At 34.8% G+C, this 72,089-nt stretch overlaps 1 protein-coding gene and 1 long non-coding RNA gene across 2 annotated transcripts; both read left to right on the top strand.

Moving 5' to 3' along the window:
• The first annotated feature begins 24,687 nt into the window (after positions 1-24,687).
• On the top strand, positions 24,688-25,476 carry LOC131152757 (uncharacterized). The gene is made up of 2 exons (XR_009136098.1): positions 24,688-24,817; positions 24,919-25,476. It is a non-coding gene; the product is annotated as an uncharacterized LOC131152757 (long non-coding RNA).
• Positions 25,477-44,148: 18,672 nt separating this feature from the next.
• Positions 44,149-45,319, top strand: LOC131152755 (uncharacterized). Its single transcript, XM_058104609.1, has 2 exons — positions 44,149-44,238; positions 44,736-45,319. Exon 2 carries the CDS (start codon positions 44,736-44,738, stop codon positions 45,150-45,152), a length of 417 nt encoding a protein of 138 aa, XP_057960592.1. The 5' UTR covers positions 44,149-44,238; the 3' UTR covers positions 45,153-45,319.
• The last annotated feature ends 26,770 nt before the right edge of the window (positions 45,320-72,089 follow it).

Raw genomic sequence — 72,089 nt, 5'->3', positions numbered from 1 at the left:
TGATTATACATTTTCTGCTGCGTAGGCTTCTGCTGTATGTTCTTATGTATCCCTGATACCCACGGGTCCAGGTGGATTGTGACCTACTGAGCTGGAATGTGAGATGTGTGGTATTGATTTTATGATGATATTATTATGTAAAAAAAATGTGAAAAATGGGCAGGTCGTGACACTCAGTACCTCGAATCATTTCGGAACCGCGTTCCTACTAGCATTTCAACATATCACACACACATGCATGCTCATATAACCAAACAAACCACACTCATTTGGTAATCAAAATATTGGTTTTCCAAACAAGTATAGTTTAAACAAAGTCAAGGCACGACCATCCCAATGTCACAGTATAAATCACACATATACTCAATTTTCAACAAAACCCGAAATTCAGCCCGTCGGCCCCTTTTTCCCAAAACTGTAATAATGAAAAACCCATAGTTTTCCCTGTTAGATCCCCCCCAAATGAGTAGCCAAAACACACACAGGACCATGGACCACAGTTCCACCAAGTCCGATTTTAACAATAACCAATATAAACATAGTTCCCCTTACCTTAACCCCGTAAGCAAAGCCCGAACTCCAAGGTCCCTAAACAGCGAACCGAGCCTACAAACCTACAAATCATAGTACAGAATATGTTCACAAGATAGTTACCTACAAATCTACCAGATCAGAATTGAAAACCGAGCCTTACCTCAATTTTACGTCGAAACCCGAAAATCTCTAAAACAAGATTCCGATCAATAGAAGTTGTAGAGAATCCTTCCACGATCCTCGTGGTAGCTTTCGTTTTCCGATTCCATCAACGATCAACGAAGAATTCTAGAGATAAGGACTAGGGAGAGATCCACGCGGAGTGTGGCAACCATAGAGCATACTAAGTTTAAAACGATCACTTCTATTGTGGGCAAAGAGATCCATCAATTAAGAAGTGATGGAGGCTCCAAAGGAGTCTATCCAAATGAAGCTATCCAAGTCTACGCATGGTTTTAGATCATGGTAATGGATAGCATAACGTAACGGTAACAGGTGTAACGGGAAGCACGAGAAGCAGATGTTACACAACGGGCGGGTGTGACGACTATGAAATTTTTTTAAGCACGCACAACCTTATGCATATTAGTGTACTAGCATGTTTAAAGCTTTTAGGCCTTCTTAAAAAGAGTTTTAGAGTATTTTGGATCCTTTAGTTCGAGTAAGTAAGTTATTTGGTAAGGGCAACAACTTTACATTTGTTTTAAACCATCATTCATAGAAAAATTACGTGTGTGTGTGTGTGTGTGTGTATATTTTTACTTCTCATTGTTCTTATCTGTGATAAACTCTTATATGTGCTAAATTAATTAATAAAATAAAATACATTATACTATATTACTCTATTAGACACAAAAGACATATGAATAATACAAATATAAAATAGTTAAGAAAGAAAGAAGATTGAATTTTAAAAATATATAACATAAATATCACATTACTAATGTAGACACCCTATTTTTTTCTTGGGCCAAAATTTATCATTATTATCATTACTATATTATTATTATTATTATTATTATTATTATTATTATTATTATTATTATTATTATTATTATTTTACTATTATTATTTTTATTATTTTTATCATTTTTATTATTTCTATTTTATTATTACTTTACTATAATTATTGTTATTATTTTTACTATTTCTATTTATTATTATTATTATTATTTGTACTACCATTAGTTTTAAATAATATTATTACTACATTACTAATATTTATTATTATTATTATCTTATTGTTATTATTATTATTATTATTATTATTATTATTATTATTACTATTATTATCCTTATGTTATTATTATTATTATTATTATTATAAAAGTAAAAAAAAAAAGGAAAGGAAAAGAAAAAAGAAAAGGACAGAAGACAAAGGGGGCGAAGACACACTAAAAAAAAAACCCCTAACTCTCATTCTCACTGGCTGCCCCTCCTCCTCCCAGACGGCCATCTCTCCCTCTCTTCCTCTCGTCTCCCCTACATCTTCCCTCTCTCCCTCAATCTCCTTCTCTATCTCTCTCCTCTGCTTCTTCACCCGCAACCCATGCAGCCCTCATTCCCGTAGCACCATCTCTCCATCCTCTCTCTAAACCTCACCATCTCCCTCATTCACAGCAGCCCTATCATCCTTCTGCTTCTTCACCCGCAATCCAGTCACGCGCAAAGGCCCAGAAGCAAAAGTGTAACGACCCGAAGAATAATGATATTTAAATAATAAAGAGGGAGGGAAACATTCGTCAACGACGTTGCGTTTTAAATAAAATAACCTAGGAATTTTTCTAGGGCCTCGTCAACGAACGCAGGGGATTCGTTGACGAGGGTACATAAGGACCTCATCAATGAGGAAGCATTTCGTAGATGAGAAAATACCGAGCGACTATTTTCCGAATTCTGAATTTCATCGACGAGGAGATGGTAATTGTCAACGAACCTCCTTCTGGACCTCATTGACGAGATGACGTGGCTTGTCAACGAAGTCCGCAGTATAAATAGTGCAAAACCTTGGATTAATGCAAAAATTCAGCGTCATTCTCTTTTCTTTCTCTCTCCGATGGTTCCTCTCCCTTCTTTCTTCGATTTCGGCCTTGTCAGACGTCGGAGCGACGATTTGAGGCCACCATGACGCTCCTAACGAAGTTCTCTTCAATTTCGCCAGGGCGGATCATCAGTGTGATCGAGTTAAATTTCTCCCTAGGTTCAGGGTAAGGTCTTTTATTCAAAATTAGGTTTTCCAGTAGTTGTAGGAAATGAAGTAGACAGAGAAACAATGATGTCTTGTTCTGGTGAATGTGGTTTTTAGGGAGTTGAGTGGGAAAATCTGCGGGTGTAGGACTGATATTCGGTAGGAGCTTTCCAGTAGTCAGGTAAGGGAAATATGCTATGTTAGGAAACCCTTTAACGATTTCAGCACGAATTATATATTTTTATCAAATTATTATATATATATATATATATATATATATAGTTTCTAAAACCTGATAATATTAATATTTATTTGTGTGGCTTGAGTTGATAACTGAACAGTACTATATTTATAGAATTTGTGAATACCAAGTTTATAGTTATTAACAGAAATACCATGATATTTGCATGTTTATAGAATGACAAATTTTTCAGTGTACAATATACTCAAAAGTATGCATTTTCAGTAATTACAGAATAACACGTTTATCAATACCATAACACCCCAATAAACAAATATTCAGATAGCAGTTCAGTTATACAAAAAATAGATTTTCAGTCAGTTTATTTAGAATTTCAATTAAATTCTATGAGGTTATGGTTATTTTAGAAATCATAGTAAAAACAGTATATTACAAATATCAGCTACTTATATAGTATCGAACCCTGATGGATCAAACAGCAGAGCACGGTACCGTAGCTACAGATATTCAGTTCAGAGTGCAACCACTTTACTCAGATAGTAAGTGGTATGAGGTCGATCGTGCCCATGTTGGGATAGGCTTTCTGTAGGATATAGATTGAAGGGGCTGATCAGACTGTCGAAATTTAGTTGACTTACCCTAGTCGGCTAGTTAGGATAGGTCCCGCCTTTGGGCCGCACAACCCTATCATGAGGGGTTAAATCATGACATACAGCCATCTAGGGAAAGTTTCTCAAATATTATAAGTATAAGTAGATTTCCAGAAATAGTAGTAGTATTATGAAAAGTAAATTTATATAGTTTTAATATATGTTCCTTATACCAGCATTTAAAGTTCCAGCTATTCATGATATTATTTTTAAAACAGATTATAAATACAGAAATATAACTCAGTAGCCACACACTAGTAATAGCATGTTTCGTCTTACTGAGCGTTGGCTCATTCCAGTGTACCAGCTAGGCGAGCGGAGCAGGCTTGCAGGTAAAGGAGCTGTTGTACTGCCCTTTTGAGAGTGAGTATTATTTTTAAGTGGCATGTTTATAAACCCGTGGTATCTATAAGGGTAGCTTTCGAGAAGAAGAGCAATGTTTGTATATTGTAGGATGATTTGACACTTTGGTACTGTATTATGTGTGGTTTTATTTTATATGATTGGCCTTCCGCTGTTTAGGTTAGTGATTGAATTTAATATTAGGGAAAAAGATTTTATTTTATTAGCAAGTCGTTTCAATTTGGTATAAGAGCCTAGGTTGTTAGGCTTTGTAGACTTTAGAATGCAGCGGAAGCAATACCAGAGTATAGGAAATGATTTGAAGTTTGTTCTATGGTCTGGGTACAGGATTTACCATGGTGGTTTTTGTGTTTTTCCTGGGGTGAAAATTTCAGGAAAATCATAGTAAACTATCATCGGATCATGTGTCTAGGTGGCAGAACTGGATTTTGGGTTAAGATTGGGGAGAGTATTTAATTATAAATATAGGATTTGAGGAGAATGAAATAGGTAGGGTCTGTGCAGAAGATAAGGTTCTTAAGTGTTTTCTTATCTTTTTAAGATGGATCCAGGAAGTAGTGGTATGAACGCTGGAAGGGATGGAGCAGGACCTTCCAGTATGGTAGGTGCCAATACTGATGTCGTTCTGCGTAGCGTCACCCAGCAGGTGATGGCTGAGATGGCCAGGAGCTCAGGGGAGCGTGGCTGTTCAATAGATCATTTTACTTGGATGAAGCCCCCATCTTTTGCTGGAGGAGATGACCCGGTTGTAACTGAAAATTGGGTCCAAGATATTGAAGAGACGTTGGCTGTGCTTCCATCTACGAATGAACAGAAGGTGGTATTTGCAGCATTTAAATTGACAAGGGAGGCAAAGTGCTGGTGGAGATCAGTGCGATTGATAGAGCAGCAGAGGCTAGTTCCAGTGCCAGTGACTTGGGATCGATTCAAGTAATTGTTCTATTTGACTCAGGTGCCACTCTTTCTTTTGTCTTTGCATCTTACGTTAAATTATCTAGAAGTGAAACTCAGTTATTAGATATAGCATTGTCAGTAGCTACCCCGTCAGGGTTTGTGATGAGATGTTTTAAAGGGTACTTAGAAGCCATCCAATAGAAATTCAGGGGAGAGTGCTACTAGAAGATCTGATTGTATTTGATATGTGTGGGTTTGATGTAATACTGGGTATGGACTGGTTGGCTGCTAATCATGCTAGCATTGTTTGTTGTAAAAAAGAAGTGATTTTCAAACCCCTTAGTGAGTAGGAATGCAAATTCATTGGTTCACGGGTACGTACTCCACCGCAGCTGGTGTCAACTATACAGGCAAGCAGATTACTCCAGGGTGGAAGTCAAGGATTCGTGGCTTTTATAAAAGAAGCGTTAGAAAATGAATCGAAGCTCAACAATACCCCAGTTGTGCGAGAATTTCCATATATTTTTCCAGAGGAACTACTAGGATTGCCTCCCGAACGCAAGGTGGATTTTCCTATAGATTTACCTCCAGGGACAGTGCCGATCTCTAAGGTTCCCTACCGTATGGCTCCAGCTGAATTGGGAGATTTATAGGAGCAGTTGCAGGATTTGCTGAGCAAGGGGTTTATGCGACCTAGTGTATCAACATGGGGAATTCCAGTGTTATTTGTAAAGAAGAAAATGGGTCTTTAAAGATGTGTATTCATTACAGAGAAATCAACAAGGTTACTATCAAGAATAAATATCCTCTACCCCGTATGGACGATCTGTTTAATCAGCTCTAGGGTACACGAGTGTATTCTAAGATCGACCTCAGATCAGGGTATCATCAGGTGAGAGTGAAGGCAGAGGATGTAGCAAAGACAGCCTTCAGGACTAGGTACGGGCACTATGAATTTCTCGTCATGTCTTTTGGTCTGACAAATGCCTTGGCTATTTTCATGGACTTGATGAATAGGGTCTTTCTCCAGTATCTCGATCAGTTTGTGGTGATTTTTATTGATGATATATTAGTGTACTTGAAGAATTTTAAGGATCATGAGGTGCATTTGAGACAGGTACTGCAGACACTCAGAGAGGAAAAACTTTACGCCAAGTTTAGTAAGTGTGAGTTCTGGCTTGAGCAAGTTGCATTTTTAGGCCATGTGATCTCAGGAGACGTTATATCAGTGGATCCCAGTAAGATTGATGAGGTGGTGAATTGGGCCAGGCCGAGGAATGTGCAAGAATTCAAGAGTTTCTTGGGGGTTGGCAGGTTATTACCGTCGATTCGTTGAAGGGTTTTCAACTTTATCAGGACTTCTCACACGTTTAACCAAGAAAAATGCTAAATTTGCGTGGGATGATGAATGTGAACAAAGTTTCCAGGAATTAAAGAAGCGGCTCATCATTGCACCAGTCTTGATGATTCCATCTAGAGGTGATGATTATGTTATCTATAGTGATTCGTCTTTGAAAGGGCTCGGTTGTGTACTGATGTAGCATGGTAGGGTGATAGCATATGCGTCCATACAGTTGAAAGAATATGAAAAAAACTACCCTACTCACAATCTGAAATTGGCTACGGTAGTACATGCACTGAAGATCTAGAGATATTATCTATATGATGAGAGGTATGAGATATTTTCTGATCACAAAAGCCTAAAGTATTTCTTTACACAGAAAGAGATGAATATGCACCAGAGAAGGTGGTTAGAACTCATCAAGGATTACGATTGTACCATTAGTTACAACTCAGGTAAAGCAAATGTGGTAGCTGATGCTTTAAGCTGTAAATCAGAAGATACAGTGCAGTTAGCAGCAGTAGTTCAACACCCAATTTAGATGGACTTGGAAACGCTCGGCATGGAACTAGTAGCAAATGATCCTCAAGAGTTCATGGCCAGTCTGGTTATACAACCTGCATTGTATGAAAGAATTAAAGCTGCTCAGAGAAATGATCTTGAATTAGTGGAGGTGATAGCTAGAATTCAGGATGGTCAGGGAGAGGAATTCAGCATTTTTGATGATGGAGCTCTGAGATTTCATACCAGATTGTGTGTGCCTACAGATGACAGTATCAAGAGGACGATTCTAGAAGAGGCACATAGATTTTTATACACTGTTCATCCTAACAGTACGAAAATGTATAGGGATCTGCAAGAGCATTTCTGGTGGAGTGGCATGAAGAGGGAAATAGTAGAATTTTTGCAGCAGTGTTTGACGTGCCTGTAGGTTAAAGCTGATCGAGCACCAGAGGTCGGCTGGTCAGTTGCATCCACTTTTCATTCCCGAATGGAAGTGGGACCACGTATCTATGGATTTTGTTACTAGGTTACTGCCAGCGCCGCATGGTCAGAATGCCATTTTGGTGGTGGTTAATAGGTTGACAAAGATAGCTCATTTTCTGCCCATTAAGGTTAGCTACCCTATGAACAATTTAGCAAAGATTTACATACAAGAGATTGTTCGACCCCATGGAGTGTCGGTATCCATAGTCTCGGACTGTGATCCACATTTTACATCACGGTTCTAGAGGAGCTTGCAGGAGGCATTGGGGACTCAGCTAGGATTCAGCACCGCTTTCTATCCTCAGACAGATGGCCAGACAGAGAGAACGGTTCAGATACTTGAGGATATGTTGCGAGCGTGTGTACTGGATTTTGGGGGTAGCTAGACTCAATTTTTGCCGTTAGTTGAATTTTCTTATAATAACAGTTATCAGGCCAGTATTGGCATGGCACCATACGAGGCGTTGTATGGTACAAGATGTCGATCTCCTCGTTTCTAGGATGAAGTCGGCGAGAGGTGAGTTTTGGGTCGAGAGATGATTCAGCAGGCGTGTGATAAAGTTCGACTCATTCGAGATAGAATTAGTGTAGCAAAGAGTCGACAGAAAAGCTGTGCGGATACTCGCCGTCGAGAACTAGAATTTGAAGTGGGTGAAATTAGGAATAGCTTCCTAAGAGGGGGGGTGAATTGGACTTTTTGATTTAAAAAAAATTTCTTTTAATTCCTTTTTAGAATTCTTAAACTTATTTTATTTCTTTTAACCAATTCTCGACTTGGTTTTTAAATTCTTTAATCAATCAAGAACTTAGTTCTTTTATCCAATCAATAACACAATTAAACAACCAATCAATTAAACGCAATCTTCAAATATTCAATCTTCAACCACACTTTGAAAGTAGAAACAATCAAACAATTAATCTCAATTTCCAAACCAATACACCTAATTTGATTGCCAAATATAAATTCACTTCAGCACAATAAGATTGATGTAAAATTTAAGATTTAGCACTTTTGGAATACAAACACTATCCAATCAATCTCAAGCTCTATACGATTCAATCATAATATACCTTTTGTTGTCAACCCTGGATATGAATTTGTAAGCCCTGTAGTTGAATTATAATTTATACTTTGATGATATAGATTTGCGTCTTCAATATGCTTTTCAACAACACATTCACACTCTTCTCAATATTCGGAACTCAACTAAACTCTCAGTTAATTTATCCTTGGGCTGTTAACCAAGTAACGTACTCCCGTATGATTTTCGCAAGATATGGTATAACCAACGTACTCCCTTTCGGTTTCTGCAACCCAAATCAAAATTAAACTTTAAGTTTACTTGATTTCTATAGTACGTAGTATATATAATTATCAAATAAACCATCCACGCAATTTCGATATGCTAAAAATAAATAGTAGGGAAAGAGAGAGTGAGACGGGGATTTTTACGAGATTCGGCTTATAACCAGCCTACGTCCTCGCCTTTGGAAAACCACCAAAGGATTCACTAGTTCAGTTCCGTTGACGGGTGGAACAATACCGATTACAACACTCCTTGGTTAAGGCTAGAGCCCGCCTTCTCCAAACGATATCCCCTCGTTCGGTCACTCCTTATATAGGCTAGAGTCCGCCTCTCTAAGCAATATCCCCTTGCTTAGCCAATGATCCAAACAACCCTTGGAATCGTCAATCAACAAGAAATATAACCACAATATGTGTACAAAAATTTTGCTCCTCAAAGAGCTGATTAGTACAACAATTACAGCACTATATACTTCAAAGTAAATAACAATATGGAAATTAACTTGAAGCTCAATGAAGTATATCACCGATTAATTCTTTCAATGATTGAAATATTGAGAATTTGTAACACAAGATTGGTGGAAGAAGATCAACAAAAACTCAGTTGAATTCGTGCACAATATGTGAGCTTGAGGGCAAGAGAGAACCTTGAGAATTTGAGAACAATTTGAGAGAGATGTTGAATTTTTCCAAAATTTGAATTCTTGGTTGTGTTGATTCAAAAATCTTTGAGGCTTATTTATAGACTTTAAAAGGTATGTAACTTGGTCCCCAAGTGGTTTAAAATATTCCCCAAGTTTCCATAAATTTTGAGCCCCAAGCAACCTCTTTTAAAAATTTGCCCGTTATGAAATTTTCAAATCTGCCATGGTGACAGATGACTGTCCATTTGTGGTAGTCCTATGTCCACTTAAATTAAAGAGGCAGTAGGATGGCAGTCATCTATCCAAACCCTCACAAACGACTGACAGTGCAACACCAACTTATGATAGACTGTTGTCAAGCTGTCATCTTCGAGTACCCTCCAGTATTTTGGTCATAACTTTCTCTGTATAACTCCAAATTTGATGATCTTGGTGTAAAATGAAAGCTAACAAAAAATTATAAAACTTTTATTTTGAACACATTTTAAAATAAAGAATATTTGATGAATAAAAATGTACATCAATGTAGATGTAGAAAAATTAACAGCATTTGAGAAATCCTCTTTTTGGTGTTTTTCATTCTAAAAATGATTCTAACCTTTTTGAAACAATTTTTGACCTTATAAAAATATTTTCCAAGTATGTTCAAAGGTATCTAGGTCCAATAAATTTACCTAAGAGTTTCATGCATCCATATTGAAATTCTTTGAAGTACTTACATGAATTTTCCTAAATACTCATTTGACTCCTCTTTTTCTTTGAGTTCTCTTTATTGCTAATCTTTGATCTTTCAAAACTTCTTTGAGCTTCATTGATCTTTGAGCTTTCAATGATTGAAGCTTTTTAATATTAATGCGTTCATGATCTTCTTTTGGCTTTAATCCATGCTTCAAGCTTGATGTAATCATCCTTATTTGAAGTACAAGCTTTCATCAATTCTTTAACGCTCTATCCTTTAGTCCTGAAAATACATCACTTAAACAAAATATGTTAAGTTCTACTTTTTTGTTAGCATCAAAATAGGATATTAAGCCTTGTAAGACCAACAATCTCCCCCTTTTTTATGATGACAAACAAGAAGCAAAAATTGGAGTGAGCCTTAAAAAGACTCCCCCTTTCAATAAGCATCATCTTAACAATATTTGCAAGATCAATATCAATTTCAAAAAATTTTTTATAATCATGCTCATCACTTCATTCAAGTTCAAGTTTATCAATCAACATCAAGTACTTCTCCTCCTTTTGATATATTATGTTCATGCTAAATTTTTGCAATCCCATGCTCAAATTTTGTTTAAAACTTTTCCCCCTTTTGACATCAATCAAAAAGAGAAAAAAAATTAAGTTCAAGTAAAATCACATGTTGAGCATATCATCAAACATGCGTATCAAACATATGAACACACTCAATTTATAGTTTTTCAATATAACATGTGTAGTGTGTTTTAACAATCGTATCTTTACTAACAGCTTTTTCTTTCTTTGACATTACTCAAGATATCAATAGTTGATTTTATGATACCGATTTAAAATTTAATTTATGATATCTATTTAAAATTCATGATACCAATTAAGAATTGATACCAATTGAAAATTTAATTCATGATACCAATTGAAAATTCTTTGAATTGATTAATAAGGAAACAGTCATAATATAAGCAATAAGTCATACTCCCCCTAAATTTAATACATTTAGTTTTGTTATCAATTATGCTTTCATCATCCCATGTTTCAAAACATTGATTCACATCATGTATCAAATATCAATATTATGCTAATATCATCAATGTCATACTATGCTCATAGATATAATCATACTTGTCATGCTTAAAAGACAAATTTAACTTTTAGATTGTGATACCAAGTGAGCTTTGTAAAATTGTGATACCAATTAAAATTTTTTAAAATGTGATACCAAAAATATTCATGGATACCAAATACTTTATAGATACCAAAGTCATTATCACATTATGCATAACTTATGGATACCAATATAACCATTATATCTCTCATAACTCATGGATATCAATATAAAAAGCAGTAAGTCTATCCATGTAATTCATTAATAACATGTATGATCAAGAAATAATCTCATATCAAAATTCATGCTTATACTCAATAATCTCATGCTCAAATTTTCAACATAGTGAGCCATAAATATTCAATATAAGTCAAGCATATCATGTAGTACAAGCATGTAAGCATGTAGCATATAGCATATCATATAGACATGTAAGCATGGAACATATAGCAATTCATATAAGCATGTAAGCATGTAGCATATAGTATTTCATTCTCAAATATCTTAAAAGAAAATTATGCAGTCGCCTGTCAACAGAGGGCAGTCGTCTGTCACTAAACAACCAGGTTTTTTAAAAATGAACAGAAGGGTGACAGTCGTCTGTCCATCCAATTCTATGGTGTAGTAGTAATACATAATTTGACATTTCTATAATTATGGCAAACAAAGTACATATATAATTCTACGCTTGTCTTCATCTAATTCACAACTTAACAAGAATGATTATAAAGGTTAATTAATATTATATTCAATTTTTTGTTATCACGTTCGATTACACCATGCTTGTTTGCACATATACACCTGCACAACACTGCACATTGTTATTAATAATTAATAAGTGATAACTTTTATTGACCTTCACTTGAGAATTCCAATCTTAGGGTAAGCGAATTATGGTGACAGAACTATTATTTGAAAGAGAGAGAGTGAGAGAGAGAGGATATAAACCATATTTTATATATATATATATATATATATATATGTGTGTGTGTGTGTGTGTGTGTGTGTGTATATACCTCATCCCTAAAAGCATCAACATGATGTTTTCCTAAATCTTGTTTAAGAGCCTTAAAGGTATCTTCTTCTCTTTGATTAGTACATAATATTTCATATGTATGAACATTTATACGTCATCTTAGTGCACAGAAATAAGTGAATCATCTACGTAATATGCATATAGAACTTATTGTGTGATTTTTGTGATTTGTAGGTAAATTGCAATAAATAATTGATTAGCCCTCGGGAGGAGTATGGATTGGCTGCAAAGACTTTAAGGATTCAAAGTACTAATTTGTGAAGTGAGGAAGGATGTTTGGAAGAATTGAATAACATCCAATAGTGCTTTAATTCGGGTTAATTGAAGTAAGTTTTGTGCAGCTTTGGTAAATCGATAATAACTTTTGACTCGATTGTCTAATTTATGCAAACTTGGTCGCATTTCAAAGAAGACTTCAAGACCTACAAATTTGCATTTCATGAGAAAGTCCAAATTATAATGTTTAGCCTTCCAAACTTGAGTTAGAAGAAAGGTGACGAGATTAAACAATAAATTTCAACATCACAAGGAGTGCAACTACCATTTTGGTAGGTGAAGGTGTTTTTGGTAGGTGAAGGTGTTTGTGGTAGGTATAGGAGTGTAACTAATAAATTGTGTTAGGTTTTGGAGTGGAAGTAGTAGTTTTTCAACCTATAAATAAGAGGCTTGTGTTAGCCTTAAAAAAAAACCTCATTTTCTTGTCTTCTCTCTCTCATTTCCTTGTAAACATTCGGAAGTTTTTAATTTAAGTATTTCTTCTTTTCATTCTAATGGCCAACTAAATTTCAAGTTAGGCTAAGGGTGGAGTCCTACATCTTATTATTGGTAATTCTTATCTCAATCTTCAAGTATTTTATGTTTAAGATTGGTTAATGTTCAATGATCTTTTTCTAAAAACTTTTGGTTTTGTAAACTTCTTGATTGATTGTAGACAAGTTAAATCTTGACACAACCAATGCTTTTTGTTCTTACATTCTAAAAGTTTGCTAAAATATTTTCATTTGACATTATTCAACAATTTTTGTCAAACCTATGCATTTCAAGCGATATATTTTCCGATCAAGTTCAATAGGTATATTGATGTTGGTTGAGTTATAAAGATGAGATTTGATTACCAATGATGAGATTAGGATATAATCTAAAGCCTAACCCTTTAATTAAATTGTTATAATCAAGTGACAGTTGTATTCATTAAAATCAATCCCCACACCTCTCACTCTGAATTAATTTGTGACGTATGAACTCTTAAACTTACCAATTGAATCCCTGTGGAAATGACCTTGGGACTCCAAGATTTACTATGCTTGACAATGGAATTTTCCTACGCTTGGGAATTGGACAATGATGAACAAAATAAAATGACAAGCACTCTTTCATGAAGGAGAGTGAGCAAGCCTCTTAGCTGTGCCTTTCTCCAACACAAGTCTCTCGTCTTTCCAAACCTATAAGTCTTCCTCAACTCTTCTATTTCCCTCTCCAATAAGCTATGGTACTCCTTGCCCCCTCCTTCCATGGTTGCAGCCAGCTACCTATGCTTGCTCCCTTCAACTCCACTCCCCTCTTGGTGCATGTGTGGGCGAGAAGCTAAGGCCATCAGTCGGCTGAGAACAGCGAGAGCTAGATTGGGAAAGGGCCAGGTTCGACGAGGGTCACAGTGGGAAACTGGGAAAGGGCGTACCAGGCCATTAGTTCGCTAGGGCTCCGACGAAGCCTGCGATGTCTGGCGAACAGGGCACACCAGGCCGAGAGAGAGCAGCGGGAGACTAGGAGAGACGATCGCGTGGGGAAGAGGAGGAGCCAGGAGAATAGAAGGGAAAATATCCCGTGAATAGGGATAAGAGACTTTGGGCATTAGTGACGGTTTCAAAACTGTCACTATTATTCTCCGTCTTTTTTATTTTTTTTAAATGACATAGCATTAGTGACAGTCCATAATTCGTCACTAATAATGGCATGGTAGTGACGAGTTTAGAAATTCGTCACTAATAAAGAATTAATGGTAACGAATTTATAAATTCGTCACTAATATTCTGAACTTAATTTTTTTTTATTTTTTTTTTAAAATGAAGTATTAGTGACAAATTTACAACATCGTCACTAATACTCTAAACTGAAATTTTTTTTATTTGTTTTTAAAATAAGGCATTATTAGTAACGTTTTCAAATCTATCACTAATAAGGGACCAATAGTGACAAATTTATAAATTCAACACTAATACTCTGAACTTAAAATTTTTAATTTTTTTAAGAATAGGAAGTATTAGTTACGGTTCTTGAATTCGTTACTAATAATAGGCTAATAGTGATGAATTTAGAAATTCGTCACTAATACTCTGAACTCAAATTTTTTTATTTTATTTTTAAAAAAAGTGAAGTATTAGTGATGGTTGTCAAATCCGTTACTAATAATGACCAATAGTGACAAATTTTGAAATTTGTCACTAATACTCTGACCTAATACCCTTAACTAATTTTTTTTATATATTCATAAATATTAGTAGTGACAGTTGGTTAATCATCACTAATAAGTGACTTTTAGTGACAAATTTAATCCATCACTAATACCATAAAATTGTTGCTAATATTTTCTCAAAAAAAATTTCGCGCAAAAATTATTTACCGCGCAATTTTTAGTGACAAAAGTATTAGTGACGGTTTTAAAAGCGTCACTAATGGTGTTGTATTAGTGATGGCTGCTAAAACCGTCACTAATGCGTACACTATTAGTGACAGTTTTGAAGAACCGTGACTAATACAACACTATTAGTGACGATTTTAAAACCGTCACTAATACTTTCGTCACTAAAAACTTATTTTTTTATAGTGCTACTAGATCTTCACTAAAGAACTTTTGCAATCATTATGCATTCCTATCCCAAAATGAACCTAAAGATATTGAAGAAGATATTGAAGAAGCCCTTAAGGATGAATCTTGGATAGTTGCAATGCAAGAAGAATTAAACCAATTTGAAAGAAGTTAAGTATGACAATTAGTACCTAAATCGGAAATCATTTGATCATAGGAACTAAATGGGTATTTAAGAATAAAAAGGATGAAAATGGTATAATCACTAGAAACAAAGCTAGACTTGTAACAAAATGTATGCAAGAAGAATTTGAAATGAGCATGATGGGGGAATTAAACTATTTTCTTGAACTACAAATTAAACAAGCAAAAAATAAGACTTTTATAAGTCAAACAAAATACATAAAAAATATGATACAAAAATTTGGTATGGAAAATAGTAAACCCATAGGCATACCTCCATCAGCCTAAACAAAAATGAAAAGGGAAAATCCATAGACACAAAACACTATAGAGGCATGATTGGAAGTCCATTATATCTAACGACCAGTAGACCCGATATAATGTTTAGTGTGTGTATGTGTGCACGTTTTCAATCAGCACCTAAGGAATCACACCAAATTGCCGTTAAAAAGAATCCTAAGATACTTAATAGGCACAATGGACTTAGGACTATGGTATCCTAAAGACACTGGTTTTGAAATGATTAGTTAATCAGATGCAGACTATGCCAGTTGTAAGATAGATAGAAAAAGTACAAGTGACACATGCCACTTCTTAGGAAGATCTTTAGTTTCTTGGTCTTCTAAGAAACAAAATTTCGTTACTTTGTCAACTGCCGAGGTCGAATACATAGCAGCTGGTAGTTGTTGTGCACAAACTCTTTACATGAAACAACAATTAAAAGATTTCAATTTAAACTACACAACTGTACCAATTAAGTGTGATAACACAAGTGCGATTAACATATCTAAAAATTCTATGTCACACAATAACAAAGTACATTGACATAAGACACCACTTCCTAAGAGATCATGTTAAAAAAAAAGACATAAATCTAGAATTCATCAATACAAATGACCAATGGGTTGATATCTTTACTGAACTACTCTCAGAAGATAGATTTATAACCATAAGAAGTGAACTTGGTCTACTACATAGTAGAGAAGTAAACTAAAAGAACAAGGCTTAAAGAAAAATCCACAGTTAATAAACTGTCTCTAGGGTCACCTAAGATTTGTCTCTTTTAAGTGATCAAAATTTATTTTGACATATACTTTGATGTGTTGTATAATGCAACACTTAGCTTGAACTGCTTTCCTTGTTTCTTGAAACATAGGCTCATGATAAATGAGATGCAGCATACTACATGTGGATGTTTGAGAAATGATGTTGAATCTTGGCATGAGTGAGGAGTATGTGGTCATATGTACATTTTAATGTTTGCCCTTTTTGATTGATGTCAAAAGGAGGAGTAATATTTCAGCAAAATTACTATTTGAGCATGTTGAGCGTCATTGAGCAATAAGCATGATCGGTCTGAATCTACAAATTGTTAAAGTATTGCTTATTGTAAGGGGGAGTAGAATGATGCTAGTTGTAAGGAGGAGATTTTTTTTTAAAGCATATTCATTTTTTTTTTTTTTTTGCTTCTCATTTGTTATCATAAAAAATGGGGAGATTGTTGGCCTAACTAAACTTTTCAATATTGTTTTGATGATAACAAAATGGAGGATGCTTTAACATGTGGTGTTAAGTAATGTGTTTTTAGGTAAAAGGACTCTCAAGGTTGATAAACTAAAAGCTCAATGCTAATCTAGTCGAAGCTCCTCGGAATTTCAAAGGCAATGGACGACAAATGAAGAAGTTAAGGGCAATCAAACCCAAAGTCAAAAGTGAACCTCAAGAGGCTGAAGAAGGCTGAAGGACCTACTGATTTAAGAAAATCATAATTAGAAGGACTATTATACGTACTTCTAAACCAAATGTCATTTAGATATGTGAAGCTCTCATAAATCAAAAGAAACTAAGAAACACCTTGTTAAAAGAGTTTAAAATATAATTTTTAAAATCAAAGCAACAAAGGTCTTAAAGAAAGGAAATTTTTCAAAAATAAAAAGACAGACGATTGTCTGTCTATGGACAGACAACTAGCAAAATTTGAGTGTTTTAAACTGAAGATAGTGTCTTGACAGACGACTGCCAGTGTTTTGGGTTTAAAATTTAACCATGACAAACGACTGCCTATATTCTAGCAAACGACTGCTGGCATTCTGAGTTTCGAATTTAACCATGGCAAACGACTGCCATGTCGTGGCAGACGACTACCATGTGGAGCATATTTCAGATCTCAAACAGGAAGTTCTCTTTTAAAATTTTGAATTTTAAAATTAAGTCCACAATTCTTTTTCAAATATTATCTAACTTGATGGGGATATTGATCTTTGAAAAAGTATATAAATACCTCATTAGGTAATGAAAAATTTTGAATTTTAAAATTAAGTCAACAATTTTTTTTCAAATATTACCTAACTTGATGGGGATATTGATCTTTGAAAAAGCATAAAAATACCTCATTGGGTAATGAAAAAATTTGAATTTTAAAATTAAGTCAACAATTTTTTTCAAATATTACCTAACTTGATCGGGACATTGATATTTGAAAAAGCATATAAATACCTCCTTGGGTAATGAAAAATTTTGAAATTCAAAATTAAGTCAACATTTTTTTTTCAAATATTACTTAACTTGATGGGGACATTGATCTTTGAAAAAAACTATAAATTTCTCCTTAGGTAATGAAAAATAAAACATAAGATAGAATACAAAAGAAGAGACATTAATAAGTTTTTGTACTGAAACTCTTATTGTGCTGAAATTCTCCTTGAGCTCCATCAGCCCACATAATTTTGTTGGAGAGAACGAAATTCTTCTTGAGTTCAATTTGCTCACATCTTTTGCTGGAGAGGAATTCTACCATTTTGGTAGATTGAAAATATCAAAGCTCGGTTCCGGGTTACAATTTAATTTTTATTTTTATTTTTTAAAAACGATCCATGACTTCTAAAACTTTAGAGCTTCATATATTTTATTTTGCGTTGATTTTTAGAAGTACAATTTAGATCTCAATTTGTACAACCTGCTCTAAATTTTGAGAGCATTTTTTGTACGCAGATTTATTTTCCATCTTCTTGTACTTTGAACGGTTCAAATGATTGATTGGATCATTGGACCAAGCACAGGCTGGTGCTTGGAGAGGTTTTTCTCTTCCTGAAAAAAGGGTAAATTATGTAAGGTTTTTGTTCCACCCGGAAAGAATAAGATTTAGTTAACTCCTTAGGAGGTTGACCTAAGGAGAGGACGTAGGTTGGGGTAAGCTGAATCTCATAAAAAGCGGTGGTGTTATTCTCTTCTCCTTACTCTCCTTTTAATTTCAACAACAATATAACATGCGTGAATGTTTTAATACCTGAAATCATAAAGTAATACTTATTAAAATTTAAGTAAACCCAAAAAGGCCTAATTTGTTCTTGGGCTTACGGAAACCGAAAAGGAGTACATTGGTTAATCTATATATTGCGGAAACCGAAAGGAAGTACGTTGATTAGTTAACACCTAAAACTTGTTAGCTGAAGGTTTAATTAAGTTCTGATATTGAAAAGGTGTTTGGTTGTCATTGCAATATTCAAATTCATAAATCAAAAACAAGAATTAAAAATTCATTTGCAGGACCTTTAAATATTCCAAATTGATTTCTTGTCTTGTGGTTGTTGTGTGTGAATGGTAAATTAATTGATTGTGTTTATTGATTGTGAATTGATTAAAAAGAAATAGGAGTTAATGTGTATTGCCTAATTAACGAAAATACGAGAAAACCTTAAGAGATTGTAAAAAGAGACAAGAGCTCATAAAGATGATCAAAGAAATTTTTAATAAACTCAATTCACCCCCCCCCTCTTGGAACTACACCTTAGGTTTCAGTCACTAATATTTATCTTTTAGTGACGGAATGAATTCGTCACTAATATCCCAGAAATCGTCACTAATATTTTCCCGAGTTAATTTATGCACAAAAAATGTTTTTGTGCGTTATTTTCCCATTTTTAGTAACGAACATATTAGTGACGAATTCAATTTCATCACTAATATGTTTGTCACTAAAAATCGATTTTCTTGTAGTGATATTGTGAATTGCATGCTGGTAGTAGATTTAAGTTGTTGCATGCTTGAAATGATTTATTTGCTGAAAACAATTAGGTTTCAAGTAGAGGTTTTATGGGAAAATATCCAATTTACAGACAACATGCTACCTAAATTTCGTTAACATTTTTTCAAAATAAAAAAATGTGCAAAAATAATTATGATAAAATGAATGTTAAAATATTTTTGAAAGGATGAGTGAAAGTTAAATGAATATTAAATTTCAGCCTTTATGTGAATAGCATTGCAGATTACTATCCATAATGCACCGAATGACTAAATTTTTTTTTCGAACTCATCAGTAATTCCTCTGATGTACATTTCCCATAACCGCACTTAAATTATTATACTTCTCTTGAGTTTTTTATTTTTTTTTTTTCTAGTTTTTTCTTTCACATTAGTATCCTAATGTTTGATTATTTTGCTATCAAATCATTGATACTTATGGTACGTATGCATATATGTTCAAAAATCGTATACTAAAGGGTTTACTGCTCTCACAACATCAGCACGATGTCATGCACACTACAGTCGGATGCAGCTTTTGATTATTTTTTTGTATTTTTTTTTTTGTTATCTGAAAAGATGGGATTTCTGTATTTTTAATTTTAATTTGTATAATGTATTTGTATTTTTATTTAAATTTTGAATTTTTTTTTGTATTTTTTTGTTATCTGAACAGATGGAATTTCTGTATTTTAATTGAATTTATATAATGTATTTGTATTTGTATTTGGTTTTGAATTAGAATTTTGAATAATTTATGAATTTTTTAGTAATTATGGTTCAATGTTATGTATGCAAAAATGTAATTATAAAATTTTACAGGAATTAATGATTAAAAAATTATTAATTTTAAATTATTAGTGAAAGTTTTAAAACCGTCATTAAAACTTGTCCATTTCTTAAGTATTAGTGAAGGTTTCAAAATCGTCACTAATTGTAGAGTATTAATGACAAATTTTAAAGTATTAGTGAAGGTTCCAAAATCGTCACTAATAGTAGAGTATTAGTGAAGAATTTCAAAGTATTAGTGATGGTTTTAAATTCGTCACTAATAGTATATTATTAGTGATGACTTTAGGTATTAGTGAAGGTTTCAAAACAATTATTAATAGTAGAGTATTAATGACAAATTTCAAAGTATTAGTGACAGTTTTAAATTCGTCACTAATACTCTACTATTAATGATAGTTTTAAGCCGACCCAATGTATAATTTATAGTGACAGTATTAGGGTTTTAACGACGATTATATTTCATCACTAATACTCTATTATTAGTGACGATTTATAAAATTCGTCATTAATAATTATTAGTAACCGTAGTTATGGCAACTAATTCAAAATCATCTTAATACTTATAAAATCATCACTAATACTTATAAAACCGTCACTAATATTATTAGTGACGGTTTTGATCCTTCACCAATAACCTTATTTTTTGTAGTGAGTGATACCTAAAAGTTGTTTAGCATAATGTTAGTTGTGCCTAAGAGTTGTTTAGCATGATGTTAGTGGTGGCATGATGTTAGTGGTGCCTATTTTTGTGCTTGTAACCATTGTTTTTAGCCTATATAATGGTCATTTCCTTATCAATGAAGTAGTAGAGTTTTCAATCCAACTTTGTTTCCCCTTGTTTTTAAATTTATTGTTTTCTTCTTCCATTTTACATAAAAAACCATATGCAAATTTGAATTTGAATGAGAAATTACACTTAGAAAAATGACCAAAAGGGGTATTAAAAATAATATGAATTTTACTATATAAAGCCCCTAAAAAAATGGGGTGTCTACATACTTGATGTGAGATGAACCTCGTATGCTTGAATGGAATTCCAAATACTGGCGAGGGTCTTAATATTAAAGAGGTTTGTGAATTTAAATAAGGTGCACTAATTGCATGTGATTTTAATCGAGCTTGCAATTGTCGTTGTTTAATTTTAACCATACGTCAAAATGGTGTGTAGGATGGCGTTTTAGTACTTTCACTCACATCATATATATATATATATATATATATATACATACTCCCTTCCCTATGAATTTTTTAAATTAAAAAGGAACTCATGAAAAAGAGTTACTTGATATTGTTTTAAAAATGTTTGTCCCCCTTCCAGTGAAGAAGGAATTGTTAGAAAGAAAAAATGACGTTGAGTGTTTGGTAAAAAATTTATAATTGGCGTAATAGTATTTAAAATGACTAAAAAAAATACGAATTTTTAGGAAATGTAATTAGTGCATTGATAGCTTTGCAATATTTGAAGGAAAAAAAATAATGACAACAATGAAATTGAATAATTTGTTAGAGAAAAAGTTAGCTTTTAACTTTTAAAAGTTTTAAATGAGTAGCCTTTAAAAGTTTGACGAAAAAAACTAAAAGTTGGTTTTTCAAAACTAGAAAAGTTGTTTGCCAAATACATGCGATTCAATTTTTACTTTTAAAAAAGAGAAGTTGAGACAAAAAAAAAAAAAAAAAAGCAAGTAAAACTCACCTTAGTCATCGTTGCAACCAAAAATTGAACGACCTTCACGATCCCTGATCACGACCGCCTGAAAGAGATAAATAAGCAAGGCTTGAAGGACCCGGGGTGTACTCCAGGGGATCGCTCTGATGCCTAAATCAGGGATTGGCTTGAGAGGTTTTTTATGTAATAGTAAAGTAGAGTTTAGAATGAGATACCTTAGTCTCTTCTCTGAATCCCTATTTATAGTGATGGAGTTTGACCCAAGGGTGATGTGCCATTTATTAGCGAATTATGGCGGAAGCGTGAATCGCTCCGATTGTTATAACGATGGCGTAGATTGCTCTAGTCATCATGGAGCTGGCGTCAATTGCTCTGCTAGAGCAGTTGACTTAGGTGGTAATTGGCCTCATCAATGTTGGGCTCTAGTCTCCTTTGGATTTATGGTAAGTGATATATTTGGGGTATATCAGCTGTCTCCCCTTCAATTTCGAATTTTTGAAGCTGGCTTTCAAAGTTCGAAAGTTGTATCTTTTTTATTTTTATTTTTAGTCGAGCAACTCTTCTTGAGGCATTTTGGGCTGCTTGTGGCTTCATGAGTCGTGCTCTTCTTTTTTGTCGTTTCTGGTCTAATGAGTTGTGCTCATATTTTGGGTCATTTCTGGGCCTCACGAGCATTGCTCGTCAGTTGGGCCGATTCTTCTTTGCCTAATGAGTTGTGCTCATTTTTTGGGCTATCTTCTAGCCTCACAAGCGTTGCCCATCAGTTGGGCCGATTCTTTTTTGCCTAATGAGATGTGCTCATTTTTTGGGAAGTCTTCTGGCCTCACGAGCTTTGCTCGTCAGTTGGGCCAATTCTTCCTTGCCTAATAAGTTTTGCTCATTTTTTGGGCAGTCTTTTGGCCTCACGAGCGTTGCTCATCAATTGGGCCAATTTTTCTTTACCTAATGAGCTGTGCTCATTTTTTGGGCAATCTTCTGGCCTCACGAGTGTTGCTCGTCAGTTGGGCCGATTCTTCCTTACCTAATGAGTTGTCCTCATTTTTTGGGCTATATCTTCAATAACATTTTGATAATTTATGATGCAAGGATGGTTGTTCAATTCGACAGGTTCTTGCAGTTTTGATTTCATTGGGGTTAAAGATGTGAGTTCTAGTATTTTCAATATCAGTTAGGATTCTTAATCAGTTTGGGATGGATTTGTTTCAAAGGGTTTGGATGTGTATGCACCAAGTGTTCGATCATTTGTGGCAAAGGGAACTGCAAGTAAGCGTGCGATGTTGTAGATTTCGCAGACTATTTTGTGTTGTCTGTGTCATATGTGGGGTCTATAAACTCAGATTATTCGATTGTATCCCCGTTGATTCGTGAGTCCCATGTTAGATGGGGTTGTGAGTGCAGTGGCAAATTGAAGTTTAAGATTAAGATTTGCGAGATGTCTACCATTGACGACGGTGATTTTGTTACTGTTTTTTTTTTTTTATGGTGTGGATTATTTAGCTGATTGGGCTCCAGGTGCTTAAATGAATGTCACTAAGAAGCTCAGTTTACTATTTGGGGTTTTGTTGATTGCAGTTGCTACAATTATGCAATTTCAGTGTGCATTACAATTTCAACTAAAATTTCCAATTGTAATTTCAAATTCACTGTTTAGAGCACTGTTCAGTGCACATGAATGTGTAAGAGTCATTATTGCTGACCCCATGGTGCATTCGGCTAACCTATTGGAACTTTAAAGCTTGGCTTTGTTTATTTGACTGACAGTGTAGCTGTCATGACCCCACTATGCATTTAATGCATAGGTTACTGTTCAATCAATTAAATATCTTGAACATCCTTGAGAATACGCACATTGGTTACATAAATCTTGTGCATAGAAACATCAATTGTAGTCAGATTCGTATTAGATCCGGAATTTCCTAATATCGTAAGCTGGGTCCTAGTTATTCGTTCGTCAATTTTCTTACTTGGCTTCTTCAACACGAGTAAAGCGCCATTGACATGCTTGAGCGTAATAAACTTGTACCCTTTACTTTTTCCAATGACCTTGCTAAGAATCGCGACGGCCTCTTCAAGGTCACCATAGGTGGAGAAGAGATTGTGGAGGTTCTTGATGGTAGTGTCTCATCCAATTCTGTTAATGAAGAGTTTGCACTGGGTAGGGTCCCAATTGGCGATAGATTGGACAACGTCGAGTACGTCTAGGTGTCGGACGGTGGCATTTCAGACGATCTTAATTGAGCCAATGCGTCGACCTTCAATTATCTGATGTAGTCATGATCAAAGATTGAAAGAGAAAACATCTCAAGAAGTTTCCACAAACGGCGCCAACTGACAAGCAACACTCGTGAGGTCAGAAGATTGCCCAAAAAATGAGCACAACTCATTAGGCAAAGAAAAATCGGCTCAACTGACGAGCAACGCTCATGAGGCTCAGAAACGGCCCAAAATATGAGCACAACTCATTAGACCAGAAACGACAAAAAAGAAGAGCACGACTCATGAAGTCACGAGCAGCCCAAAATGCCTCATGAAGAGTTGCTCGACAAAAAAAAAAAAATACAACTTTCAAACTTTGGAAGCCAGTTTTAAAAATTCGAAACTGAATGGGAAACAACTAATTTACCCAAAATATATCAATTACCATAAATCCAAAGAAGACTAAAGTCCAACATTGATGAAAGCAATTACCACCTAAGTCAACTGCTCAGACATAACAATTGACGCCAGCTCTATGATGACTAGAACAATTTACGCCAACGTTATAACAATCAAAGCGATTCACGCTTGTGAATCCAATCAATTGATAATAATTTAATATTCTAATTGCACGTAAATAACAACCTATTGTCTCATGATTTATATGGGCGCATTTCTTGCCGCTTTTTCAAGGATCAGGTCCAATGGCTGACGAGCCAAGTGATTCAGGTTCAGAACGAAGAATTTCTTCTAGCAAGTCATCTTTAAGAGAATTTCGGTTATTTTCTGAAATTTCAGAAACGTCAGGATCTCTAATAAGGCAGGAATCAGCCTGAATTATTCGCACGATATAACAAAACTTATACTAATTTCATAGTTGAGTTATTCAAATTGATAAAATATTAAATTCAGTGAAATATTAAATTCAACACGTGTGGCATTCCAAAATCTGGGGACCATTGATTTCCCCTCTCCTGCCTAACCAAGGATAAAGTTGGTGAGCATTTTCCACTCTCCAGCTAAGGAGAGTACCACTTGCTTTGCTCCAAATGGATCCACATGCATTTCACGTGACACATATCATCCCGTCTATAAAAGAGAGAACACCGCGCACATACAATTGAAGAAGAGGAAGAACCGAACAGCACCGGAACAAAGGAAGAAGGCCGGCGTGCGCAGACGACCCAGTTTATTACCCGTCGAGGTATCAATGCTTTATATTTAATAGTTAATACTCCGCGGGCTTCCTCCCTAAGCCTGTGATTGCAAGCAATTTCCATACTAGAATATATATATATTTTGCAGATGGGAATTTGGTTGTACAATGTTATAAATCTCTCAAGGAGCGGTGTGATGTTAGAGAAATCACTAAGAATTCGACATATAAACACGATCACTGACACAGTTGATACCGTCACCGGATACCAGAACGATGCTTGGATTTTCTACCATGATGGAGGGAGGACTCGTGTGATCGTGTACGATAATGGCAACTGGGGATTGGTGATTCAGCTTAGGCGTGATGGTACTGAAGACTTAACTAGAACGTGGAGTATAAATAACAATTGTACACGCTATAATTTTGTTTTTGAGCCGACTAAAATTTGGTTTTACTCTTCGGATTATCCATTGTCGTTGGACGGCGTGCAGCACCAAGCATGGGTTATTCAAATTCAAAGGAATTGGAGATGGGAGGCGTACAATGTGAATACCACTAGATTTTTAAAAGAGTGATGGTTTATATATTTTCTAAATCTTGTTCAATTAATAGGCTTTATGCTTGTAATAATGTATCCTGTAGTTGGTGAACTATGAAAAAAATTTGAAGTAATAAAATGCAATTTTTATTGCAAGTTTCCTTCATATAAAGTTGTTTCATTTTTGTTTTAACCAAGTGAAAGTGTTTTTGTGCACGTGTGAGATCATGGGCATACTCCAAATTGTTGTAATCTTTTTCACTTATTGTTTTTTTATTTATGATAAGGCCTTGAAGATAAATTGGGTAACCACTTTCGCAAAACAACCATTGTCATGGGTGTCTGTTAAAATATAGATTCTATCTTTCACGCAATTGAACAAATATAAAATACTTGGGCCTAGTAATCGTCCTATTGTTTAAGTACCTTACAAGGGGTTATTGTTTCATTTTAAATATGTTATAGCGACATTTTCTTTCTCACTAAAGTTCATATTTAGAGATATAAATTTCTCACTAAAATTATGCAAAATTTAATAAAATTTATCAAACTATGCTTTTTTAGGACGCGCACAATCTAAAATTGTTTTAAATATAATAAAATTCAATAAACTATGTTCTTTTATATGATATAAATCATACTTCTTCAAAATTTATTTTAAATTACAAATGCGATATCATTGATATCACCTTCCTTTTATTAGGCACTTAAAAATATATATATTTTTTAAAAAAAGTAAGTACATACCATTCTTCCTTCTCCCCCTTCTATATATGTAGATTCCTCACTCATTACTTTTGCAAATTTTGGTAATCAATTCAGTCGTTTGGTTCTTGATATAACAAAAATATTCTTATAAAGTGACATTTCTCTAGAAATTTCATTATTTGGAATAAGATGCTTGAATTATTATTTTTTTAATTTCGTTGACATTATAAGATCGTCAAAATGTACACAAGATTTTCATGTCAATATTTGCTTCAACATGAGAATCATCTTAACTATTTTAAGAAGATGATCATTATGCGCTTGACGTATGTGAAGCGAATATATGAAGAATAATTGTATTTTTCAACATAAAAACCTACTAATAACATGTACTTAATTAAATGTACATCCTAAAATTTTCAATAATTAGAAATTTAAAATTTTTACACTTAATAATCTATTAACCATAATGGAGGATAATATGGTGTCTAAATATTAACTATTATATTAAAGTTTTATAAAATAATAATATTACTTTTATGTAGTAAACTAAAAGTCTCAATTAAAAAATTAATTAACATAAATATTAAGACTCTTAATAGACATTTCAATTATTTCCTAATTAATAAATTAAAACTCTATAATTAATGTCTTTAATTAACATTTTATATATTTTTTCTAATTAAAATAAATAAAATTTATGTTGTTTTAAATTTTTATTTTATTTTCTTATATTAATGGTTTTTTTTATTTTAAATCTAATTATAGAGTGATTATATTATGGGGCATTATTGTTCAAACCCCAAACTAGTGATGGCAATTTGGTTCAAGAAATAAGATTTCCGTGAAACTTTCCCATGGGAGGAGGTGGAAATAAAATGTCCATGTTTCATGGAAATCCTCACACTCCTAAAAATGTCAATATGTCCACATCAAATTCCTATATTCAAACAAATGTGCGAATGAATTGTCATACACATCACATTTTCAGGAATCTTGAAAGATGCTGCGAAACAAATGCCCCATTAATCTTTGTTATTATGTTTAAGTGGAATAGGTTTGGAGGGAAATGAAATGAAAAGTGACGTTATAAAAATATTGCTTGTGTCATCTTTGAGCACCTTCTAGGACATAGTAACAATTCACTGCGATAACTGTCACAACGTCCTAAAAAATGGTCCATAATGACGAAAAATAATAATATTAAAGGTTTAATGGAGTCGCCACTAATTGACAATTTTTTCAAGCCAGGGTTAGTTCACTTAATTTCTATTTGTTGATTGGCCTCTAGATTAATCCTAAGTCAAGAATCAGTACTTTCGGTCTGCATTTACCAGAGTTTGGATCAGTAGTTTAGTTAAGTGAGGGGAAATTATTAACATGACCTACACACTCATTCTACAAACTGTATCTAATTAATCATGAATTATTCCTAAACTGAATTTAATGTTCTTTAATTAACTCCTTAAAAAATAAAAAAATATTAAAACTTTAAAAGATAATATAAAATAAGGTGTGATTTAGGAATATTTAATAAGACTTCTAAAGGAATGAATTTTATTAGATAAACCCCCCTCAAAACTAATATAGGTGAAGTCTGAAAGGTCTCTTTACCCTTTGTTTAATCATTGGGATGCAAACATACAAAATATTATATATATAATCAAACAATTTCGTCAAATTTGAGCAAAAAAATTAAGTCTTTAAAACATTCCCATAGAATTATAGAAAAATGTTTGAAAATTGTCCCGAAAGAAGGGTCCAAAATGGCGATAAATAATAATATTAAAAGTTTAATGGAGTCGCCTTTAACCTGTTATATTTCTAGATACGGTTAGTTCACCTAATTACTACGTTTTGATTGGTCTATAGAGTAATACTAGACCAATGAACTAGTAATCTCGGTCTGCATTAACCATAATTAGGAACAGGAGTTTAGTTATATGAGGGAGAAGATATTAGCACACTCTACACATCCGTTCTACGAACGGTACTTAATTAACCATGAATTGTCCTTACACTAAATCCAGTGGTCTTTAATTAACTCCTTAAAAAGTAAATAAATATTAAAACTTTTAAAAATATATATAAAATAAAGTGTGATTTAGGAATCTATAAGACCACTAAAGAAAGGAATCTTATTACATAAACTCCCTCAAAACTAATATAGGTGAGGTTTGAAACACCTCCTTACCCTTTATTTAATCATTGGGATGCACACATAGGAAATAGAATATATATATATATATATATATACACACACAAATAACAATCAAACAAATTCATCAACTTTGAACAAAAAAAAGTCTCTAAAACATTCCCATGTTTTCTAAAATTTTTTACCTAATTTAATAAAAAAAATTTCAACATTTTTCTTCAATTCTCTAAGATTTTTTTTTTATTTTTGGTATTTTTTTTCCATTATTTTTTTCTATATGAGTCAAAATGACTAAAATAATTTTTTTTATTTTTTTTATTTTTTTTATTTTTTTTATTTTTTTATATTTTTTCTAATTTTTCTTGTTTTTTTATACTATTTTCCCAATTTTTAAAAATTAAAAATAGAGTAAAAATCTATTTTTAAATTAAAGAACTAAACCGAACGATTTGGGCTCGGTCGACCAGGTGGTCAAAATGTTGACCTTAATAGGTTTCGGTCGACTGGGGGTATTTGAACTACAATGGTTCGATCGACCGGGCTGAGGTCAAATTGTTGACCCAGATCGGATTCGGTCGATCGAAAGTGTACAAAGTGTGCATTTCGGTCCTGTTTTGATTCACAAACACCCTATTCAATGTGTCTAATCATATATGAGTGCTAGGGTGAGTATTCTAAGGTCTCTTTAGGTCCAATTTGAAAGCACTGAAAGAATTCAGTGTCAGTCGACAATCCCTAAGGTCTTTCTAAGGTCATTTTCATTTTGACCTTACGTATTTGACCATGCATGTGATGTGTTTAATTATTACATACGAAAAAACCCTAATTACTATTACAGACCCTTTATATGGATGAATTATAATACAACATAAGAAATTGGGTTTTTAATAAAAATTTGGTCTTTAAGCTTCACTCTCTCCATGTGCATTATGATCTGTCAACTTAAGTTCCTGCACAAAGTCTCAAACACTCATTAGAAACAATTAGTATTTGTCATAATCAAAATCAGGCGTGACCTATAAGGTCAACAAAGTATATTTAGATAAATAATTTACAAAATTAGACTAAATTTTTTCAATTGAAATAATATCTCAAAAGGGCAATATATATATATATATATATATATATATATATTTATATATATATATATTAATAGTTGCCAAAAAATAAATAATCTTTTGATAGTGAACTCTAATTGAAAAAAAAAAAATTAAATGACATTCCTAAAATATCACATGCAAACCCCTATGCATTTATTGATTCATAATTATTTTTTGAAAAAGGTAATACAAAATTATTTTATCATTTATAACTTTCACATTTCAAAGCAAATCTCGCTGGATCATCCAGTAAGATTTGTCACGTATCTAAAACTGCCTTATTTATGCATAATAAATTTCGCTACTTCAAGTAGCGAGATTACATCAGGATTACTCTGAGAATTATTTTCTCAAAAAATGTATTATTTAATATATTTATAAAAAAAAATCTTGGGAAAAAACTCTACTCTATGCATCTATTCCAAATACAAACAAAACAAAAAACAAAACAAAACACAAATGCAAAAAATGCAAATCCAAAATGGGGCGATTGTATGAATTAAAAAGATAATAAATAAGCTAGCTATTAGTCCAATATTAAGCCGCAGCAAATGACGACAAACTGAAATATACGCATATATGCATAAAGAATATGGTGGAGTTATAATATAGATGACCTAATTGCAATAAAAAAGTTAGGAGTAATTAATATTGTAAAAAATTATATGATTCCCCAACTCCCTTACTTTGAAAAAAAGCACTGAATGGAAAGATGCAAATCTTGGGTTACGACTTATTTAAAGTAAATGTATACTCTAGGAAAAAAAATTTTCTTACTTTTGGAAATAATAGTATATGGCATACGCTTAAAAAGAAAGAGTTTTTTGATATGCTGAGTAAACAATGCTAAACACCAAATTTAGAGATAAATTTAAATTGAGATATATATTTTATTAAACATCTTGTGTATGCAAGGCATTTAAATATTTTAATTAAAGTATAACTTGTAAGCAAGTAATGGCTTGTTTTTAAGAATAATAAGGAATAATGTTAGTTCAAAACTATTAAATATAAGTTACCACGTGAGATTTGACTTTAGTGGCAACTTTTACTCGGAAAACATTTTCTGTTGCGGGTCTGTCATGACATGGGCTCATGTGGCAGACCTAAAGTGGGTATAGTAGTGAGGAGCCCATACTTCGGTACCCATGTGAGGACCTGCAATGTAGGTCCGTATCATCGCATGCCCATAACACATTGCGCAAGTCCTTTATTACGGCGTTGGACTGTTAGAGAATGCGGTTTGAGATGAAGGAGGCACATAAGATTCCCTGATTTGTATGACGTGTGGCGACTTGGGACCTAATTATCAAATATGGCATGCATAGAGATAGCATGCGCCGGTGGTCGGGGGTGGGCCAAGTTGGGACCGCCGGGGAAGAAACACAGTTTGCATGTTACATCACACACACACACACACACCCTTAAACTTCAACATCCTCCCTTAAACTTGACTCTCCTAATTTTGTCATTCCAAACTGATAATTTTTTTAATGTGGGGCTAGTTCACTTAATTTCTATTTGTTGATTGGTTTCTAGACTAATTCTTAACCAAAAATCAGTAGTTTCAGTATGCATTTACCAGAGTTGGGATCAGGAGTTTAGTTAAGCGAGGAAAAATTACTAGCACCCCATAGACACTCGTTCTACGAATGGTACCTAATAAACCATGAATTATTCCTAAACTGAATCTAGTGGTTTTTAATTAACTCTTTAAAAAAATATTAAAACATTAAAAGATAAAATAAAATAAGGTGTGATTTTGGAATGTTTAATAAGACCTTTAAAGAATTCGATTTTATTAGATAAACCTTCATCAGAACTAATATAAGTAAAGTCTGAAACACCTCCTTACCCTTTATTTAATCATTGGGATGCACACACACAAAATATAATATATATACAGATAATCAAATAAATTTATCAAATTTGAGCAAAAAAAAGTCTTTAAAACATTCCCATAAATTGTAGAAAAATGTTTGAAAATTGTCCCCGAGAAGGGTCCAAAATGGCAATAAATAATAACATTAAAAGTTTAATGGAGTCGCCTTTAACCTGTTATTTTTCTAGATGCAGTTAGTTCACCTAATAACTACTTGTAGATTGGTATGTAGACTAATACTAGGTCAATAAACCAGTAGTCTCGGTCTGCATTTGTCAGAATTGGGAACGGGAGTTTAGCTATGCGAGAAGAATGTATTAGCACCCTCTAAACATCTGTTCTACAAACGACACCTAATTAACCATGAATTGTCCTTAAATTGAATCTAGTGGTCTTTAATTAACTCCTTAAAAAGTAAATATGTCACGCCCCAAACCCAATAATTGGACTCAAGGGTGAAAAAGTAACATAACCTGCCCCTGTATCATATAAAATCAAGATACCATACAATGAATGAGGATCCGACACCGTAGGATTCCCAGGCACCCTATACACATTCATATACACAACAAAAACACGGCGGAAGATAAGTCTTTCTCTACACAATCTGTAACATACCAGAGTCTATACAAAGGAGTCAACTCCACAAAATACAACACAAACCCCACGTGTCAACCAAAACCACCAAAAGACCACCCAGTACAGTCCTAGTACTTACCTAAGTACTACTCATAATACACTGACCATTATGCTCCCAACACTAGGATGCTAGTTCCGGTTACTCGAAAGACCTATAAAATATGTACGTATAGTAGGGGTGAGACACCTTTTAGTAAGGAAGAATCAAGTTATATCGGTGTGTGGCATATGAGTGTTATCATGACATACTAACATGCATAGTCAACAGCCAAAACAGTATAATCATTTCTAGTATTTTCACAAAACAAGCAATACAATCTAGTGTCGTCACACCCTTCGACTTGAAGCTGAACTTTCTGGTGGTATTTCACACCCTTTGGTAAAAATCGGCAATCTGGTGATATCTCACACCCTTCCAAAAAACGCCGGCAGTCTGGTGATATTTCACACCCTTCGAAAAAAGTCGGTGCCCCCAGTAACCTGGCATAGCATCAACCCACAATGTTGAACTGGTGCAGATCTGATGTTCACACACCCTTCGGCTCGTAAGTCAACCGATCTAGTGGTATTGCGCACTCTTCGGAAAAAGCCAAATTTCAAAAACTCAGAACAATTCAGAACCCCGTTCATATTTCACCAAAACACAACTCATGCATGCTCATATAACCAAACAAACCAAAACCATTTAGTAATCTAGAAATCATGATTTTCCAAATATGAACAGTCTAAACAAGTCAAGGAACGACCATCCTTATAACACAATATATATATCACAATATATTTACAATTTTCCAACAAAACCAGGGATACAGCCTGTCACCCCCTTTTCCCAAAACTGTAATATGAAAAACCCATAATTTTACCCGTTAGATTTCCCAAATGAGTAACCAAAATGCACACAGGACCGTGGACCACAGTTCCACCTAGTCTGTTTTCAAAAATAACCGACATAAACATAATTCCCTTTACATTTCCCCTAAATGACAAATCCTAAACTCCAAGGCCCCTAAACAGCGAACTGAGTTCCGAAACCTACATACCACAATACAAAATATACTTACAAACCTACTCTCTACACAACTATCACATCAGAATTGAAAACCGAGCCTTACCTCAATTTCAAGGGAAAACCCGAGAATACTCGAAACAACGATCTGATCCATAGAACTTGTAGAGAATCCTTCCCTGATCCTCATGGTAACTTCGGATCAGCAATTCTTGTAACGTATGATGTAGATATCTAGAGAGATAGAGTGTAGGTTGAGTTTCTAGAGAGATAAAGAGAAATTTTATGATTTCTTAGCCGAGAAGTAATGAAAACAGCTGTTTATAGCACTTTGACCCAGCCCCTCCTCATTGACGAATGGCATTCTTGTTGACGAGCCCTTAAGACATCTCATCGACGAGACGATGGCCTCGTCGATAAGCCTGAGATTTCCTATTTTTTTTAAACCCCTCGGCTTCTCCTCATCGACGAGACTCTGCACTTCATCACCAAAAGCTACAAAGACTTCGTCGAAGAACTCTGGCTTTGTCGAAGAAGGTTGCTCAATTACACCATTTTTACCCCTCTCTTAATTAATTAATTCCCTATACCATGGTTCGGGTTCTTACAACCTCTCCTCCTTACAAAAATTTCGCCCTTGAAATTTGCTATCTCTCATCCCTATACTCATTCAAATACACACTCGACTCAAGAAAGAAACTCAGCGACTACGACAATGCAGCCCCGTCACAACATATACATACCCTCACTCATGGAAAAAGAATACCGCGGTTACAAACATAAACTGTCACAAGAGTTTACAAATACACACACTCCCCAAGACCAACCACCTATTCCAATACAAAGTAGGGCAATGTACATAACTCAAAATAACTGTGGATACTTCCTGCGTATTTCCGCTTCCAGTTCCCAACAAGCTTCCTCAACCTCGTGATTCCACCACAATACCTTCACTAACGGTATGTCTTTGGTACGTAGCTTCTGAACTTTATGGTCTAGAATCTGAACAGTTATCTCCTCATACGCTAAAGTATCCCCAATCTCCACATCCTCGTTGCTAATAACATGCGAAGGATCCAACACGTACCTCCTCAACATGGATACGTGAAACACATCATGGATCCGCGAGAGTGTTGGGGGTAGTGCAATCATGTATGCTACTGGACCCACTCGCTCAAGAACTCAGAATGGTTCGATGTATCTCGGGTTCAGCTTGCTTTTCTTCCCAAATCTCATCACCCCTTTCATTGGAGCGATCCTCAGAAAATATCTTACCCCCCACCTCAAACTCCAATTCATGGCGACGAACATCTGTGTAGCTCTTCTACCAACTCTGAGCTAATTTAATCCTTTCTCGGATTAAAACTACCTTCTTAGATGCCTATTGCACAAGTTTAGGTCCTAACACCTAACTTTCACTAACCTCACTCCGATACAAAGGAGATCGACATCTCTGACCATACAGAGCCTCAAACAGTGCCATCCTGATACTAGCCGAGAAGCTGTTGTTATAAGCAAACTCTACCAGTGGCATAAACTATATCTAACTACCACCGAAGTCTAACACACAAGCCCGCAACATATCCTCCAAGGTCTGTATTGTCCTCTCCGACTGTCCATCAGTCTAGGGGTGGAACGCTATACTGAATGTAAGCTTCGTCCCCAGTGCTTCCTGCAAGCTCGTCCAGAATCGAGAAGTAAACCTCGGGTCTTAATCTGACACTATAGACACCGGTACCCCGTGCATTCTAACTATCTCATGCACGTACATGTCTGCTAGCCTACTCAAAGGGTAGCTAACCTTCATCGGTAAGAAGTGAGTAGATTTCGTCAACCTGTCCATGATTACCGAGATAGCATTCTTCCCGTGAAGCGTTGGCGGCATCCGGTCACAAAATTTATGGAAATATGCTCCCATTTCTATTCCAAAATAGCTAAGGGCTGTAACGGCCCTGCTGGCCTTTGATGTTCAACCTTCACCTGCTGACACGTCATACACTGCTCCATAAATTGAGCAATCTGCCTCTTCATACCACTCCACTAGAAGGTCTCGCGCATATCTCGATACATCTTAGTACTACCAGGATGTACTGTATACAATGAATGATGCGCTTCCTATAAAATTGTCCTTCTAATCTCATCGTCATTCGGAACACATAGCATGGTCCCAAACCTCAATACACCTCCCTCAGAGATGTTAAACTCTGGAGCCAATCCCTGTTGTACCTTTCCCACAACCTCTGTCAACTCCACATCACCGCCATGCGTAGCCTTAATATGCTCAAACAAAGTCGGTTAGACCACCAAACTAGCATGGAAAACCTGATGATCACCACGCACTAACTCTATACCTGAGCTCTCCAGATCCTGTCTTATGTGATGTTGTGCTACAACTGCAGATACTGTCTCATGATCCGACTTCCGACTTAACGCATCGGCTACCATATTAGCTTTCCCTAAGTGATAATTGATGGTGCAATCGTGATCCTTAATCAACTTAAGCCACCATCTCTGCCTTAAGTTCAACTCTTTCTACGTGAAGAAGTACCTGAGGCTTTTATGATCAGTGAAAATCTCGCATTGCACACCATATAAATAGTGTCTCCAGATCTTCGGCGCATATACAATAGCAGCCAATTCTAGATTATGCGTAGGGTAATTCTTCTCATAATCTATCAATTGCTGAGAAGCATAAGCTATTATCTTACCTTGCTCTATAAGCATGCAACCCAAACCTTTCAGAGACGAGTCGCTATAAATCACAAAACCACCGTCCCCAAAAGGAATGGTTAACACTGGAGCAGTAACTAGCCGATGCTTTAACTCTTGAAAACACTGCTCGCAATCACTAGTCCATTCAAACTTTACACCATTCCTGGTCAGTCGATTCAGAGGTCTAGACGATTTAGAGAATCCTTTCACAAATTGACGATAATAACCCGTCGGTCCTAGAAAACTCCGAACCTCCTGCACACTCTTTGGCCTCACTCAGTCAACCACAGTTTCGATCTTTCTAAGATCAACCGATATACCATCACCAGTCACTACATGGCCTAAGAATGCAACTTGATTCAACTAGAATTCACACTTCTTCAGTTTAGCATACAACTTATTCTCCCGCAGGACCTGTAATACTAACCTCAGATGCTTCTCATGCTCTTCCGCACTCCTCGAGTATACCAGAATGTCATCAATGAACACCACTACGAACCGGTCCAGGTACTCATGGAAAACCCTGTTCATAAGATCCATGAACACCGCCGGAGCATTCGTCAACCTAAAAGGCATGACTAAGAACTCGTAATGGCCATATCTAGTTCAGAAAGCAGTCTTTGCCACGTCCTTAGATCGAACCCTCACCTGATGATATCCTGATCGTAGGTCAATCTTCGAAAAGATCTGAGTCCCCTATAGCTAGTCGAAGAGATCATCTATACATGACAAAGGATAGTGATTCTTCACGGTTATCTTGTTAATCTCACGATAATTAATGCACATACGCATCGACCCGTCCTTCTTCTCCACAAACAGTACTGGAGCACCCCAGGGCGAAACACTAGGTCGAATGAAACCCTTGTCTAGTAATTCCTGTAACTGCTCCTTCAACTCCTGAAGTTTTGCTGGAGCCATTCGGTACGGAACTTTAGAGATCGGTGCTTTGCCAGGTAGCAATTCTATCACAAACTCCACCTCACGATCCGGAGGTAAACTGGGTAAATCATCTAGAAACACATCTGAGAACTCACTGACAACCCAAATATCCTCGAGTCTCAATTCATTCTACGGCGATTCCTTCACACAAGCTAGGTACCCCTCTTTAGCGCGTGAAAATCCCGAGCCATGTGACCTGATTGGCCATAATTGTAACATTTACCACTAAATGGCTAGCATGCACCGTCATGCCACCTGTGGCACCTGACACAGGGATCACGTAACTGATCTGCTTGAGAACCCTAGCGCTCGGTATTTTGATGGTAGCCCGAGCCCCTATTCCTCTTCTTCCACCATCCCTAATGAGATCCAGACAGAGAACCAGAAGGTACTAGCATTTTCTTCGACTCCTGATCCACCTCGTCTTCTCGGATACCAGTCTCAATCACAGTGGCTTTATCCACCAAAACCGAGAACTCACGGATCTGAAGCATACCCACTAATCTGCAGATGTCCTTTCTCAAGCCTTTCTTGAACCTTTGAGTCTTCTTGTACTTGTTCGAGATCAAGCATGGTGCAAACCAGGATAGCTCTATATATTGAGCAGCGTACCTCTGCACCGACATACTTCCCTAAGTCAGAGCAAAAAACTCATCTGCCTTAGCGTCACGTATAGAAGCCAGGAAGTATCTATCAAAGAACACCTCCTTGAAACAGCTCCAAGTCATCTCCATAGAACCGGCTCTCTGCTTCTCCAACAGATTCACTACAATCCACCAACGCCCTGCCTCCCCTAACAACTGGAAGGTAGCGTAGAGAACTCTTTGTTTATCCGTGCAATGTAGGACCTCTAAGATCCTCTCAATCTTCTCCACCCAGTCCTTTGCTATCAGCGGATCGAGTCCTCGTGAGAACCCCGGAGGATGCATGCATGTGAACCTCCCAATGGTGCACCCCACAAATGTAGGAGAGTGTTCGCGTCTCTTAACACTCCGCCCGATCTCCCGTAGGACCTGCCTCGTCAACCCTCAGGGCACAGAAGAAGACTCATCACTCGTTGTCTCCTCGAAGTTACTCTCCAAGTTATTATCTTTGGACTCCATTCTGAAAACACAATAGGAATCTTATTAATACTTCCATAACATGTATAGTTAACACAATTATCTAACACTAATCATGTTAACTACCACCTGTCAGTTCCAGGTACGTCCTATCACACCAACACGAAATTCATCAAAGGTTTGTCGTGATTTAATTGAAATCGTCATTCCAGGAAAAACACAGAATACCGCCAACGAATCCCGGTCTAGCAATAAAACAATCCTTAACCAACTCTACTCGTATCTAACCTTCTATGCTCTGGTATGTACACATAGCTATGCCTAACCAAGTCTACAAGACCCAACAAACTGGTTAGCTCTGATACCACGCTATCACGCCCCGAACCCAATAATTGGACCCGAGGGTGAAAAAGTAACCTAACCTATCCCTGTATCATACAAAATCAACATACAGTACAATGAATGAGGGTCTGACCTCGTAGGATTCCCAGGCACTCTATACTCATTCATATACACAATAAAAGCACAGCGGAAGATAAGTCTTTCTATACACAATCTGTACCATACCATAGTCAATACAAAGGAGTCAACTCCACAAAATATAACACAAACCTCGGGTGTCAGCCAAAACCACCAAAAGACCACCTAGTACAGTCCTAGTACTTACCCAAGTACTACTCGCAGTACGCCAACCACTACACTCCCAACATCAGGACGCTAGTTCCGGTTACTCAAAGGACCTGAAAAATATGTACGTATAACAGGGGTGAGACACCTTTTAGTAAGGAAGAATCAAGTCATATCGATGTGTGGCATATGAGTGTTACCATGACATACTAATATGCATAGTCAACAGCCAAAACAGTATAATCAGTTCCAGTATTTTCACAAAACAAGCAATATAATCTGGTGTCGTCACACCCTTCGGCTTGAAGCTGGACTATCTGGTGGTATTTCACACCTTTCGATAAAAATCGGTAATCTAGTGATATCTCACACCCTTCGGCAAACGCCGGCAGTCTGGTGATATTTCACACCCTTCGGCAAACATTGGTTCCCCCGGTAACCTGGCATAGCATCAGCCCACAGCGTTGAATCGGTGTAGATATGGTGTTCACACATCCTTTGGCTCATAAGCCGGCCGATCTAGTGGTATTGTGCACTCTTTGGCAAAAGCTGGATTTCAAAAATTTGGAACAATTTCGAACCCCGTTCCTATTTCACCAAAACACAACTCATGCATGCTCATATAACTAAACAAACCACTCCCATTTGATAATCTATAAATCATGATTTTCCAAATATGAACAGTCTAAACAAGTCAAGGCACGACCATCCATATAACACAATATATATATATATCACAATATATTTATGATTTTCTAACAAAACCAACGATACGGCCCACCGCCTCCTTTTTCCAAAAATGTAATATGAAAAACCTATAATTTTACCCGTTAGATTTCCCCAAATGAGTAACCAAAACGCGCACAAGACCGTGGATCACATTTCCACCAAGTCTGATTTGAAAAATAACTGACATAAACACAATTCCTCTAATCCTGAACTCCAAGGCCCCTAAACAGCAAACCGAGTTCCAAAACCTACATACCCCAATACAGAATATACTTACAAACCTACTCTCTACACAACTACTGGATCAGAATTGAAAACCGAGTCTTACTTTGATTTCGAGCCAAAACCCGAGAATACCCGAAACAACAATATGATTCGTAGAACTTGTAGAGAATCCCTCCCTGATCCTCGTGGTAACGTCGAATTAGTGATTCCCGTAACGTATGATGCAGAAATCTAGAGAGATAGAGAGTAGGTTGAGTTTCTAGAGAGATAAAGAAAAATTTTATGATTTCTTAGCTGAGAAATAATAAAAATAGCTATTTATAGCCCTTTGACCCGGCTACTTCTCGTCAACGAATGACGTCCTCGTTGACGAGCCCTTAAGACATCTCGTCGACGAGATGATGGCGTCGTCGACGAGCTTGAGATTTCTGATTTTTCCGAAACCCTTTGGCTTCTCCTCGTCGACAAGACTCCTCACTTCATCTCTGAGAGCTTGAAAGACTTCGTTGACGAACTCTGGCTTCGTCGACGAAGGTTGCTCAATTACCAATTTCACCCCTCTCTTAATTAATTAATTCCCTATATTACGGTTCGGGTTCTTACAAAATAAATATTAGAACTTGTAAAAAATATAAAATAAAGTGTGATTTAGGAATTTATAAGACCACTAAAGAAGGGAATTTTATTACATAAATCCCCTCAGAATTAATATAGTTGAGGTTTGAAACACATCCTTACCCTTTGTTTAATCATTAGGATGCACACATAAAAAATAGAATATATACAAATAACAATGAAATAAATTCATCAAATTTGAGTAAAAAAAGTCTTTAAAACACTCCCAGGTTTTGTAAAATTTTTTAAAGAATTTTATAAAATAATTTCAACATTTTTCTTCAATTCTCTGAGAATCCATTTTTTCTATTTTTGGTTTTTTTTCCATTTATTTTTGCTACATGAGTCAAAATGACTCAAATAACTTTATTTATTTACTTCTTTTATTTTTTCTCTAATTTTTCTTGTTTTGTATACTATTTTCCCAATTTTTAAAAATTAAAAATAAAGTAAAAATCCATTTTTGAATTAAAGATATGAATTGGGCGATTTGGGATAGGTTAGACCAGTTCAATTGGTCTGAATCGAGTCAACGGGCCAATATAGTTTGAATTTTAGTCAAATAGAATTATTTTTAATTTTTTAATTTCCATTTGTATTTGTATGTATTTGAATTTTGAATAATTTGTATTTTAGTTTTGAATAATTTATGAATGTTTTAGTAATTCTAGTTTAATTTTAAGTATATTAAAAAGTAATTACAGGTTTTTACAAGAACTTTTTTTTTTTTCAAAAAATAATTATTTCAAAGTATTAGTGACAGTTTGAAAAACCATTACTAATAATAGTAGAATGAAATATTAGTGACAATTTTTAAACCGTCACTAAAAGACTAAGACCGTCACTATAAAATCGACATGTTCTCGACTCAAATTCGTCACCAAAGTTCAAATATTAGTAACGGTTTTACAATAATTACTAATAGGATATTATTAGTGACAGTTTTAATAACCGTCAATAAAAGTATAATATTAGTGGAGGTTTATTAACCGTCACTAATAACGTCATATTAGTGACGATTATTAAACTATCACTAATATTTGACCTTTAGTGACAAATTTGAGTTGAGAAAATGTCGATTTTATAGTGACAGTCTTAACCTTTTAGTGACGGCATAGAAACGTCACTAATACTGCACTTTTAGTGACGATTTTCAAATTTGTTACTAATAAATACTAGTAACCGCAGATTTAGCGACTAATTTCCTACCGTTACTAATACTGATAAAGCCGTCACTAATCAATATTAGTGATATTTTGAGTATTATTAGTGATAATTTGAAACCGTCTTTAATAACCTTATCTTTTGTAATTTATATGCGGGTAAGTTGGAACTGTGGAGTGTTTTTGCTTGGCTATTTTACCTATCCCAAATTTTGTCTGGTCTAAACATGCATTTAGGGGTGAGCAAAATTCGGTGAAAACCGAATTAACCGAATTAACCGTCCGAAATTGGTCGGTTCGGTTCGGGTAAAAATCCCGGTTCGGTCAGTTCGGTTATAATTATACAAAATTTCGGTTAATCGGTTTCGGTTCGGTTAAGGGTAAAAAAAATTTCGGTTAACCGAATTAACCGAATTACTAATTAATTAGATTTTAAATATAATTTATGACTATAAATTTTGCTTATGTAAGTGCATTAAAGAGTTTAATTAACCTATTTGGATTCTTTGTTCTTTGGTAAAATATTATTTTCATTAGTAAAATTAATAAATAAGGTATTTAATTAAGTTGGATTTGGTTTTAAAAAAAATTTATAATTGTATTATATTTTTAACAATTAATTTTAAATAATTTCGGTTAAAATCGGTTAACCGAATTACCCGAATGGGCAATTCGGTCGGGGTCGGTTCGGTGTCCTTCGCCAATTCGGTCGGTTCGGTTAATGGTTTATATTAACCGAATTTTTCGGTTAATTCGGTTAATTACCCGAATTTAACCGAACCGACCGTTTGCTCACCCCTACATGCATTCACATTGAGGTTGTGAATAAAGGGGAACTAAATTTGAAAAAATAATATAAAATTACAACCAAATCTAATGTACAACTGGCTTGCAAACAAAACATAAAAAAAATATGTTTTAAACAAAAGAATTAATTTATTCACGCAAACAATAATACAATTTCAAACGATTGGAGTCGTCAATCATTTAAAGAGCACGTTGAACCGCGTGTCAGCGACATAGCATGGCGCACATGGTGGGGCGAGGTTCTGGTGGATCGTAATCAATTGGGCGTACGGCTGGCAATGAAGGATGAACAGATAAGATCAAACAGGGAGATGAGATAAGATGACCCATTGTGGGTTCCATGTGATGGTGAGTTGGAAGCAGACATGACTGGGGAGTGGGGGACCGCTAATCAATTGGACAGATAAGGGACAGATAAGATTCCCTTACTCTTATATTATACTGTACAATAAAAAAATATATTAAATAAGTAAATATGAAACACAAGTGAAAAGTATTTGTAAATTATTTATTTATTGATTTAATAGTGACTTAATCGAACGGATCTCTCGGGATTCGCCCCAACGATCGGAAAATAGCTATATTTTTCAAACATAAAATATATTTTATGCTCAAACGGTGATATAACGATTTATACTCATTTCTCATATCAAGGTTTTCTCATTCTTATTATTTCAAAAGTCTATTTGAGAAAAACATTTCAACTCTATTAAACTTCATTCATATTCTTTGAAAGCATTGTACTTATCAGCTTGAAGGAGCATTTGTTGTACACCACCTTTATATTCTTCTTCTATTTTACGGTTTGGGTTTGAATCGTGTCAAACAAGGGTTTTCGCTTGGAGAGGCATCTCCGCCTATAAGGAGTGTTGTAACGAGTATCTCCGTCTGAGTGAAGGAGGGATTGTGGCCGTACATCCGCCCTGATTAGCTAGCAATAACTAGATCTTATTTCCAATTTCTCTCCTCTTTTTTTTGTTAGCAATTCTTTTTTTATATCACTATTTCTCCAATTGTTATCTCTCTAATTTGCCTCTCCTCCACTCTTTTGAAAATCTCTATTCATATGCCAAGAGAAGCACTTCCAATGAAATTTGATTAAACAAATCAAACTAAATGGATCAATCAAATATAAAATCCAATTGATAAATTAATTTGAATTTTTAAGTCTAATTGATCAATTAATTTGAATTTGTCCAATCAAATATGAAGTTTAATTAATCAATTAATTTGAATTAGTCCATCCATTTTAAAACTAATTGGTTGATTTTATTCTAATTTTATTAATTAAAACTCTCTCGTGTGTTTGTGCGCGCACTGATGCAAGCGTGGAGGAATTGGCCTATAGGATCATTTATTTTATTTTTTCTACTTTTGCTTTTTCTATTTTTTCCATGTTCCGTGTATTCAATTTTTCATTTTCATTTATTCATTTTTTTTATTTTCATTTTCCATGTATTTTCTCATGTTCATTGTATTAATGGGCGAAACCATATGCAAATTTGAATTTGAATGAGAAATTACACTTAGAAAATGACCAAAAAGGGCACTAAAATTAATCTGAATTTAGCTATATAAAGCCTTAGAAAAAATGGGATGTCTACATACTTGATGTGAGATGAACCTTGTATGCTTGAATGGAATTCCAAATAGTGGCGAGAGACTTAATATTAAAGAGGTTCGTGAATTCGAATAAGGTGTACTAATTGCATGTCGTTTTAATCGAACTTGCAATTATCATTGTCTAATTTTAACCATACATCAAAATGGTGTGTAGGATGATGTTTTAGTACCTTCCCTCACATCATCATATATATTCTCAAACTTGACTCTACCATGACTATTGATTCCTTAGGCTTGATTTGGTTCTCCTCTCCCTATGACTTTTTAAAAATTAAAAAGGAGTTGATGAAAAAGAGTTTCTTGATATTGTTTTAAAAATGTTTGTTCCAACTGTGAAAAAGAAATTGTTAAAAAGAAAATATGGCATTGAATGTTTGGTAAAAAAATTATAATGTGTCTGAAAGCATTTAAAATGATTAAAATAAATAACAATCAATCTATTGACCATTCCAGTGATTTATATGTGTCTAAAGGTATTTAACCTATCTCCATGTTTTAAAGATGAAGCAGGTGACCATTTGTTCTAGAATTTATCATTATTTTTTTAAATTGTTGTTCTAAAGCAAAGTTCAAATTTTTGACCCGTAATTATGCGCATGATATAACAAAATTTATACTAATTTCATAGTTGAGTTATTCAAATTGATAAAATATTAAATTCAGTGAAATATTAAATTCAACACGTGTGGCATTCCAAAAGCTGGGACCATTGATTTTCCCTCTCACCTAACCAAGGATAAAATGTCCAGCCAAGGAGAGTACGACAAGCTTTGCTCCAAATGGATCGCACATGCATTTCACGCGACACATATGATCCCATCTATAAAAGAGAGAACACCCTGGACAGACAATTGAGAAGAGGAAGAACCGAACAGCACCGGAGCAAAGGAAGAACGCCGCCGCGTGCAGACGACCCAGTCTATTGCTCGTTGAGGTATCAATGCTTTATATTTAATAGTTAATACTTCATGGGCTTCACGCCTATTATTAATATTCAGGAATTAAATTTTGTCTAGTTGTTATGAGCGTGTGATTGCAAGCAATTTTCATACTATTAACAACAACGTGGATTGGTTTTAAACTTCTATTCTCTTTTCTTATTCTTCTTAAAATTGCCTCGACCTTATGAGTTTTCAATTTAACTAAATAATTTGATTTACAATTTTTTAAAAATCATTATACCTCTTCTTTGTCCTTTAATAATATTATCTTGAAAATACAGTGTATGCCCACGTGACTAGCATAATAATAATAAGTGTTACGGATCGGTCAGAGCTCCATTTCGAAGGTATTTCAAATATGCATATTTACTTAAAAATTTTCTATATTCATATGTATGTTTGTGAGTATACACACGCACATAGACACATAATTCTTGAACTACAAACGAGATCATTGACAAAATTATATGTATATTTCATATTTCTGCAGATGGGCATTTGGTTGTACGATGTGTTGAATCTCTCAGGAAAACCCCTTAACTTAAATAATTCATCGAACAATTGGAGGTTGAACAACGTGACCAACACAATTGATAGAGTGACTGGGTATCAAAGCAATTCTTGGTACTTCTCATCAGACTATCCAAATGTAAATATCCAAGTCTACGATGCTGGTTCTTGGAGATTGACCATTGATGTTACATATAAGACTACGTCGAGTACGTTAAGCGCAACATGGGGCATAACAAGGAATTATACGCGCTTTAACTTTATTTTTCAAGACACTGTGATTTGGTTTTATTCCTCAAACCATGCTCTCACGTTGGATGGGAGGCAGCAACAGGGATGGTATCTGGACGTTAATGAGCAAAACCTCAAATGGGAGCCCTATAACGTGGCTTCATAGTATGGTATTTCATGACCATTAATCCAGTTTTAATTTGCAGTTTCAGCCTGACAATTAATTAAGTGTGTAATAAAGCTTGAGGCAGAAAAACATGTGGAAATGTTCTGCTTGGAGGCATTATGCTATTATATATAATAAAAGGAAAAGAGGAACTATGCTTATTTCCATTTATTTTGTGTATTTCAATTTTAGCTTAGCAGAAAGAAAGAGAAAAAATTATTAAAAAAAAAACACTTATGTTAACTTTATTGACGCAATGTATATATTGTTGGCTTCCCTCCTCGCCCCATTAAAAGGAGGGACACTTGTGAATTAAAAAAATTTATGTAAGCAAAAAGACATAAAAAAAACAATTAAATCCATATTAAACAAAGGGCAAAAAATACCTCCCCGCCATAACTTCACACGGAGGCATTCTATTGTTGTGAATGTTTGATTGATTTTCAAAGGAATTTTTGTGCAATTTTGTGATTATGTTAATGTTGTAATAGGATATTTAATTGTTTGTAGTACTAGCATTAGAGTTTTCACTATGGAGCTATAAATCTAATAAGTCATTTATTCCTAGTCCTAAGTGTTAGCATTGGAGGAGTCCATAGGTGGGCTTGATACACATGGGTGAACACCAACTTGATCCAAAAGTTTAAGCCTATTGGATCTTGGGCTACACCATATATATACGCATACATCAAATACTCATTTTTTTTCCAGTGTGGGACAAACTTTCAACTGCTTCCCCTTGAACGGAAGTCATCTTCTCCCTTACGGGGCAAATTCTCCAATAGTTTGCTCAAGTGGTCTGTCTTACATGTCTCAGATTGTATTCCAAATGGCGCCTCCAAACCAATCCTACCTCCCACGTCTTGACCCAATTTGGATTCATCTTGACAGCTTAGATAATCTTTCTTAGCCTTGGTCACTCACTCTTATACCTAGAGTCGTGAACTGTTGGCTCTGATATCACTTGTTAGCACCGGAAGAGTCCATAGGTACATATGGGTGAATACCAACTTGACCCAAAAGGTTAAGCCTATTGGGTCTTGGGGTACACCATGTATATAAGCACCCATCAAATACTCCCTTTTTCCAATATGGGATAAACTTCACAAGTGCATCAAGTCTATCATCCAGCAGACCTTTAAAAGGGAGAGAGAAGAAATCCTTTTAAGTGCATGCAAACACGCCAAGGAAAACATTAAGTGCTACACACCGATAAGAGCTTCATTCTAAAGGAATTTTAAATACACATACATATAAATTTTCTATATTTTATATGTATGTATGTCTATACAAGCACACATATACATAATTTGTGAAATACAAATGACATCATTGACAAGATTATATGTGTATTTCATATTTCTACAGATGGGCATTTGGTTATAGATGTGCTGAATCAGGACAACCCCTTAACTTAAACAATTCATCGAACACTTGGAGGTTTAACAACATGACCAACTGATGTGGAGGATCCACGCGGAGTGTGGCAACCATAGAGCATACTGAGTTTAAGACAATCACTTTTGTTGTGGGCACACTACAAAAAATAAGGTTATTAGTGACAGTTTTAAATCGTCACTAATGCTCACAATACCGTCACTACTAGTATTAGTGACAGTTTTCTGAGTATTAGTAACGGTTTTCAATTAGTCGCTATACCTGCCGTTACTAATACTTATTAGTGACGAATTTTTCAAACCGTCACTAATAATAAAGTATTAATGACGGATTAAAACCGTCACTAAAAACCTAAGCCCGTCACTATAGATTCTACACAGGATCCACCAAAAATCGTCACTAAAGCCATAGTATTAGTGACGGTTTTAAAAATCGTCACTATTGCTCCATTATTAATGACAGTTTTAAAACCGTCACTAATGCTCTATTATTAGTGACGGTTTTAAAATCGTCACTAATGCTCTGTTATTAGTGACGATTTTAAAACTATCACTAATGCTCTATTATTAGTGACGGTTCTAAAACTGTCACTATTGCTCTATTATTAGTGACAGTTTTAGAACAGTCACTATTACTCTGTAGAACCATTACTTATGGATTTAGTGACGATTTTAAAACCGTCACTAAAGCCATAGTATTAGTGACGATTTTGAAACCGTCACAAATACTTAAATTAGACAATTATTAGTGAATTTAATTTTTTTTCCAATTATTAATTCCTGTAAAAATATGTAATTAAATTACATTTTATTATACATAACATTAAACCATAATTGAAATAAAATTCATAAATTGTACACAATTCTAATTCAAGTAAATACAAATATATTATACAAATTCAAATTCAAATACAAATATATTATACAAATTCAAATTTAAATACAAATACATTATTCAAATTCAAATACACATTTCATCTGTTTAGATAACAAAAAAAATGAAAAGCTGCATCCGTAGTGCATGACATCGTCCTAACGTTGTCACAGTTGCAAACCCTACATATTAAGAAAGTTAAAAAAATTAGTATACACTTTTTCAAAAATTTTGGTAGCATTTCTCCTATAAATATGACATTTTCCATAGAGATGTGCTCCAAACTTAGGTGTTTACACAGTTCACAATAATCCAACTAGTAATGAATTTTGCGAGTACATAGGAGTTTTATATAATAATAAACATTAAATAATGTAACATGTTCATGCATCCCATAAAACACATATATCAGAATATAGTGGTTTATCCCATAAACAACAAATTTCATAGAATAAACACAGTTGGTATGAGATTCACTATAAAATGAAAATCCTAAGAAAGAGAGCTCCTCTCCAAAGAAAAGAAAGAGATGATACGTGCATTGTGAAGAGTGGAAATCTTAAGAAGATGAAGCATCATCTACTCCAACAACTGTAACCAAGCCAAGCATCCTCTTAAAATCAAACCTTACTGCCATTAGCTACTCTAAAATGAGTGGGAGGAAGGAACAAACAAGCAAAATAGGAAACAAATTTCTACAGACTTGCTAGGGGAAACAATGCAACTTACTCTAGTGTTCCATCCATTCTGATGGACCCTATATTACTTGTAATCTCTTTTTTTGGTAATTAACAATTAATTTTTTATTGCACATAAATTAAACTTAAACCTTCAAACATAAATAATAGACTCCAACCAAAATTGGCATAACCACCAAGCAAGCAAGAAATCAAAGAAAAATTATATCACATAGTTCAAAATTGGTCTCTTTTGAATTTTTCTTTCCTTTCCCTAAAATTTTCAACAAATTTTCGACAGCATGTCATCTACAAATAGAACATTTCCCAAACCTGCAAGTCACAAAAGCATGCAATTCACAATATTTTTGTATCATACAAATGTCATTTAGATTAAGACATGCAACAACCTTAAAGTATCTACCAGCAGGCAATACACATCACTACATCAGTCATGCAGGTGGCGTTCCAATTAAGCATGCAGTCCTAATGTCCACTACCAGCATGTAGTTCACAAGATATATCAATCCAAACATGCAGTTCAGAAGTTAAATCATCTATTCAACTGAAGTTCGAACTTTATGACATAATATATAATTTTTCTATATAAGACAAGCTCGATCTAATATTACTTGCAGCCGATTCCCAAGTTTTGTTTAACCACCCACACAAAAAAAAAAAGGATTTAAAATTAAGAGACTCGATAAAAAGAAAAACAACTTGATTCGCTCATTCTCTTGTCAATTATCATAAAAAAAAAAAGTGAATTGAGTAACTATTCTATTTCTAACTTTGATTTAAAAAAAAAAACTTGTTGGATACGAGATATTGACAATATTATGGATTTGGTTCTTTTTCTCAGATTCATGGATTTCCAATCATAGGAGTTTTCAAAATTTTCATTACTTGTAAGTATTTCTTGTTTATTTATTTATTTCTATTCTTTTGTTTCTGGGTAAAACAATAACCCAATAGCTTTACCAATGCAATGAATGTGGCCACAGGGAAAGTCATTTTTGTGTTATATATATATAATCTACTGTTTTTGTTTTTTGTGTTTCAAAAAATGCAAGTTGATCAGAGAAAGTCTAGCTTGCTTTTCCCAAGAAGCCAATAATAAACAAATATTTGACGGTTTGATAGTTTCACCAATTATTTACGTAACCATTCTATACAAAAATTGAAAATAGTTAGATTAACGGCTCGTAAGTCATCCATGTAAGAAAATAAAAGGATAGTAACAGTCATATATTCATGACATGAATTATGCGACAAAAAGTAAATCAACGAACTATTTTAAAACTCGTTCGACCTTCTATTATGTAGGCTCGTAACTCTACAATTATTCCCCCTATATGTAATTACTAAAATAAAAATAATATTGATTTATTGTTGTGTTGATCAGTATTCATGGACCTTAAAATTAAGAGATAAATGTTGTGATGCTTTTCATCAATTCAACGAGCAGCACTATTTTTTGGATTATCTCAATCCGGCAAGCTTATTGCGGTGCTCGACAACACCCAGTGGATTATAGAACTACAAAGAAGACCCTTCAATGTATTAAAGTTCTAAAAACCAGAAAATTTTTCTGTCCTAAGAGTTTGACAAGCACTGAAATTGCAGCCAAGCCACACCCATGTTCAAAATACAGGAAGTTCTCGAACAATAAGACTCAATTTACAATCTATAGCCAATGATACAGAAGATGCATTAAAAGAATCAGAAGGTAAAACAATCAATTCCAAGCTTTGTTAATTTATCACAGCCATTAACTACTCCCCCTGACAACCCCCCCCCCAACCTCCAAATATATAAATGTACGTAATAAAATAAATTCATTTCAGATTATCCAGGATTGCTGGGAAATGCTTCAATTAACTACTAGATGCACATGCCAGGATCTTCAACTATACAATAGCAACCATGAAAAAATAAATGTCCAGTGCTTCTTCAAATACAAGCCATCTCGATTTGCATGGCATTCCTACCCTGCAGAGAACGAATGCCAACACTAGCGGGTGGGGAGCGAGAGAGGATGAATTGTGTAGGTGTGTTAAGGCCCAAAAAATGAATGTATTACAGAGGTTAACTTCATGGAATCATCTAGGAACTTGAAAATAATGGTGCTTCCAGGAGGTTGAAAACTTCTAAAGAAGTCATACTGATGGCAAGTCACTAAGCAAACAAGCTTAATAAGCAGCAACAGAAAAAATGGCTACAAGTTCTGAAAATCAACAAAAAGGAAGAAAAAAAAAATATGCTCAAGACCTGCAATAGATTAACAGTACGACAACATGAATTACTAATGTAAAGTGGCAGGTAAATTACACACTGCATTAAGCCAGTAGTTGGGGTCAGTTACATGAAATCCTCTCCAGCCATTTCACACAAGTTAAAGAAATTTCCTTTTGTCAAATCTTTAATATCTCAGCCCAAGATATTCTTGGCCTATCCCTCCCCTTCTACAACCTCAACTAACCGACGACCCCTTACTAATGTGTCATAATCTCAGTCCAAGTGACTAAATAAATATAATGACGTTAAATCTAACTCTGATGATATGGTACTTCCATTTAATCCTTCCCAGCCATTGGTACTTTGCAGATAACATCCACAAGTGCATTACAGAGAGGAGACATAAATCCGAATTGAGAGTGTGTTGTTAAAATAAGATGTCCAAATTACATCAGCTGAAACACTATAGGACAAACTTATTACTTGGGTTCCACTTGAACAAATAGAATTATGATCATGGAGGTGGAAGAGATTGAAATAAAGGCCCAAACTTCAACTGCACTATATAAATTGATTTGGAATTGAATCTACAAGCATGGGTCCTATGTGGAAACAAAATCTTCAAACTCAGCAGAAATGAAATGTACAGAAAAACAACTTAAAATTCAAGAACAGATATAAAGCCATTTTCTTTCGTTGGGAGCTATCTGCACCAAGTGAAATATAGCACATTCAAAATCAAAGGCATAATAAGTGAAGAATTAGACCTCAAATAGCGCCTTTTACCAGTGTCCAGCCACGCAAATACCTAGCTCTACTAGGAAGAGAGCAGAAGAAAAAAAAAGTTAATGCTAAGTTGATCATTGAATTTTTTTTAAATGTTCTACGCCAGTCACTACTCAAATTTTTTTTATTTAGAATGATTAAATCGTTGCAATTCATGTGTGAGTCTGATTATTAGACTGAAATTCCAACCTTCAGAACTCGCAGACTAAAGCTGTAATGACTTAGAATTTAGAGTGATCACATTCGAAAAAGAAACAAATTTGCAGTGAGCAACATAAAACATTTCTAAAAACTGAGCAATGAACTTCCAAAAGTAACTGTTCTGAAACAAGCTAAAAACAAGAACTGAGCTCACCAGCTAATTGAGCAGTGAATCCATCACGAAGTCACCATCACCGTCCGGACTAGAAGGAATGGGGAAAACCAGCGAATTGAGCATGCAAGCCCCAATGGCAATGGCCAAAGGCGCGTCTTGCGAGAACTCTGCCCGGCATGTCCCCCTTCCGATCCTTCGCTGCAGCAAAAACAACCCAACTAAGGTTTCGCTCGAGATCGTTTAGAGACGAATCGAAGCAAGCTGTTGAGGTTTAGATTACGTACCTGTTTGTGCCTTCTCCTCGGGTTTAGCCATGGATGTAGAGAGGAGATGCTTTCTTCATAAATATGTGCAAAATAATGATATTCATTAAAGTAAAACACTATGAAAGCACTGCAAACGTAACGACCCAAAACACCCAATACATAAATTTACAAGACCCACATAAAATCAAACAAAATTTAAGCTTAAATTAAAAACATAACAAAATAAAAGTAAAACATTTACCTAGAAGAAGAGACAGAGGAAGGATCGAGGGGGGGTTCCAACCCATAAAAGAACTGATTTTGGAAGTGAGCAGAACGAGGACGCAGAGAGCACACATACCCAAAAAAAGCTTCGCATTGGATGCAGTGACCATTTGACGGAACTGGCGAAGGAGAAGAGGTGACCAACAAACATAAATGCCTTTGTTGGCGGCCTTCTCCTTCGCCGGAGAGTACATAGCGTCGTGGTTACGGTCGGTCGAGACGACGTCGCGGATCGAGATAGAGGTGGAAAGCGGAAGGACCGCCAAGCTGGTGGCGGAGCTACCACTGAGAGAGAAGCGGAGGGCACGGGTGAGTGGCTTGCGGGCGAGAGCAGGTGAGGGAGAGAGCGGAAGAAATTTGGGAAGAAAAAGAGACCGCAGGAGGGAGGAATCTGAAGGAGCAGAATGAAATTTGGGGAAAAGGTGGAAATTTAAGATTTCGAGCATCAGTGACAGTTTCAAAACCGTCACGAATACCGCATTATTAGTGACGGTTCTCCCAAATCGTCACTAATACTCTTAACTAATTTTTTTTAAAATATTTTTTAAATAAAAAACTATTAGTGACGGTTTCAAAACCGTCACTAATACCCCATTATTAGTGACGGTTCTCCCAAACCGTCACTAATACTCTTAACTAAATTTTATGAAATATTATTTAAATAAAAAACTATTAGTGACGATTTCAAAACCGTCACTATAATACCCCATTATTAGTGACGGTTCTCTCAAACCGTCACTAATACCCTTAACTAATTTTTTTTTATTTTTTAAATAAAATCACTAGAAGTGACGGTTTCACAACTGTCACTAATACCCTTATATTAATTTTTTTTTTAAATAAAAACACTAGTAGTGACAATTTTAAAACGTCACTAATACCCTATTATTAGTGACAATTTTCCCAAACCGTCACTAATACCCTTAACTAATTTTTTATAATTTTTTTTAAATAAAAACACTAGTAGTGACGGTTTCAAAACCGTCACTAATATCCTATTATTAGTGACAGTTCTCCCAAACCGTCACTAATACTCTTAACTATTTTTTTTTATATTTTTTAAATAAAAACACTAGTAGTGACAGTTTTGAAACCGTCACTAATACCCTTAACTAATTTTTTTTAAATAAAAATACTAGTAGTGACAGTTTCAAAACCGTCACTAATACCATATTATTAGTGACGGTTCTCCCAAACCGTCACTAATACCCTCAACTAATTTTTTTTATTTATTCATATATATTAGTAGTGACGGTTAGTTAATCGTCACTAATAAGTTATTTTTAGTAACAAATTTAATCCGTCACTAATACTCTAGAATCGTTGCTAATATTTTCCCGAAAAAATTTTCGCGCGAAAATTGTTTACCGGGCTGGTTTTAGTGACGAAAGTATTAGTGACGGTTTTAAAACCGTCACTAATGCTGACACTATTAGTGACGACTCTTGAAAACCGTCACTAATACCAACTTTTAGTAACGAAATTGAATTCGTCACTAATACTTTCGTCACTAAAAACCAGTTTTTTTGTAGTGGCAAAGAGATCCATCAATTAAGAAGTGATGGTAGCTCCAAAGGATTCTATCCAAATGAAACTATCCAAGTCTACGTATGGTTTTAGATTATGGTAATGGATAGCGTAACGTAATGGTAACAGGTGTAACGGGAAGCAGGAATAGCAAATGTTACATAACGGGCGGGTGTGACGGTTGTGAAATTTTTTGAAGCACGCACAACCTTATGCATATTAGCGTACTAGCATGTCTAAAGCTTTTAGGCCTTCTTAGAAAGAGTTTTAGAGTATTTTGGATCCTTTAGTTCGAGTAACTATTTTATTTGGTAAGGGCAACAAGTTTACATTTGTTTTAAACCACCATTCATAGAAAAATTAGGTGTGTGTGTGTGTGTGTGTGTGTATTTATACTTCTCATTGTTCTTATCTATGATAAACTCTTATATGTGTTAAATTAATTAATAAAATAAAATACATTATACTATATTACTCTATTAGACACAAAAGACATATGAATAATACAAATATAAAATAGTTAGAAAAGAAAGAAGATTGAATTTGAAAAGTATATAACATAAATATTACATTACTAATGTAGACACCCTATTTTTTTTCGGGACAAAATTTATCATTATTATCATTACTATATTATTATTATTATTATTATTATTATTATTGTGACAACTCGAATAATAATGAGATTTAAATAATAAAGAGGAAGGAAAATCATTAAGTCCTCGTCGACGAAGCCAAGTGTCGACGAGAAGATACCGAGAGAGAGTTTTGGGGGAGTCTGAAATTCATCAACGAAGGTGCAGGTTTGTCGACGAACATTTTACAGGACTCGTCGATGAGGTGACGTGTCTCGTCGACGAATCTAACCCTATAAATAATAGAAATCCGAATTTAAACGTAAAAATTAAGAAATTTCTCTCTCTCTCTCTCTCTCTCTCTCTCTCTCTCTCTCTCTCTCTCTCACCCTTTGGCTCCCTCCTCTTCTCCCTTCGATTTTGGACTGAATTTTCGCCTGTTCGAGGATCTGAAGCCACCACGACGCTCCTGGAGAAGTTCTATGCATATCTGCTGAAGCGAATCGTTGGTGGAACCCCGTTGAAAATCATCCCTGAGTTGAGGTGAGGCTTTTTATGTCAAATTTGGTCCGACTGTAGTTATAGGAAATGATATTCGCATGAAAATACTGAAGTTTAGTACTGAGAGTTTTCATTTTCAGGGTATTGATTAGGAAATCCTACGAGCGTGAGACCAGAATTTATAGGGACTTTTTTCAGTAGTCAGGGAAGGGAATAAACTAAAACAGTTATTTTTTATGCAAATTATTATTATGTATAAGTAAATTCATTTTCAGGAAAGCATGTATTACATCTGTATATTACAAAGGAAATGCACGTTTGGGAAAATACTGCTATTATGTTGAAATGTATATATATATGTATGAGGTGTCATAAATTTTGATTTTTAGAATACAATGTATGACTTTATACAGTAAATGTGTAGCATGAATATTACTTTACGTGAAATGTATTACGATATGACTTTATTACGAATGAAGCATGTTTTCAGGAGTATAAAATGTTACAGTACAGAATGATGTTGAAAATACATGATAATTGATTTATTTTCAAAATAATATTTATGAAATGATTTCATAATACCCCAAAAATCGTCACTAATATTTTCCCGGGTTAATTTATGCGCAAAAAATATTTTTGCGTATTATTTTCCCGATTTTAGTACAAAATTGAATTCGTTACAAATATGTTTGTCACTAAAAACCGATTTTCTTATAGTGATATTGTGAATTATATGTTGGTAGTGGATTTAGGTTGTTGCATGCTTGAAATGATTTATTTGCTGAAAACAACTAGGTTTCATGTACAAGTTTTATGAGAAAATATCCAATTTAAAGACGACATGCTGCCTAAATTTCATTAAAATTTTTTCAAAATAAAACCATGTGCAAAAATAATTATGATAAAATGAATTTTAAAATTTTTTTGAAAGGATGAGTGAAAGTTAAATGAATATTAAACTTCATCCTTTATGTGAACAGCATTGCAGATTACTATCCATAATGCACCGAATGACTAAATCTTTTTGCGAACTCATTAGTAATTCCTCTGATCTATGTTTCCTATAACTGCACTTAAATTATTATACTTCTCTCGAGTTTTTTTTTTTTTTTTCTAGTTTTTTCTTTCACATTAGTGTCCTAATATTTGATAATTTTGCGATTAAATCCTTGATACTTATGGTACGTATGCATATATGTTAAAAAATCGTATACTAACTTTTTTTATAATTCTTAATTTGTCGGGTTTACTACAGTCACAACATCGGCACGATGTCATGCACTATAGTCGGATAACACTTTTGATTATTTTTTTGTATTTTTTTTTTTTTGTTATCTAAAAAGATGGAATTTCTGTTTTTTCAATTTTAATTTTTATAATATATTTTTATTTGAATTTGAATTTTTTATTTTTTTGTTATCTGAACAGATGAAATTTCTATATTTTAATTGAATTTTTATAATGTATTTGTATTTGTATTTGCTTTTGAATTAGAATGTAGACACCCTATTACTAATGTAGACACCCTATTTTTTTCCGGGTCAAAATTTATCATTACTATATTATTATTATTATTATTATTATTATTATTATCATTATTATTATTATTATTATTATTGTGACAACCAGAATAATAATGGGATTTAAATAATAAAGAGGAAGGGAAATCATTTGGTCCTCGTCGACGAACACAGGGGATTCGTCGACGAGGGTATAAGAGGGCCTCATCAACGAAGTCAAGTTTCGTTGACGAGAAGATACCGAGAGAGGGTTTTGGGGGAGTCTGAAATTCATCAAAGAAGGTGCAGGTTTGTCGACGAACTTTTTACAGGACTCGTCGACGAGGTGACATGTCTCGTTGACGAATCTGATCCTATAAATAATAGAAATCTAGATTTAAACGTAAAAATTAAGAAATTTCTCACTCTCTCTCTCTCTCTCTCTCTCTCTCTCTCTCTCTCTCTCTCTCTCTCTCTCTCTCTCTCTCTCTCTCCCTTCGGCTCCCTCCACTTCTCCGTTCGATTTTGGACTAAATTTTCGCCGCTTCGAGGATCTGAAGCCACCACGATGCTCCTCGAGAAGTTTTATGCATATCTGCTGAAGCGGATAGTTGGTGGAACCCCGTTGAAAATCATCCCTGAGTTGAGGTGAGATTTTTTATGTCAAATTTGGTCCTACTATAGTTATAAGAAATGATATTCACATGAAAATATTGAAGTTTAGTACTGGGAGTTTTCGTTTTCAGGGTATTGATTAGGAAATCTTACGGGCATGAGATCAGAATTTATAGAGACTTTTCTCAGTAGTCAGGGAAGGGAATAAATTAAAGCAGTTATTTTTTATGCAAATTATTATTATGTATAAGTAAATTTATTTTCAGGAAAGCATGTATTACATCTGTATATTACAAAGGAAATGCACGTTTGAGAAAATACTGCTATTATGTTGAAATGTATATATATATATATATATATATATATATATATATATGTATGTATGAGGTGTCAGAAATTATGATTTTTAGAATACAATGTATGACTTTATACAACAAATGTGTGGCATGAATATTACTTTACGTGAAATGTATTACGATATGACTTTATTACAAATGAAGCATGTTTTCAGGAGTATGAAATGTTACAGTACAGAATGATGTTAAAAATACATGATAATTGATTTATTTTCATAATAATATTTATGAAATGATTTCATAATACCCCAAAAATCGTCACTAATATTTTCCCGGGTTAATTTATGAGCAAAAAATATTTTTGCTTTCCAATTTTAGTGACAAACATATTAGTGACGAATTCAATTTCGTCACTAATAGTGTCTTATTAGTAACGGTTACTAAAACTTTCACTAATACGGCACTATTAGTGACGAAATTGAATTCGTCACTAATATGTTTGTCACTAAAAATCGATTTTCTTATAGTGATATTGTGAATTGCATGCTGGTAGTGGATTTAGGTTGTTATATGCTTGAAATGATTTATTTTCTGAAAACAACTAGGTTTCATGTACACGTTTTATGGGAAAATATCCAATTTACAGACGACATGCTGCCTAAATTTTGTTAAAATTTTTTCAAAATAAAACCATGTGCAAAAATAATTATGATAAAATGAATTTTAAAATTTTTTTGAAAGGATGAGTGAAAGTTAAATGAATATTAAACTTCATCCTTTATGTGAACAGCATTGCAGATTACTATCCATAATGCACCGAATGACTAAATCTTTTTGCGAACTCATTAGTAATTCCTCTGATCTATGTTTCCTATAACTGCACTTAAATTATTATACTTCTCTCGAGTTTTTTTTTTTTTTTCTAGTTTTTTCTTTCACATTAGTGTCCTAATATTTGATAATTTTGCGATTAAATCCTTGATACTTATGGTACGTATGCATATATGTTAAAAAATCGTATACTAACTTTTTTTATAATTCTTAATTTGTCGGGTTTACTACTGTCACAACATCAGTACTATAACGACCTGCTTAATTAACTAATGTTTTTTTTTATATACTATGAAAATCTACATGCTCTGATACCCTACTGAGTTAAGCCCATCCATAAACCTAAACAGCAAGAAGCAGAAACTGAATAAACATAACCATAAACCATTATATACAATACAAAACTAATACTAGAGTACTACCGTGTCCCCCAAAATATAGACATATATCTGTTTTCCCAAAAATTCCCTCAATTATACGGGGATGTACAAAAACACTCCCAAAAACATACCCACTCTCTGGCAGGGCACTACTGAAGCCCCTCTATTTGCGAGCCTGGTCTGCTCGCCTACCTGGATCACCTGAAAAATATATCAACACTGGGATGAGCCAACGCTCAGTAAGGAGAAATATGCTATTTCTAGTGTGTGGCAAATGAGCTACTATATATATCATGAAATCTGTTTTCATATACACATGAATAACTGAGTACAAAAGTACAGTACAAATAATAGAATACACCACCCCTTTTTCCTATTGCTTAACATGATAGTATTATGGTTATAATTCAAATACTTCTAGTGTACATAAGTATAGTCCTTGTTACTGTAAATTCGTACGTATGTAATAGTAACTAAAACTATTCCCTGTGGCTATATATGTGTCATGACTTGCCCCCCTCATGACAAGGTTATGTGACTCGTAGGTTGGATTTACCCTGATTGGCCAACTAGGAATAAATCACTGAACTCTGTCAGTCGACCTGCCCACCTCAACCCATATCTAAATGGGGAGCCTAACCTTTTCAAAGGGCCTAGGTGGTCGACCTTACCACGTATTATCTGAATAGGTGGTTGCACTAAATAATTAACATAGCATCTGTAGCAACGATACCGTGCTCTATAGTTGCAAGTCCAACAAGGTCTGATATCATATAATATATTTATACATATATATATATATATATATATATATGATTTGTCATGATTCTGAAGTACTGAAATAATCATGATGCTGCATAAACTGTAACTGTAATTCATACGTAATACTGAGAACTGAATAATCATAATACTAAAGCTGCATGATCATAATACTGAAATTCGTGTAATCATGGCTGTCGCGATGTCCCGGGAGCGCGTGTGCCCTCAGGGTGGCGAAATAAAAATTAATTTTAATTTCCAAGGAAAAATAGGGAATGTCGGAGTCGCTACTAACCTTTTAGTATGGTTAGAACACATGATTACTACCCCGTTAAGGGTAGAATGGATCTACGTTATCAGAGTTAGGCTCGGGAATTCGGTTACGTGAGGGGAAGGTACAAGCACCCCCTACGCGCTCGTTCTTACGAACGGTAGCTAATTAATTTGAAATTATCCCTAAGTTAATCTAATAAGTCTTTAAATTACTCCTTTTTATGAATTTATAAATACACATGATAAATGAATTAATTAATTAATATAATATATACATATATATTCTCTCAGAGCTTAAGGTACCTGATGCCCGAAGGCTCATACCCCCGCAATAAAATCATGGGGATAATACACACAAAAATTAATAATGAAAATAAATACCACAATACGTAATACAAAATATAAATACACCAAATAAAAAAAATATTAAGAATATGTAATAATAGTAATAATAATAAAGTAATAATGATAATAGTAATGATAATATATCATATTAATAATAACAGATACTAAAATAATTACAACACATCACAATAATATCGTAATACCAATAAAAATAACTCTAAATATATAACATGGAAACACATAAAGCCCTAAAATTAATATGTAAATATACAATATTATATATGGAAACAAATCAATCCTAAAATTAATATACCAAATACAATAATAAGAATGGGAGCAACTAATGCAATTATGGAGACAAATCAACCCTAAAACTAATATGTAAAGTGCAAAATGATAAATATGGAAATAATTGAAATTATGGATACAAATCGACCTAAAAATTAACAAATAAATACACAATAATAAAAATGGAAAACAACTAATGAAATTAGGAAACAATTCAATCCTACTATTCATGTGTAAGCTATACAATATGGAGACAAATCAATTCTAAATTAGTAGGTGATTATACTAGGGCAAGAAAGAAGTGAAATTATAGAAACCAATTCAAACTATTAGTACTACGTAAACAATCGATATAGTGACCCAATACTAAATTATGGTAATAAATCAAATCGAAAATCAATATACCATCCTAAATATTTAATATCTTACACATAGTAATAAAACATGATAATAACTTTACACATGATAAAAAAAAAAAAAAAAAAAACTACTTTGATAATACATCATAGGCACAATTTATATTTGAATATTTAATTATAAAACAAATAATATAACAATAAGAGAAAAACCCTAAATATGAATATACTATTTACTAAATAAATATATGACAACAAGAAAAGGAAAACTTTAACAATAATATTCAATCAATCATAATACTACTTATTTAACATATATACAGTTCACAAAATTTAAAAATTGAAACCAGCCCAACAAAAAAGGAAACCTACAAAAATGAGAAAAAACCAATTAGTATTTATAATGAATGCTACAAAAAAAAATCTAAACAAATATCACAACAATAAAAAAAAACTGGTAATAATAATATTAAATGACGAAATATATACAACTAAACAATATAAACTACTTAAAGCAAGCGACCAATATTCACAACAAATACAAAAACAAAAAAACAAAAATAAATAAATAAATAAATAAATAAATAAACTTACCACAATATTCAATATTAAATTCTACAATGACAAGATTAAACATACAACCATATGAATATTAATAAAAAAAAACCTTTCAATAACAATTTAAATATATAGAACAGGGATAAAATAAAGAAAAATTTAAGCTTTAAAACATAAGGTGAGTGTGTGTGCATGTGGGAGCGTGTGTGTGTATTTACTGGCTGTGTGAGTGTGTGCTGATATAGGGAGGCAGGGGACTCACCGTGGAATGGTTCTGAGGTCCTGGGGGCTGGTGTAGCAGAGGTGGTGGCTCACGACTTTGCTGGCTGGCCGTGAAGGTTGATGGAGGAGATTCAACTGCTGCAGGGGCTCGCCGGTGAGGTCGTATGATGGTGGAGCTACTGCTTGTGTGATGACAGCGGAAATGGAGAGTGGTGGAGGGCTCGCCCAAGGCGCCGATTGCTGGGTAGAGAATAGAGACACGTCAGGGCTCCACCTGAAGCTATGGTGCTCAGCTACAGAGGGATGGATGGAACAAGGGGTTCTCGGGTGGCTTGCAGAAGGTGGCGATGGAGGTTGTTGGGCGGGTAGTTTGCTGGCTATGGTTGTGAGAGGGAGAGACGAGATCTAGGCTCGCAGGTGTGATGGTCTCCGAGGGGAAAAGTTGAGCGTGGCTAGAATAGGGGAGAAGAAGAAGCAGAAGAAGATTTTTTTTTTGGTTTCTTTGGCTATCGTGTCTACGCCCCGTGAAGGCAATGAGGAGACTTGGGTTCCTCTCCTTTGGTCTCCACCCCCTCCTTTTATAAGAAAATTTCTAAAACCCTAAAAAAACTTCCTTTTTTGATTTTATTTTTTATTTTATTTTTTGCTTTTATTCTTATGTTAATAATGAAAATAGAAATAATAATAATAATAATAATAATTATTATTATTATAGTAATAATATAAGGATAATAATAATAATAACATCAATAAGGTAATAATAATAATAATACTACTACTAATAGTAAATAATAATAAATAATTATAGTAAAAATAAAAATAATAAAGATACTATCAGTAAAATAACAATAATAATAATAATAATACTAATAAAAATAAAGATAATAAAAATAATAATAACCAAAATAAGATACTAATGCTAATAATAATAATAATAATAATATAATAATATAATAATAATAAGGTAAAAATAAATAAATAAATAAATATAATAGTAATAATAATCCATAATAATTATAGTAAAATAATAATAATAAATAATAAAAATAATTATAAGAAAGTAATAATAAAATAACGATAATAAAAATACTAATAATAATAAAATAATAAAAGGAAACCCCTTGTTCTATTTGGTTAGGGCAAAAATAGGGTGTCTACAGCTGCCACTCTTTGTAGGCTTTGTTGCTTCAATGTAACGGCAGGAACTCTCCTACGTTTTTTGCAGCAACAAGCCTGCAAAGATAAAAGACACCTATTTTAGCCAAGCCACACAACTGTCTGGGCTTTTCAATCAGTTACTATTTGCTTTTGCCGATTAGGGATGATTTGTACTGAATGTAAGAATCCATGTTGAGGTACACAGGGATGGCTTGCTACGAATGTAAGAATCCGAACCGTAGGGATACGATGATCCAGCCATGGGACACAATGATGGCTTACTTCGAATGTAAGAATCTGAGCCGTAGGGATACGATGATCCAGCCATGGGCCACAATGATGGCTTGCTTCGAATGTAAAAATCTGAGCTGTAGGGACACGATGATCCAGCCATGGGACACAATGATGGCTTGCTTCGAATGTAAGAATCCGAGCCGTAGGGATACGATGATCCAGCCATGGGACATAATGATGGCTTGCTTCGAATGTAAGAATCTGAGCCGTAGGGACACGATGATCCAGCCATAGGATACAATGATGGCTTGCTTCGAATGTAAGAATCCAAGCCGTAGGGATACGATGATCTAGCCATGGGACACAATGATGGCTTGCTTCAAATGTAAGAATCTGAGCTATAAGGACACGATGATCCAGCCATAGGACACAATGATGGCTTGCTTCGAATGTAAGAATCCAAGCCGTAAGGATACGATGATCCAGCTATGGGACACAATGATGGCTTGCTTCGAATGTAAGAATCCGAGCCGTAGGGATACGATGATCCAGCCATGGGACACAATGATGGCTTGCTTCAAATGTAAGAATCCGAGCCGTAGGGATACGATGATCCAGCCATGGGCCACAATGATGGCTTGCTTCGAATGTAAAAATCTGAGTTGTAGGGACACGATGATCCAGCCATGGGACACAATGATGGCTTGCTTCGAATGTAAGAATCCGAGCTGTAGGGATACGATGATCCAGCCATGGGACATAATGATGGCTTGCTTCGAATGTAAGAATCTGAGCCATAGGGACACGATGATCTAGCCATAGGACACAATGATGGCTTGCTTCGAATGTAAGAATCCAAGCCGTAGGGATACGATGATCTAGCCATGGGACACAATGATGGCTTGCTTCAAATGTAAGAATCTGAGCCATAAGGACACGATGATCCAGCCATAGGACACAATGATGGCTTGCTTCGAATGTAAGAATCCAAGCCGTAGGGATACGATGATCCAGCTATGGGACACAATGATGGCTTGCTTCGAATGTAAGAATCCGAGCCGTAGGGATACGATGATCCAGCCATGGGACACAATGATGGCTTGCTTCGAATGTAAGAATCCGAGCCGTAGGGATACGATGATCCAGCCATGGGACACAATGATGGCTTGCTTCGAATGTAAGAATCCGAGCCGTAGGGATACGATGATCCAGCCATAGGACACAATGATGGCTTGCTTCGAATGTAAGAATCCGAGCCGTAGGGATACGATGATCCAGCCATGGGACACAATGATGGCTTGCTTCGAATGTAAGAATCCGAGCCATAGGGATACGATGATCCAACCATAGGACACAACGATAACTTGCTTCAAATGTAAGAATCCGAGTCGTAATGGATACGATGATCCGAGCCACCTCAACCAGTAACAAGGTGTGAAAGCAAAGTTTGGAAAGTTGTTACTCTATTTGGAAAATGCACTTGGGGTAAAGTCCGAATGTCAATGAATGAATCCCCTTGTCTTTGGGATCTGTTGCCCCAGTTTCAAAATAAATCAATGTGTGTCTGGGGTCAACTTGCCCTAGTTTTCCAAGTAAATCAATGTGCGCTTGGGATCAACTACCCCAACTCAGAATTAAACACAATAGGAATCTCTCCATCACGGATGTCAAATAATCATTTGAAAGCTTAAGACAAGTGTGAAGGGTGCTCTATTGCTGCTTGTGATGCTAGAATGCAAAGATATGCTGCTATATGTATGCATGTTGATAAATTATGATACTAGAATGCAGTGATATGTTGCTATTGATATGCATGCTGCTAACTTGTGATTTTTTCATTTTTTATTTTTTATTACTATTTTTTATTTTTTGTGCAATGCATGAAATGCTATTGATGCATGAAATGTGTGAAATGTATGGTAATGCGTGAAATGTAAGGTAACACATGAAATACATGACAGTGTATGATATGTAAGGTAATGCATAAGATGCATGACAATACATGAAATGTAGGTAATACATGAATATGCAAGGCAATGCACGCATGATATGTAGGGTAATGCATGAGATGCATGGGAATGCATGAAATATAGGGAAATGTATGAAATGTGTGGCAATGCATGAATCTTTTCTCTCAATGCGCTTGTGATCAATGACCTCATATTTGGTCTGTACTTGAAACTCGCCGCATTTGAATGGATCTATGACTGATCTTGGCTCAATCTCTTTGATTTATCCAGTCATGGAAGTGATTTACTCGGGTTAAATAAAAATCACAAAATCTGCCCCAATTGAATGGACCTACAGCTGATCTTGACCTTGATTTCATATTCCAATATGATAAGAAGGCACTTGAATAGGGCACTGAAACTCAACTCGAAATTTGCCCTAGTTAAATTCATTTGCCACCGATCTTGACTCTATTGTTGGATTCTTTTGAATAAGCAGATTCTGACATAACATTTACTCCAGTTAGGCTGCTCTTTCTTCACAGGTATCTTTTTCATAGAAAGTATTGGTGATTTTGAAACTCTTTGACTATCCATCCTCTTTTAATGCTCTAAAGAGTAAGAAGGGTTCCTTTTTCTTTTTTTTTTAAGGAACGAGGAATGATTATGCAACTATGACATCAACTTGCTAAATCAAAGGCCATCTGCACAAAATAAATGTTTTACCATGTTTCAATGCTATCATAGGGAAAAATTCATACCAGTATTCAAAAGTTGTATAACGTTGATTTCCCAGCCTAGATGACTGTCCTTCTCTTCAACTGCCCCAGTTCCATCAACCCATGCTTTGATCTCAAGATGATCTTTAAGACTCGGGACGAAACGTAGGCTTAGGGACGTAGGATTTCAGAATAAAAGGTAAACTAAGGCTCAAATATACCACCCCAAATAATGTTTTATGCCCCCAGTTCGAGTTGAAGCGTTTTGCAAGATGTTGACTAAACTTGTTATTTAAACAAGCTGCCTACGTACCTTTTCAGGATCAGGTCATTACGTAGTTCAAACTCAACATTAAGTCTGACAAATCATTTAAGACAACAATGTATACCAATTTGGTCAGGACTTTCATTTGGATTATAATGTAGGCTAAGGGTATGGGTTAATGAAAGAAATATTTGAATAAGGCTCAAAATTTATCAATCTTAGCACAGGTATTTGCTAGTCAATGATCACATATGAGTCATGTCCCTTATTTTTCTTTCTTCTTCCTTCTGCTTTACTCTCTTTTTTTTTTCTTTCCCTTTTAATCTTTTTTTCCTTCTTTTATTGCATCTTTCACTTTTCCTTTTATAAAGGAATCTTGACTTCATTTTCATTTGAACTTCAATTGGGACCAATCTTTTAAAAACTCCCCCAGTTATAGGGTGTGATCCTTTGACGGGTTAATCAAGAAATGAATCTTTTAGGCTCAAAAAGGGTTTGCAAGGGATTTCTTCTTTGACTTTCTTTTGGGTAGAAGAACAATGGCCTGCCATCCTTTTGGTAATGACTATTGTCTCAAATGATTTTCCAAACGCTAAGGTACTCATGCCCCAGTTAGATTTCTGGTGATCTGACTTTAAGAAAAACTTGGTTTAACATTCAAGCTCAACTTGGTTAACAAATGGTAAATCATTGTTTGGGTTCTTTTTGGGAATAACTGGTCGACCAAAGAGGGTCATCCATCATTTGATCAAAACATGAGTAATGAATTGACAAGAGATTATCATAACAACGTAGCCGCTTCGTTGAATTCCTTGGAAAGTAAGATACTTCTTCATAACATTTGAATTCGACGATTGTTTCATCCTTCTCTACTTTTGCCTCTCGGGTAAAATTTTCAAAAATTAACAACTATTTTCAGTTTGTGAATACTGGCAACATTACTTTCCCTATTCCGACATGAAACATAAGCAAACAAAATTTGGCAATTGGACTCATGATGCAAGTGAGAGAACGAAATGCATAATTCATTTTATTGAATATAGAAAATATTCTGAGACACAGGCGTTCACTATAAAATGCAAATAACAATGGAAAACAAAAGAACATCAACTGAAAAGGATTTGATAGTCAAAAGCTCGGTACTCCAACACTTTACCCTCTATGGATAACGAATGAAACCATTGATTTGGGAACCTCCCTGATATGTTAACCACCTCCATCCTCGTGTTTAGGCAAAGGATTCCCCTGGACTCCCGGTTGCTTGTCGTCAAACGCAAACCATCCAGCATCTCTTAATGATTGCACCTTATGCTTGAAGGCCCAACATCGGTCAATAGTATGGCCGGGAGAGTTAGCATGGTACTCACAGCGAACCCTAGGATCATACCACTATGGAGGAGGGTTCACAACGGGCATCCCAAGGATTGCAGATACCATCCCCCTTTCCCAAAGCTGAGGAAATAATTCAGCATATGTCATGGGAATGGGGTCCACCCTTCGGAAGTTTCTGGTCACATTCATGTCTTGTGCTTGCTGATTCAGTGGGGTGAACGTAGGACCAGAGTGAACAATCTGGGGCATTGTGCCTGTATGCCCCGCTTGATTTACCAGGTACTCAAAACCAAAGTTTCTCTTGGGCCATTGGTTCCCACCTTTTGGGTATTGATTCTTCCAATTAAATTGCCCCTGTATCATTTGTGCTTCTTCCTCCCTCTTCCTATTAGTCCACTTTTTGCCTAAACCAATTTCTACGCCACTATCCTTGACTAGGCCCGCCTTGATATCGCCTTCAATTCTTCCTCCCACAGCCACAATATCCATAAAATCATGGGGAGTTGCTCCCCAAAGATGTGTGCGGTAGGGGTCTTTTAATGTGCTTACGAACAAAGAGATGGCTTCTCGGTCACTTACCGGGGGGTCCACCTGGATTGACATATCTCTCCACCTATAAGCATATTCTCTAAATGTTTTGGTGAATTTTTTTTCCATTTCTTGTAGAGTCATTCGATCAGGCGTCATTTCCATCACATGGTAGCAGTGAGTGATAAAGGCATTGGCCAAGTCCTTCCAGGTGCGGATCCGGGCCTTATCTTGTTGAATGTACCAACGGATAGCTGATCCGGTCAAACTACTTTGAAAACAATGCATCATTAGTTTTTCATCGTCTGAGTAAGCAACCATTGCTTGGCAGTACATCACTAAATGTGTTCGAGGGCACCGAGTCCTGTCAAACTTTTCAAAGTCTGGCATTTTGAACTTTGGTGGCAGGGTGACTTTTGGCACCAAGCAGAGGTCATTTGGATTAACGGAATCGAAAGAATTAGGTCCTTCCATTGCTTTCAAGCGCTCTTCCAATACGTCACAATTACGCTCAGCCTCAGATTTGCTGATCCCCATATCAGAAGGTACAAACGGAGGAGTTCCTGCCACTGGGAACCCTTGTGCTGGCACAGCAGGGATAAAAGGAGGCATATTTGGCAGTGGACCCCCCATGACACCAAGTGGTGGAATTGATGTTTGTCCATGATCTAGGGTGAACCCTGGGGGATGAGTGGGGTCCACATCTACTTCGGGATCAACATGCACCGCCTTTCCTTTGTTCATCAGTAACTCTAGGACCTTACTAATCTTATCATTTATCTCTTCTTGTCCTTATTCTAGACCCAGGACTCTATTTTCCAATTGTTCACTCATTTCTCTCGCTCTTCGCCTGGTATTGTACTGATGCGTGGTGGTCTCAATTATTGCTTTATATTACTCAAACCACCAAAAATTTCTTTTTAGAACCATGAATGCACAATTATGTACTGCATGAGTGAATGTATTTTGATGCATGATTAAGGTATGCAATAGGTGTTTATGCATGGATGTAAATAGTGCACTTATATATACAAACAAAGATATGAGTGTGCATGCAACCTATCGTGCATGACTATGTATGAAATGAAGTGCATGCATACGATGTAACCTAAATGACAACTTAGTCAGGATTCTAGAAAAATTCCACTAATGAAACATTTCAAGATTAACATGACCATTGATGGGCCACAATTTTAGTTCCAATCTTCCCTCAACCATTCATTTCCTTGTTGATGGTCCATGTACCTCAGATTCTAGGAAGGGTCAGATTATGATCTAAGGTTGGGGTTGACCTAGGCTAGTCAACTCGTGAGATTCGTTCAATGTGGACTTGTGAACTTTTAGTGTGCACTTGGGCCTCAAGTATTTTAAAATATAGGCTTCAAGCTATTTCATGATGGGTTAAAGCCCTAGTTGAAAAGGAATTGGGCTTGGATTATTTGAAAAATGTCAGCCCGAATTTTTAGATAATAGGGCCGAAGCCCATTTTTGAAATTTGAGTTTGACCCCTTTTGAAAATCAGGCCTGTGCCGAGTTTTTGCTTAGGAAAAGGTCGGGCCCAAGTTTGTTTTTAAAGAATTGGGCCCGAGTTATTTGATAAGGGTTGGGTCGACCCATATTTTAAAATGCTTGGGCCAAATGCTTCATTTTTTGAAAGGATGGACCATCGTCTCATTATTGGGCTTTTTCAGAATACTGGCTAAGTAATATGTATGCCTAAAATGGATGCAAAATGTATGATATAATACAAAGTATCTCACAACATATATACAACATACTATACTTGGAGAAGGATGTGGCTCCTGTCCCAACTCAGGGTAGGTACGTATATACAGGATTCTTTTTGGCTTTATCCTAGTTAAGGAAAACTATATACAAGTATGTGTGGGTAGGCTCTAATCCCTATATACAAAAGTCCCCAATCTAACCTCCATCCTCACCCAAAAGGGGTTTGGACAAAGTTTAAATTGAGCGGAGTGGTTCGCGGGTCCCCACAAGCCCTGCCACATGGGGACAAACGGTATTACACTCCTTTCTAATCTTAGCAGGTAAAGCCCGGGTATAGAGTGTGAGAGTGTATGAATTTAAATTTAACCTAATCTCGCTATCCCCACATTTATTCACATGCTATTAAAAATATGGAAACAAGATATCTACAATTAATATATTTATTCAAAAGATAAGGAAACACAATATATGCAATTAATATGTTTATTCAAAAAAATTTGGAAACAAAATATTTTTAATTAATATGCTTACTTAGAAAAAATATGAAAACAAAATATTTACGATTAGTATACAAAATATCTATAATTAATATGCTTATTCAAGATATCTACAATTAATATGCTTATTCAGAATATTTGGAAACAAAATATCTACAATTAATATTCAAAAAAAAAATAGGAAACAAAATATTTTTTAGTAATTACGGTTGTTTGTAAATTATGGAAGTAAAATATTTACAATTAATCAAGGTTATTTATGAATTACAATATTCACAAAATAAGGAGTAATTAAAAAATTTATTAAATTTGAACTTGGGATAATTTCTAATTAATTAATGGCTTGACTCTCTAATATCCCCAGCGGAGTCGCCAAGCTGTCGCGACGTCCTGAGAGCGCGTATGCCCCCGAGGTGGCGAAATAAAAATCAATTTTAATTTTCAAGGAAAAATAGGAAATGTCGGAGTCGCCACTAACCTTTTAGTATGGTTAAAACACATGATTACTACCCCGTTAGGGGTAAAATGGATCTATGTTACCAAAGTTAGGCTCGGGAGTTTGGTTACGTGAGGGGAAGGTACAAGCACCCCCTACGCACCCGTTCTTACGAACGGTACCCAATTAATTTTAAATTATCCCTAAGTTAATCTAATAAGTCTTTAAATTACTCCTTTTTATGAATTTATAAATACACTTGATAAATAAATAAATAAATATAATATAATATATACATATATATTCCCTCAGAACTTAAGGTACGTGATACCTGAAGGCTCATACCCCCGTAATAAAATCATAGGGATAATACACACAAAAATAAATAATGAAAATAAATACCGCAATATGTAATACAAAATATAAATACACCAAATAAAAAAATATTAAGAATCTGTAATAATAGTAATAATAAAAAAGTAATAATAATAATAGTAATGATAATATATCATATTAATAATAACAAATACTAAAATAATAACAACACATCACAATAATATCGTAATACCAATTAAAATAACTCTAAATATATAACATGGAAACACATAAAGCCCTAAAATTAATATGTAAATATACAATATTATATATGGAAACAAATCAATCCTAAAATTAATATACCAAATACAATCATAAGAATGGGAGCAACTAATGCAATTATAGAGACAAATCAACCCTAAAACTAATATGTAAAGTGCAAAACGATAAATATGGAAATAATTGAAATTGTGGATACAAATCGACGTAAAAATTAACAAATAAATACACAATAATAAAAATGGAAAACAACTAATGAAATTAGGAAACAATTCATTCCTACAATTAATGTGTAAGCTATACAATATGGAGACAAATCAATTCTAAAATTAGTAGGTTATCATACTAGGACAAGAAAGAAGTGAAATTATAGAAACCAATTCAAACTATTAGTACTACGTAAACAATCGATATGGTGACCCAATACTAAATTATGGTAATAAATCAAATCGAAAATCAATATACCATCCTAAATATTTAATATCTTACACATAGTAATAAAACATGACAATAACTTTACACATGATAAAAAAAAAAACTACTTTGATAATACATCATAGACACAATTTATATTTGAATATTTAATTATAAAACAAATAATATAACAATAAGAGAAAAACCCTAAATATGAATATACTATTTACTAAATAAATATATGACAACAAGAAAAGGAAAACTTTAACAATAATATTCAATTAATCATAATACTACTTATTTAACATATATACAGTTTACAAAATTTAAAAATTGAAACCAGCCCCAACAAAAAAGGAAACCTACAAAAATGAGAAAAAACCAATTAGTATTTATAATGAATGCTACAAAAAAAAAATCTAAACAAATATTACAACAATAAAAAAAAATGGTAATAATAATATTAAATGACGAAATATATACAACTAAACAATATAAACTACTTAAAGCAAGCGACCAATATTCACAACAAATACAAAAAAAAAAAAACAAAAACAAAAATAAATAAACTTACCACAATATTCAATATTAAATTCTACAATGACAAGATTAAACATACAACCATATGAATATTAATAAAAAAAAACCTTTCAATAACAATTTAAATATATAGAACAGGGATAAAATAAAGAAAAATTTAAGCTTTAAAACATAAGGTGAGTGTGTGTGCATGTGCGAGCGTGTGTGTGTATTTACTGACTATGTGAGTGTGTGCTGATATAGGGAGGCAGGGGACTCACCGTGGAATGGTTCTGAGGTCCTGGGGGCTGGTGTAGCAGAGGTGGTGGCTCACGACTTTGCTGGCTGGCCGTGAAGGTTGATGGAGGAGATTCAACTGCTGCAGGGGCTTGCCGGTGAGGTCTTATGATGGTGGAGCTACTGCTTGTGTGATGACAGCGGAAACGGCGAGTGGTGGAGGGGTCGCCCAAGGCGCTGATTGCTGGGTAGAGAATAGAGACGCGTCAGGCTCCTCCTGAAGCTATGGTGCTCAGCTACAGAGGGATGGATGGAACAGGGGGTTCTCGAGTGGCTTGCAGAAGGTGGCGATGGAGGTTGCTGGGCAGGTAGTTAGCTGGCTATGGTTGTGAGAGGGAGAGACGGGATCTGGGCTCGCGGGTGTGATGGTCTCCGAGGGGAAAAGTGGAGCGTGGCTGGAACAGGGGAGAAGAAGAAGCAGAAG

The sequence above is a fragment of the Malania oleifera genome, chromosome 4 (assembly GCF_029873635.1).
Source record: "Malania oleifera isolate guangnan ecotype guangnan chromosome 4, ASM2987363v1, whole genome shotgun sequence".
Lineage (NCBI taxonomy): Eukaryota > Viridiplantae > Streptophyta > Magnoliopsida > Santalales > Ximeniaceae > Malania > Malania oleifera.
This window is presented reverse-complemented; position numbering and strand designations above follow the sequence as displayed.

Bases quoted from the DNA above. Each gene is read 5' to 3' on its own strand.
- LOC131152755 (XM_058104609.1), top strand. From the start codon at position 44,736: ATGGGCATTTGGTTGTACGATGTGTTGAATCTCTCAGGAAAACCCCTT.